General features: G+C 41.0%; 3 protein-coding genes across 3 annotated transcripts; 2 read left to right on the top strand and 1 right to left on the bottom strand.

The window, feature by feature from the left end:
• Positions 1–17,034: 17,034 nt before the first annotated feature.
• LOC128317202 (uncharacterized) lies at positions 17,035–21,424 on the top strand. The gene is made up of 4 exons (XM_053227975.1): positions 17,035–17,077; positions 20,313–20,684; positions 20,938–21,193; positions 21,313–21,424. The coding sequence occupies exons 1-4, from the start codon at positions 17,035–17,037 to the stop codon at positions 21,422–21,424; spliced, it is 783 nt and encodes a 260-aa protein (XP_053083950.1).
• A 14,890-nt stretch (positions 21,425–36,314) lies between these two features.
• On the bottom strand, positions 36,315–40,407 carry LOC128317187 (sialoadhesin-like). The gene is made up of 5 exons (XM_053227824.1): positions 40,365–40,407; positions 37,595–37,960; positions 36,841–37,095; positions 36,616–36,724; positions 36,315–36,468 (listed from the first exon to the last, which is right to left on the bottom strand). The coding sequence occupies exons 1-5, from the start codon at positions 40,405–40,407 to the stop codon at positions 36,315–36,317; spliced, it is 927 nt and encodes a 308-aa protein (XP_053083799.1).
• Positions 40,408–53,550: 13,143 nt separating this feature from the next.
• On the top strand, positions 53,551–57,191 carry LOC117595784 (uncharacterized). The gene is made up of 7 exons (XM_053227823.1): positions 53,551–53,563; positions 53,687–53,941; positions 54,076–54,175; positions 54,391–54,445; positions 55,609–55,712; positions 56,153–56,266; positions 56,757–57,191. Exons 1-7 carry the CDS (start codon positions 53,551–53,553, stop codon positions 56,821–56,823), a joined length of 708 nt encoding a protein of 235 aa, XP_053083798.1. The 3' UTR covers positions 56,824–57,191.
• Positions 57,192–60,948: the final 3,757 nt, after the last annotated feature.

Below are 60,948 nucleotides of genomic sequence, written 5' to 3'. Positions count from 1 at the left end.
TTGCGCCTTTAGTTTCTCCTTTGTTCCTATTGTTGCTAGCTCCTCTGGGTTTCTCTGTTTTGGTTTGCTGTAGGGTGAAAGCTAGGCTTCATATGCCTTAAACCTAGCTCCCCTTCTGATTTCAGTCCTTCTCATGGTACGCTGGTAATGTGCTTGCTCTCTAACCCAGAGTTTGTGATTTTGAATCCGATTCTGGGTGATGTTTAATTTGTGTATTTTAGGAAATTGCTTTTTTTTTTTTCATTTTGTTACTTTTCTCCATAACCAGGATAGTGTGTGTTGGCCTGAGCTAATTTATTTTCTGTTTTGCAGGTTTCTGTTTATCCTCCTTATCTGCTCTGTACTGGGGTTCTATCTCTTGAGTATTAGTGAGCTGCACCTCGGTTTGCCCTGGTGTCCTGTATCCTGAGGCCTGGGTTTGAATCCACTGTATGGTGAATCGCCACATAACTGTTGCTTGATGAACTCAAAAATGGGCAAGTGTACAGACCCACTGCATGTTTAACAGCTCATCAAACACCAAGTCAGACTTTGAGTACGCTGGAGACGACAAATCAAACTGCACTTTGTTAATCCACAATCTACAGTCCAGTGATTCTGGAGAGTACAGATTCAGATTTGTAACTAATGTGATCGATGGCAAATGGACCGGTAAACCTGGAGTGATTCTACAAGTTGCAGGTAAATGCTGTGATTTAAAAATAAAAAGCTAAAATAAAATCATCTTTATGTGCATAATGAACTTTCCATAAGTTTCCACTGCGAAGGAGTGTATTTATTCTACCAGTTATCAAAAATATTTTCAGCTGCTAATAAATTAATGGCAGAATATGATGGGGCATGCTGTTATTGGAAAATAATCAATGACCTGGTGGTGTGATGCAGCCTGACGTAATGTTGATTATTTTCTCATAACAGAACAAGCACATTAATAGAAACCTGTGATTTGCAGCTGTGCTACTGTCAGAGCTGCTGTTATAGAAAATTTATCAACACCTTCTGACCAATCACAATCCAAAATTCAACAGCTCTGTGGTGTAGACATTACATAGAAAACATATATTAATAAAAATGATGGAATCTTTTTCAAGAAATATAATTTTTTTAAAATAACAAAGCACATTATATAAGACTGTGTTGTTGACTCAGACTTTAGGATGCGACTGTAGTATAATTATTAACACCCTCTCAGTCCTGATTCACTGACGTGGAGTCTTTCCTGCTCTCTGAAAAGATTTAAAGGTGTCACTAATCAGGCTCAGTGGAAACGGAAACCTTAAACAAGGAGACTCGTTAAATCTGACATGTGATGTGAACTGCACACACAGTTCCTCACAGTTTGTGTGGTCTAAGAACAACGAGCAGTTAAACACACCAGGACCCGTTCTTGACTTTCCTGCTCTAACCGTGAGGGATTCTGGGAATTATACCTGCACTTGGAAAACCAATGAGACGTCAGGATCTGAAACGATCAGCCTTCAGGTCGAGGGTGGGTCCATCTGCTCACAACATTCCTGAAGTTTAAATATCAGTCTCTAATGATTACTGAAGGAAATAAAGTGACGTGTGTTCAGTTAAATATTCACATGTTAAAATACTGTTGTTTAACAGGTGAAAATCCTGAAAATCCTGATCACTGGCCAATCTGGATCATTGTTGTATTGACAGCCGGACTGATTTTCATCATCGTAGCTATCCCAGCTGTGATTTACAACAGGAGGTAAAAAAGTCTTAAAAACTCAGTCTTTTGGTGAAACAAAAAATGTCTTTATGAAAGCATACAATTTTGACATGTCACAAGCTGTACTGCCAAACTGTTAATTTAGTAGTAAACAGCAGTTAACGTGTAGTTTGTGTCTCAAACAGGTTTTTGTGTGAGCGCAGGAGTGTCCACACTGAGCAGCAGAAGGAAGACGATTCTGATATCTACGCTAATGTCCAGCAGAAGGAGGACGATTCTGATATCTACACTAATGTCCAGCAGAAGGAGGACGATTCTGATATCTATGCCAACGTCTAATAGCAATGAGCTGATCACAGTTTCACACCTCATGCTCAACTTAGTCTTCTTCTTGTGAATTTCCTGTGTGAGATGAAAAAGTTACACACCCCTTACATTTCCTTTGTGTTGCATTTGAGCTTAATTTCATGATAGACAACTTAGCCATTTATTACATTTATTGGAATTTCAGTCATAGAGCAATTTTTGAAGTTGGTTTAGAAACTATTCTTAACTTCTATTTATTTAATACTTTTGCTGTATAATTACAACTGATACACAAATGAAACCTACACAACCTGTAACAGAAACCAACACACACTTGTCTGTATACACGGCATATTTAGTAAATACTTCCAGTCTCTGTGTTAAAGCACATCTTTTACAGTTACTTCCTCTGCAGAATGATGGGGTTTTATTTTTAAGGCCTCAGACTTGTTTCACATTAAACTTCTAGAACAATAAAATTGTGTTTATGTTCTAAAGCATGTGATTTTTTTCTTTTTTGGGAGGATGATGGTTAAAAGACATGAATGAATTCACATCCAGAGTAGCCTGATTAACCAGATGCTTTATTACAACTGCTCAGTAAATGAAGAGAAAATGTACAGAGGTTCAGGATTCCATCATTGGATGGCGATGTTGTTCTTTGCAGCAGACCTCAACACATTCTCTGTATTTGAAGACATGAACATACATCCCCTCTGCTGTTACACTCAAACTTCATACATTTATTTTCTGAAAAATCAAACTAGAGACTTGAGGATCTGGTGTAATGGCGAAAAAAAAAAACCTTTATCTATATTATTCAAAGTAGGCAAATACATTAACATAGCAGTGGGCATGATCATTATCATCACTGTTACTGTTTTGATTATTACAGTAACAAAATCTAAAGATAAATAACAGCTTAAAAATCGGAAGAAATCTAATCTCCTGCAGCATGAACAAAAAACTTCACACAGCATGTATGTTACCTTATACATAAAAAGACAACCCTTTTTTTTGCATTATGCTTAAAATAAGTTTTTGTTAGGGAAAAAATGATAAAGCACTCTGCTCAAATGAGGATGCGAACATTTACATTTACTCATTTGGCAGACACATTTATCCAAAGTGACTTACAGTTGAGCAGAGCAGATGAAGTTTAAAGAACTTGCTCAAGAATCCAACAGTGGCAGCTTGGCAGTGCCAGGATTTTATATATAATATATAATCATATATATATAATTTTCTGATATATAATCAGAAAATTTTGTTTCTAAAGCCGTATTCAGACAGGATTAGTTTTGCGGTTTCAGGCTGTATTCTGCCTTTTGGCCACCTGATGGCGACCCTGAGGACTTTCTATTAGACCTCCAGACTAGATAATGTGTTCATAATGAGTCTTTGCTCAGTCTTTGCCTTGGTTTTGGCCTTGTGTAAGTCTCTGCCCTGCTCTTCTGCTTTTTGTCATGTATGATTACCTTGCTAGTTTTTTTATGGACTGTGACTGATAAAATCCTACCTTGGATCTTTGCCCTGTTTTTTGTATTTTGTTGGAATTTTTGCCCTAGCTTTTGTTTTTTATTTTTGATGTCTTCTGAGTGTTGCATTGTTTGAGTTTTTTGCTTGCCTGGTTTTTTCCCTTTTTTTCCCTTTTGGATTTTTTGCCTTTTGCTACTAGTCACCCTGCTGACATTTCTTGTCTTTTTTTGCTCTTCCCCTATTAAACCATTCAACCTACTCCTATACCGGCCTCTGTTTTTGGGTCCTCTCGTCTATGTTTAGCTCCACCAGTAGAGCATTGGACCTATACCCAGAGATCCTAGGTTCAAATCCTGCTCTGGTCCTGACATAAGTAATGTTGTTGGAGGATGTTTGTAGTGATTCTGAGCAAAATCACATAGGATCAGGGCTCTCTGTATGAATCCCACAGATGGGCGTGTCTTCACGATGTACGCATGGTCGTTGCACTAAAAGTAGCCTACTAAACACACCTTATATATTTAATCCAAACGGATTGCTTTGCCCTTTATTATACAGTAAGTGCTGGTTGTGAGGGGGCGTGGCCACAAGTCGTGCTTGCACATCAGGAGGTCACATGACTATAACATGTATACAGGCTGTACCTGCCACTGCAACTCGCTCCTGGCAGGTCTGCCTCTGAGTGCCATTCGACCTCTGCAACTGATCCACAATGCAGCTGCATGACTGGTTTTCAACCTTCTTAAGTTCTCCCACACCACCCCATTGCTACACTCCCTTCACTGGCTTCCTGTAGCTGCCCACATCAGATTTAAAACACTGACACTTGCCTACAAAGCCAGAAACGGACCAGCACCCACTTACCTCAAAGCACTTATCACACCCCACAATGCACTACACTCTCTCCAGTCCTCTAGCACTGCTCGACTGCTCCCACCATCTCTCAGGGTACAAGGAAGACCTGCATCAACACTCTTCTCTGTCCTGCACCTAGATGGTTTAATGAACTTCCCCTAGATGTCTGAACAGCTGAGTCACTGGCAGTCTTCAAACTGTCAGGTGTCTGTGTGCTTTTCTTACTATATTACCTCCCGAACAGAGCTTCTAGACTGATGGTATTCTTAGTCCATGACCTAGTGAACCAGTATCAGGATGTATTTATTGATAGAGACTTCAAAAGCACTTCTGCACTTGTCTGCCAAATGCCATAAATGTAAATGCACCTGGCTAGTAGTAAGTCAGTAACCGTTTTGGCAGGAGACAATAGAAAAGATGGAACACTTCCTGTCTTTATACTGAAGAAAAAGCACAAAATCTATTTTCACACAGGCTATAATGCAATCTTTATCAACATGTCAATTCAGACAGGATATACAATATATTACCTCTTGTTTATTCTACAGGCTCTTTTTAAAATACAGTGTAACCTTTCCAGACGCGTTCATTTGCATGTATGTAAACAATTTCTGACATGAGGGATTCAGGCGGGACTAAAATCCCAGAGAAATTAAATCCATCTCCACATCTCCACTGTTGTGGTGTTTGGAAGTGTCTGTTAGTCTATGCTAATTAGTTCTCTCAGGTGACTAATCAAGAGTAGTTTCAGTCTTCCTTAAGGTGTGAATTGTGGGCAGGGCCTACTAAGATATATTGAAGGTAGAAACATACTTTGCAACAGTTAGACACACTAAATTTATCAACTTTAATGGTGTATGTTTTGTTTAGTTAAATACTACACATTCCCTCCCAATCTTTATTTTTATTTTCACTAAGCCACAGACATGTGCCTCAAACCAATCTCTGTTGTTGCCTCTCACAGACCCAGAAGCTTTCATGCACAAGCCAGAGGCCGCAATACCAGTAACCTCATCTACCCTCCTCTGTTGTCTCAATCTCAAACAGTGGTGGTTGGTGGGCTCTGGAACTGCCAGTCTGCTGTAAAGAAAGCTGATTTCTTCCCATTACTCTTTTGACTTTTTGGCACTAACTGAGACCTGGATCTCTTCACAGAACTCAGCTACACCAGCTGCACACTCCACGAGAAGCTGGCAGGGGTGGTGGTACAGGTTTGCTGTTGCTGTTGCTTCACACCGCTCTCCCTTTCTCATCTCAACATCTCTTCCTTTGAATTCCATGTAGTTACAGTTACGTCTCCAGTCAACCTTCTCATCGTTGTCATCTACCGACGTCCTGGTCCCCTCGGGGCCTTTCTTGAAGAAATGGACATGCTTCTCAGTCTTTTCTCTACTCACACCCCTCTTACTGTCCTTGGAGACTTCAACCTCCCTGCTGACAAGCTCCAGTCCTCTTGCCTTCTCCCTCTTCTCTGTCCTCCTACACATAAAAGAGGTAACACCCTGGACCTTGTCTTCAGTCGCCCCTTTCCTACTTCAGACATCTACCTCTCCACATCTCTGACCATCTCTTGGTATCCTTCACCATCACCCTCCCTATCCTGCCTAAAACCACCAGCCATCTATATTTCTCTCCCACTCGTAAAAACCTTCACTCTATCTCCCCTTCCTCCTTAGCTTCCTGCACTCTATCATCCCTTCCTGTCCCTGACTCCTTTTCCTCCCTACCATTGGAGCTAGCCACTGACACTTTCCTCTCCTCACTTTCCTCATCAATGGACCTCCTCTGTCCTCTAACCTCTAAACCCAGGAAGATTTCCAGCCCTGCTCCTTGGCTATCGGATGTGCTGCGCAGTAATCGGAGAGAATTAAGAAAAGCAGAGAGGAAGTGGAAGAAATCGCAACTCGACACAGATCTGGTCTCCTATCGTGCTCTCCTGTTCAAATTTTCATCTGAAGTGACTTCTGCTAAGACTGCCTTCTACAAAGAAAAGCTGGAATCCTCTGCACAAGATCCTCGCAAGCTCCACAACATCTTTTCTTCACTGCTCAACCCTCCGGCTCCTCCTGCTCCATCCTCTCTGACTGCTGAAGACTTTGCCACTTTTATGATCAGAAGATTGAAAAAATCTGCCAGACATTTACTTCTACTCCTGCTCCTACACTACACACTGAGGATTCTCCTTCTCTTTCGCTGACACAGTTTTCTAAACTAACAACAGAAGAGATCCTGCAAATCATCTTATCCTGCAATCCTACCACCTGCCCATTGGATCCAATCCCTTCCACAATGCTCCAGACCATCTCTCAAGACCTCCTCCCCTTCATCACCACTATCATCAATGGCTCCATAACATCTGGTCATGTGCCAACTTCATTCAAAAGAGCAAGAGTTATTCCCATCCTGAAGAAAGCCTCTCTAGATCCCTCTGTCATCAGCAACTACCGACCGGTATCACTTCTCTCTTTTCTTTCTAAAACCCTTGAACAGACTGTCTATAATTAGCTGTCTTGCTATCTCTCACAGAATAACCTCCAAGATCCCAATCAGTCTGGCTTCAAACCGGCACACTCCACAGAGACTGCCCTTTTGGCCGTCACTGAGAAGCTACATGCCGCTAGATCAGCCAAACTTCAGTTCTCATCCTCCTTGACCTTTCAGCAGCGTTTGACACGGTGAACCACAAGACTCTCCTATCCACCCTCATGAGCCTAGGAATTCGTGGTACAGCATGGCAATTGTTTGATTCCTACATGGAAGATCGGTCATATCAGGTGACATGGAGGGGATCCACATCTGCTCCTCCGAGACTCTCCACTGGTGTTCTGAGTGCCATTCGTCCTCTGCAACTGATCCAAAATGCAGCTGCACGATTGGTTTTCAACCTTCCTAAATTTTCCCACACCACCCCATTGCTGCGCTCCCTCCACTGGCTTCCTGTAGATGCCCGCATCAGATTTAAAACACTGATGCTTGCCTACAAAGCCAAAAACGGACCAGCACCCACTTATCTCAAAGCACTTATCACACCTCGCTCGGCACCAAGCTCCCTCCGATCCTGTAGCACTGCTCGACTGCTCCCACCATCTCTCAGAGTACAAGGAAGGCCTGCATCGAGACTCTTCTCTGTTCTGGCACCAAGGTGGTGGAATGAACTTCCCCTAGATGTCCGAACAGCTGAGTCACTGGCAGTCTTCAAACGACGTCTAAACCAACTTCACCTCCCTGTGTCGACGCTTAACCGCCCCATTTCTGTCAGAGCTCTCAATGGCCAAACTCTCTCCACTATCACTCACATCACCGCTCCGTTAACCCTCATCACGTCGGGGAATCACTTTGAAGAAATACGCTTCCTAATCGCTGATTCCCCGCTCGCTCCTGTTGTCCTTGGTCACCCCTGGCTCACACTCCATAACCCTCACATTGATTGGCATTCTAATACATTTTTATCGTGGAGCGAACAGTGTCATGCTAATTGTCTTGTGTCTGCCTGTTCATCTGTGTCTAATTCTGTTTTCCAGAAGGAGTTGGTGGACCTGTCTAATGTGCCTAAGGAGTACATGGACCTGAAGGAAGTGTTCAGTAAGTCTCGGGCCGCTTCTCTCCCTCTGCACCGTCCCTATGACTGTGCCATAGAATTATTGCCAGGTAAGTCTCTGCCTAAAGGCAAGCTTTACTCGCTATCTGCCCCAGAGAGGGAGGCCATGGAGAAATATATTTCTGATTCTTTGGCAGCCGGGCTCATCCGTCATTCCTCTTCCCCCGCGGGTGCCGGGTTCTTTTTTGTCGTGAAAAAGGACGGATCTCTGCGGCCGTGTATTGATTACCGTGGACTGAACAGCATCACGGTAAGGAACACTTATCCCTTGCCGCTGATGTCTTCAGCTTTCGAGCGGCTGCAGGGGGCAACTTTTTTCACCAAATTGGACCTGCGCAATGCCTATCATCTGGTTCGCATAAGGAAGGGGGATGAGTGGAAAACCGCCTTTAATACCCCCAGGAGGCATTTTGAATACCTGATTATGCCCTTCGGCCTGTCTAACGCTCCGGCGGTTTTCCAGGCACTCGTGAATGACGTGCTGAGAGACATAGTTGACCAGTTCATGTATGTCTACCTGGATGACATACTGATTTTTTCCTCCTCTCTCCAGGAACATGTTCAGCACGTCAGACGAGTGCTCCTTCGGCTGCTCGAGAATGGGCTTTTTGTCAAGGCGGAGAAATGCGTTTTTCATGCACAGTCAGTCCCGTTTTTGGGATTCATCGTTTCGTCCGAGGGGGTGCGCATGGATCCCGACAAGATCAAGGCTGTGGTGGAGTGGCCGACCCCTGACTCCCGCAAGGCCCTGCAGAGGTTTCTGGGGTTCGCCAATTTTTACCGGCGTTTTATTTGCAACTTCAGCCAACTAGCCGCCCCTCTGACCGCCTTGACCTTCACCAAGACTGCGTTCAGGTGGTCTAGTGCAGCCCACACTGCATTTTCTAACTGGCGTGACGTGGTTCTTTCCCAGCGCTCCTCCGCGGATGGCAAGATGCATCCGTGCGCCTTTTTATCTCATCGTTTGTCCCTCGCTGAACAGAATTATGACATTGGTAATAGAGAGTTGTTGGCGATCAAGTTAGCCTTGGAGGAGTGGCGTCATTGGTTGGAAGGCTCGGGGGTGCCTTTTATCGTCTGGACAGATCATAAGAACCTTGAATACATCAGGTCGGCCAAACGTCTCAACTCCAGGTAGGCTCGGTGGGCTCTTTTTTTTTTGGTCGCTTCGTCTTTTCCATCTCGTACCGTCCGGGCTCTAAAAACATCAAGCCCCACTATCACTTGGGAGATTGAGTCTAAGGTCCGCACGGCCTTACAAGGGGTAACGCTTCAGTCCTTGGTGCCCACCGGGTCGGTTATTTGTGCCGGAGGTTTTAAGGTCTGACATCATCCGCTGGAGCCACTATTCTAAGGTCGCTTGTCATCCGGGGATTAATCGTACTGCCTTTTTGTTCAAACAACGGTTCTGGTGGCCATTGATGGCTCGTGACTCGGGTGACTCGGGATTTTGTTTTGGCCTGTTCGGTCTGTGCTAGTTGTAAGACTTCCAATCGTCCCCCGGAGGGTCTCCTTCAACCACTGTCTGTCCCTTCAAGACCCTGGTCCCACATAGCGCTAGATTTCGTTTCCACCCTACCTCCCTCCATCCCAGGGTAACACGGTGGTTGACAATACCTTTGAGCCCCTGAAAAAGTACTTTGCTGAAAATGGCTTTGCTGTGATTCCTAAATGGTAACTGATGTCATGATTTTAACAGTAACAGCAATTTTAATAATTACCAATGTTGTGTTTCATTTTTTATTAATTATCATGTTATTGACTCAACAGAGCTGAAACTTAATTATTGCTAAATCATCAGAATTCTTTCATCTGATCAAAAATTAAATGTTCTCTAATATTAGATAATCCATTAACTGACCGTACACACTGCAACATCAATCAGCAAAGAGTTAAAACTCTGAACAATAATTCTGTGTAAGAGTGAGATGATGTTTCATACCGGACAGCGTGAGCAGAATTGTAGCCAAGTGCAGCTTCTTCATCTCTTCTTCAGTAAGAACTTCACACACTAAGTGTTGGGTCTATGTATATACACTGATCTCACTGACTTTGTCATGATATGTGAGAACTAAAACCACTTCCTGGATCAAAAGAATGCACCTATTATAGCTACAACGTTAAACACCACACACAGTGCATGGGGCTGCGTAGCTGCAGACTGGTCAGAGTGCCCATGCTGACCCCTGTCCACTGCCGAACGAGTCTGCAATGGGCATGTAAGCATCAGAACTGGACCATGGAGTGAGGGAAGAAGGTGGCCTGGTCTGACGAATCACATTTACTTTTACATCATGTGGACTTGCCAGGTGCATGTGCTTCGCTTACCTGGGGAAGAGATGGCACCAGGATGCACTATGAGAAGAAGGTAAGCCGGTGGAGGCAGTGTGATGTCCTGGGCAATGTTCTGCTGGGAAACCTTGGGTCCTGGCATTCATGTGGATGTTACCTTGGCACGTACCACCTACGTAAACCTTGTTGCAGACCAAGTACACCCCTTGATGGCAACGGTAATCCCTAATTGCAGTGGCCTCATTCAGCAGGATAATGTTGAGTTCAAGGTGTTGACTTGGCCTCCAAATTCCCCAGATCTCAATCCCATCCAGCATCTGTGCTGGACAAACAGGTTCTATCCATGGAGGCCTCACCTCGGAACTTACAGGACTTACAGGACTTGACGGATCTGCTGCTAACGTCTTTGTGCCAGATACCACAGCACACCTTCAGGGGTCTTGTGGAGTCCATGCAACAAGGGATCAGAAAGGATTTGGTGGGATAATATTAGGCAGTGTTCGTTTATATATATATATATATATATATATATATATATATATATATATATATGAGACACACACACACACTGCTTGTGTCAAAAGTTTGAATACACCTGTTTCAAGAATGGTTTTATTCACTTTTTAATATTTTGTACTATTTCAAGGTTAATAATAAAATAGCACATAAATAAAAAAGTTTCGAACAAAATCAAACTATGGTTTTAGTTTTTTAACAGCAGTCCGGAGTCATTTTTTGACAGCAAAAATGTCTCTGAGGCCCTCTAGTGGCTGGCTGCAGTACAATTTTAAACCCTGCCTATTCTCATTAGTGAATGTTAAAGGTGGTGAACTTCCATTTTAAGATCAATCTCCACAAAATATTTTTGGAAATAGTCTTCAGTTGATCTCTCCCCAAGTATTCACCCTTACGAGATGTTTTATAGGAGTTATGTGGTGAGCGTGGTTGAGGAGGTGATTGACAGTTGTGGACATGACAGTTGAGTCATGAGTTGCGTGCACCTTCCAACACACACCTGAAGCTCTGGACAGTTCTATAGCAAAGCCATGTCTTGTTCTGCTGTAAACTGTTCTAACAGACCCTCAGAGGGGAATTCTCTGCAGTTTCTCCAGTATGTTGCTCATTGTGATGCTTAAGCTAGCTCGTTGTAGTGATATTATAACTAGTAACCCAACATGAGCGAATGAAGCGATGGCACAAACCAAGGCAGCTAACACTAGCTACATTTCATAATAATTCACTATTAACTATATGACCTTAGAGAACACTCAGTGCGGTGTGTTAAGGTTAACCAGTCTCTCCTTTTTAAACAAATGCCACAGAAAGAATGAGTGGAGTATATAAAAGCACTTCTCCATTCAGATGGGTAACTCACTGCAGGTGTCAGAGCTAGATGAACATCATGGAGAGCAGCGAATTTTTTCCTCAGAAAAAAGTTGTGTTGAGTGTAAAAGTTGACTGCTGTTTATATTTTCAGTTGGTACATTACATTCACTACTTATACTTTCATTACTTTGATTAAAATGATGGATAACATCAGCTAGCTAGCAAATGGTAGCTTATCTTATGTTGCACTTCAGGTAATATCAGCGTGCATGCTCAGGTACGAGCGTCCATCACTAATATGGGTGGGTCAGAGGTACGAGTGTCCATCACTAATATGCCTAGGTCAGAGGTAAGAGTGTCCATCACTAATATGGGTGTGTCAGAGGCACGAGTGTCCATCACTAATATGGGTGGGCGAGAGGCGGACCCACTGTCCACCTGGCCTTTCTCCATTCAGTCAATATAGAGCTTCTGTAGCTCTTTGGGATTCAGCCACTAGAGGGCAGCATTGACCAATTTATAGTGCTAAATCAATTTCATTTAATTTAATTCTGCAGAAATGTATAGTCTAACCTTACACTGAAAGATTTATACATTTATTTATTAAATGTTCAGACAAGAGAAGCCAGTTCAAATAACAAAACCTTTATTCAAATGAATGCCAAGCCACAGCAGACAAAAAGAAAAGGAGGGAAAATTATTACATTAACTTAAAGATGCAAAGATTCATTAAAGCAGTAAGCGCACATAAACCAGAAGCTCAGTATCAGTAGCACTTGTTTCTAAACCAACCTTACACCACAGCACGGTCGAATTCTGGATTGTGATTGGTCAGAAGGTGTTGATTAATTTTCTATACCAGCAGCTCTGACAGTAGCACAGCTGCATATCACAGGTTTATATTAATGCACTTGTTCTAAAAAAGCTCACTCACAACCCATTCACCGGCTCATTACAGTGGACACGCTGCATAAACTGATAAAAAAAACTTGTATAGTCTTTGATATGGTAAAGTTTTCTTCAAGGAGATGTTTGTGTATTATTTATGGAAGGACTCTCCAGTGTCAGTGCTTTGAAACAGTCAGAGGTAAAGCTGTAATTTTAAGCTTCTTTGTGGTTTCTCAGTAACATGACAAGTATTTTTATCTTATAACCTACAAAATGGAGAAAATATAGATGACAAGAATTATTCTTATTATATTATAGTGTATTATTTTGTTATAGAAAAAAATTGGTTTAAATGTTCTTCTAGACAGGATGTTTACAGGAAATAAACTCAGACTAATACTAATAAGTCTTAAAACGTAATGTGCAGTGGCAGCTGATATTAAATGGGAGGGCTAAAATCTGTTAATAGCAATGGACAATTTAACTAGTGTTGAACAACAACAACAACAACAGTATTAGTAATAATAATAATAATAATAATAATAATAATCCTTATCATCTGCAAGCTCCTCTGGATAAGGGCATTTGTTATACACTCTAAATGTAATTAAATGTAACAAAATGTAACTAAATGTCTAATTATAGTCTTAGCCCTTCATGATATTCTGTGTGTTTCTTATGAGTGCTGGTGGTGCTGTTGCACTCACTTTAAAAAAAAAAATCCAAAATAATCCTCTTTAAAACATTTGTTAACTTCAAATAAGATGATGTGGATGCCAAAAATGAAACCTTAGTCCTGCTAGCCCATTGATACGACCTCTCCTATCCTTTTATTTAATAGATTTGATTTTATTCTCTCTTATCAACCAGGTAGTAAAACTGAGAACCCTGATGCTCTTTCCAGGGAGTTTTACCGTTCTGAGCTAGCCTAGTCCCCAGAGGTGATCATCCGACCACCAAGGATGTTCTGGAGTCAATGCATTCTTCACGGTTTCATCCAGGAGTGTCAAAGACCTCAGACTTCGTCTGTTGATGGTTCTGGTGGCTGAAGATGGTGTAGGACATTAGATCTTTTGTAGCCGTCTGTAGCACCTGTACATGGACCAAGAACACCAGATCTTCCCCACAAGGCCTTTTACATCCTCATCCCACCCCTCTCATCCTTGGTTGCATGTTTCCATGGATTTTGTCACTGTCTTACCATCTTCACATGTTACAAAATACAATTATTCTTGTCATGGTATATAGATTTTCGAAGGCCTGTCACCTCACACCATTGCCCAAAGTTCCCTTTGCTCGAGAGACTGCTAAAAGTATGCTCCAACTGTTTTTTTTTCAGCCTTATGATGGCCTCTTTCACTTGCATTGACACCTCTTTGGACCGCATATTGAGAGTTCCCATGAACAGTTACCAAATGCAAATTCAACACTTGGAATCAACTCCAGACCTTTTATCTCCTTAATTTGTCATGAAATAATGAGGAAACAGGCCATGAAACTGCTTATCAGTCAATTGGCCAATTACTTTTAGCCTGTGAAAATGGAGGGACTCTAGAAAATGGCTGTAATTCCTAAACAATTAATGCAGTATTTCGTTAAACTCCTTGAATTAAAGCTGAAAGTCTCCACTTCAATCACATCTTGATTGCTTCATTTCAAATCTGTTGTGGTGGTGTACAGAGGCAAAAATTATGAAAATTGTGTCTCTGTCCAACTACTTATGGAATTAAACTGACTGTACATTTAGTTTACTATAATAGACAGTATGATGAATAAAATGTGAGAGAAAATTTGGTGTTTGTCGCTCGCAGTTTTAACACATTAAGCCGTGTTAAGCTGTTTCCTTATAAAAGGTTTCTATAGAGCTGAAAATGGTTTTGTGAAAATGATTTTTCAGTTCCTGCTTAGCCCTTTGGGTGGTGGAAGGGATTATGAAAAGGTAAGTGTGTGAGATTTCGTGTCAGTTTGTCATTGTTTTGGTGCATTAAGCCAGTGATTCTGGTTCACCTGATTTGGATCTAGCACTGATTCGTCACACTACTGGAATTACATTTGTACATTTCTTCTTTAATGTGTTTATTTGTTATTAAATGACAACACACACTTTTATAGTTATAAATATAGTTATAAACTTTGATTGTAATGCCTTTAACAATGCTGATGATGTATTAAACAATAAAACTAGACACAAGAACCGAGAAATGCCTGTTGAACACTGACTGACTGATTGTGACCATGTTTTTTTAAAATTTTTAAATAACCCAGTCATCATAAAAATCTACTTACAGTAAAACTAAATAAAATGAGTAATTAAAAGTCATCACTATAACTGTCCTTGTCCTGGAATTTTGTATGTGTTGTAGAGGACTTAAAGATTACAAATGATATGACTGACACTTTATCAGTCTCTTTTGTCTTTAGGTTTGGAATGATTTTTCTACACACTTATTTTGCAGGTGATCTCATGCAGAGATACTGGGGAGTGGAATATCCTGAGCCGGTTTGTGCTGTGAGAGGATTCAGTATCTTCATTCCCTCTAGTTACTATTATCCACAGTCAAATTATCAGGTTGAACAAATGCTTTGGTGAAAGGGGCAGCTGCCATGGCCCCGGACTGCCACCAGAGGGAGACAGAGAGCTGCCTCTCAGTAAATAGTGGTAACCTGCTCCACCTGTGACTGGCCTATTTAAGGGCTACTTACAGGTTGCTCAAATGCTCAGTCTTGAGTTTATCCTGTGAGCGCAAGACTAAGCTAGTATTGTGAAAACTAGAGCTGTACGCTAGTCCTTTCCTCTGCGCTGGGTTGGCCTCACCTTGTCAACCTAGCCACCCTTTCATGTCTTCAGCTTCCTTCTCGTGGGTGGAAAAACCTCTTCTGTTTCCTTGTTAGCTCTCTGTATTGAGCAGTCAGAGGTTTCTCCCCTGATGGTCCTCAGATTGCGCCTTTAGTTTCTCCTTTGTTCCTATTCTTGCTAGCTCATCTGAAATTCTTTGTTTTGGTTTGCTGTAGGGTGAAAGCTAGGCTTCATATGCCTTAAACCTAGCTCCCCTTCTGATTTCAGTCCTTCTCATGGTACACTGGTAATGCGCTTGCTCTCTAACCCAGAGTTTGTGATTTTGAATCTGATTCTGGGTGATGTTTAATTTGTGTAATTTAGGAAATTGTTTTTTTTTTTCTTCCAGTTTGTTACTTTTCTCCGTTACCAGGACAGAGTGTGTTGGTCTGAGCTCATTTATTTTCTATTTTGGAGGTTTCTGTTTATCCTCCTTATCTTCTCTGCACTTGAGTTCTATCTCTTGAGTATTAGTTGTAACTCACTCAGTTTGCCCTGGTGTCCTGTATCCTGAGGCCTGGGTTTGAATCCACTGTATGGTGAATCGCCACATTACTTTGTTGCTTGAACTCAAAAATGGGCAAGTGTACAGACTGACCGCATGTTTAACAGCTCATCAAACACCAAGTCGTACTTGGAGTATGTTGGAGACAAATCACACTGCACTTAATCCACAATGTGCAGTTCAGTTATTCCAGAGAGTACAAATTCAGATTTATAACCAATGTGGACGGTGCCAGATATACAGGTGATCCTGGAGTGACTCTTGATGTTGCAGGTAATTTTTAATAAAGAAAATAAATGTTGATCAGCATAATTTCCTTTCCCAACTTAAAGGAATAAATGCATAGTTCTGCAAAGGAAAGGTTTTCTTCTTGAACCTACAGTTGCCTCAAATCATCTGAGTTTAATTAGTTAAGTCATATCATTAAAGGTGCAGATAGGTTAACAGTTAGGGGGGTTTGACATTTGAATGATTCCCACCCATGTTCATGAAGTTCTGCCCCAGGATCTCCAGTGGCCTAAAGATTAGAGTGTCTACAGGAAGATTTCCAGGCTGGAAATCAGCTTTCCAAACTGGTTTTCTCAGCCCCTTAATGTACTTGTGCTGAGGCCACGGCTTAAACCTTTTATATTTTACCATGTTTTACTTATCTTCCAGGTTATTTGTACAAGTAACAAAAATTGACTGTTACACCTTTTAAATGAAAACTAATACAGGATTCAAAATGCATTATTTAATACTGATAAAAATAAATGAGGAAAAAACAATAGGAAACAAATCTATTTATGTATTCTGTTCTCACACACTGAGCTCTTTTACTATCTCTCACATGATCTTAACTCAGAATGCTCCTCTGTATGTTATGCATCAGCATCTATACTGCCGAGATGGAACAGCTCCATGTAAATGCCCATGCTTTTGGAATGGGATGTCCAACAAGTTCATATGTGATGGTCAAGTGTCCACATACTTTGGCCATACAGTGTATTTCTGAATCAAAATTGTTTTTTTAATAACGTGTGTGTGTGTGTGTGAGAGAGGGGGAGAGAGAGAGAGAGAGAGAGAGAGAGAGAGTGCATGAGGCCTCTGCTCGTCTTCCTGTCTTAATGCTTTGACACTCTTGTGGTGGCTTAGTTTGTAGCTATATTGGGTATATTCTATTATTCCAGGAAGTACTTTTAATTCTCACATTTCATGACCAAGTCAGTGAGCTCAGTGTATATACATAGACCCAACACTGAGTGTGTGAAGTTCTTACTGAAGAAGAGATGAAGATGCTGCACTTGGCTACGATTCTGCTCACGCTGTCCGGTATGAAACATCATCTCACTCTTACACAGAATTATTGTTCAGAGTTTTAACTGTTTACTGAGTGATGGTGCAGTGTGTACGGTCAGTTATTGGATTATACACTTCCACAAACACATTATACTGTCTAATGTCAGTGAATGTTTGATTTCAAGCTCATGAAAGATTTCTGATGGTGGTGATTAAGTAAGTTTCAGTAATAAGAAACAAAACAACATTAGTAATTAACTATCATTAAAATCTCAGTGCACTGCTAAGATCAAGATTCAATTCAATTTTATTTGTATTGTATAGCGCTTTTAACAATGGACGTCACAGAACAGCTGGACAGAAATATATAAATTTGAAATTTATTAGTTTATCCCTAATGAGCAAGCCAGAGGTGACGGTTGCAAGGGTCCTTGAGAGGAACCAGACTCAAAAGGGAACCCATCCTCATCTGGGAGACACTGAATAGTGCGATTATAGATCAAAAACAGATAAGACAAAGAACACAAGAGCACCCACTAGACTCCTGCTGTACATCTAACCTCTGACCTTTAACTAACAGACAGAAAAGACTGAGCCCCAGGTAGCTGTACTACATTTCAGTCAGGTTGCCATGTGCTGATAAAACCATTCATATCGTCATGTAAGGAAAGTTAGTTTTTTCCAGAGGTAATATTAAGATGAAGACATTTCACGAGGAGTCATGTTTGTCATGTTTTCCTTCTTTTGGAAAGTCTTTCTGATGGCAGTAAAATCATGCAGTAAGCTAAAAGAATAAGTTAGAATTGTATGTGCTGAAGGAGCGTTTCAAGAAATAGAAACATTACTGGTTCTGAGATTACCTTTTGAAAGAGTGCAGAGAGACACATGAGACTTTGAAGACAGGATAAATAGTTGGGTGGAACATTTTGAAAAAGTAATAATGGATAAATATGAATGTACCTGTCAGGACTACATTACCCATCAGCCCCATGCACATCATGAGATCATGCACAGCTGAGTCACGTTAAGGTCTAATGAGCTCAAGTATTTCAGTTCTGACACTTGTAACACTCCTTGTCTAGCGTCTGTTGTATTCATTTTGTGTTCCTGTGTGGTTCCATGTTATGCCTAGTTCTTGTTTTTCTAGTCCATGTTCTTAGTGTTTGTTTTTGTGTCGCACCTCATTTTCATTTGTCTGATATACATTATAAATTAGCTCCTTTTAAACAGCTGTTCAGCATTCAGGATTATTTAACAAGATTAGCTAACTACAGGGCTGTGGCCTTAGCAAGAGCTTTATAAATGCATTTTTTTTTCCTCCCCAAGAAGGCTTCCTATTTAATAAAACACTTTACCGTTTCAGGTCTAGTCTACTATCTCTATTAAAATATTCAAAATATATCAAGTTAATGGAGATGAATAAATTTCATTAGAAATCTGGCTGCTATGATTGTTAATATTTATTTCTCAATGATGCATTTATTTAACTATTTTAATTTTGAAATTTCAGTCTATTTCTTATTACTGAACTGTACACAGCAAAGCAGGATATCTGTATATATTCATGCCACATTTATTAAATTTATACCTGTGTGTAAATAAACGAAACAATTGGTTAATTACTTTAACAACATTTTAAAGCTTTTAAAAAAGCCATTGTCGTGTGTGTGTGTGTGTGTGTGCGTCATGGGGAAAAAGGAATTACACCCTCCCTTGATTCTATGTATTTATTTATCAGCGCCTAAATAACGATAAGGCAGTCCTCACCAACTTCTATAAACAAACAAATAGGTGACAACAGCAAAAAAAAAAAAAAAAACCCAAGAGATTTCAATATGTAGTCATTTCTTCCCAAAAAAATAAACCAACATTCAGAAACCAGGCAGGAAAAAATAAGCACATCCTTTCTACTTCCACAATTTTTAAGAGAGTGATTAGCAGCCAGGTGTTACTAATATCAAGAAGTGTGACCGCCTTTTATAAAAGCAGAACTTTTGGCAGTTTGGGGTTCTGGAGCACTCAGGTGTGTGTCAACATCATGCCAAGAAGAAAGGACCATGACCTCAGAGAAGCAATTGTTGCTGAAGGATTGTTTACAAATGGAGAGCCTTCAAGACAGTTGCCAATCTTCCCAGGAGTGGGTGTCCCAGCAAATTCAGTCCAAGACAGATTGTTTACTGCTCAGAGATATAAAGAAAAACCCCAGAGCTATCATGTGACCTACAGGCCTCTGTAAGCACATTAAATGTTCATTACAGCATAATCGGTAAAAGACTTTCATGGAAGGTTTGGTAGGGAAAAAAGAATATGGAGCATGACTTAGGTTTGCAAAATTGCATCTGAACAAACCGCAAAAGTTCTGGAACAATATCCTTTGGACTGATGAGACCAAGTTGGATATCTTTGGTCATCATGCACAGTGCCATGTTTGGTGAAAATGAAACACAGAGCTTATTACCACAAACACCTCATACTAACTGTGAAACATGGTGATGGGGGGGGGGGGGGGATTTGAGCTTGTTTTGTAACCACAGGAGCTGGGAAACTTGCAGTCATTGAGACAGCGATGAACTCCATGTTATACCAGAATATTCTTGAGACAAATGTGAGATCATCTGTCCAGCAGCTTAAGCTGGGCTGAAATTGGGTCATGCAACAGGACAATGATCCCAAACACAGCAGCAACTCAGCATCTGAATGGCTAAAGAAGAGAAAAATGAAGGTGTTGGAATGGCCAAGTCAAAGTCCAGATCTCGACCCCATTGAGATGTCGTGGTGGGATCTTAAGAGAATTGTGCATAAACAAATACCCTCAAACATCAATGAACTGAAGCAACTTTGTAAAGAAGAGTGGGCCAGAATTTCTCCAAAATGAGACATGAGAGACTGAAAAACTCCTAAAGAAAATGTTTTACTTTGTTATTGTTGCTAAACGTGGTTTTACATGCGACATATAGGGTGTACTTATTTTTTCCCACCTGGTTTCTGAATGTTGGTTTAAGTTTTGGGGAAAAATGACTACATACTGTAATCTGTTTTTTTTTGTCACCTGAGGGTATTTGTTTATTGAAGATGGTGAAGACCACACAGTTGTTATTTAGGCCCTGATAATTAAAAACAGAATTGAAGAAGCTGTACTTTCTTTTTCCCATGTATCATGTATATGTATCAGATGAACACACGTGAATACACACAATATACTGTATAAAACAATATATCAGTATAACTTCATCAATCTCCTTTAATCTCCATTTATTTCTCTACACAGGTGTTCTCACTCAGAGCAGTGATTGGGGTGTGAAATATCCTGATAAGCCGATCTATGCTGTGAGAGGATTCAGTGTCTCCATTCCCTGTAGTTATTCTTATCCAACATCAAATCCCAATATTCAGGTGACGCAAAAGCTTTGGTGCTCAATGAACTCAAACAAAGGAAGGTGTTTGGACCCAACGTATGTTTATAACAGCGCATCAAACACCAAGTCAGACTTTGTGTACGTTGGAGACGACAAATCAGACTGCACTTTGTTAATCCACAATCTACAGTTCAGTTATTCTGGAGAGTACAGATTCAGATTTATAACTGATCAGCCTAGTGACAGATACACAGGTGATCCTGGAGTGACTCTACAAGTTGCAGGTAAATTTTAATGATTAAAATAAAAATCCAAATTATTCCTTATCTGTATAGTTTACTCTTCTCACCTATAGGAATAAATTATATAGTTTTGCAAATCTTTCTTGTTGTGAACTTGTTGAATCCATTGCCGAGATCAGCTTTACTTTTATCAAGAAATCTAATTTAGCTGATGTTTATTATTCAATAATACATTTTTAGCTTTGTGAGAAATCCTGATTCACTGATGTGGAGTCTTTCCTGCTCTCTGAAAAAGATTTAAAGGTGTCACTAATCAGGCTCAGTGGAAATGGAACCCTTAAACAAGGAGACTCGTTAAATCTGACGTGTGATGTGAAGTGCACACACAGTTCCTCACAGTTTGTGTGGTCTAAGAACAACGAGCAGTTAAACACATCAGGACCCGTTCTTCACTTTCCTGCTCTAACCGTGAGGGATTCTGGGAGTTACACCTGCACTTGGAAAACCAACGAGACGTCAGGATTTAAAATGATCAGCCTTCAGGTCGAGGGTGGGTCCATCTGCTCACAACATTCCTGAAGTTTAAATATCAGACTGTCTCTAATGATTACTGAAGGAAATAAGGTGACTTGTGTTTAGTTAAATATTCACATGTTAAATACTGTTGTTTTTTAACAGGTGAAAATCCTGATCACTGGCCAATCTGGATCATTGTTGTGTTGACAGCCGGACTGATTTTCATCATCGTAGCTATCCCAGCTGTGATTTACAACAGGAGGTAAAATGGTCTTAAAAACTCACAATCTTTTGGTGAAACAAAAAATGTCTTTATGAAAGCATACAATTTTGACATGTCACAAGCTGTACTGCCAAACTGTTAATTTAGTAGTTAACAGCAGTTAACGTGTAGTTTGTGCCTCAAACAGGTTTCTGTGTGAGCGCAGGAGTGTCCACACTGAGCAGCAGAAGGAGGACGATTCCGATATCTACGCTAATGCCCAGCAGAAGGAGGACGATTCTGATATCTACGCTAATGTGTAATAGCAATGAGCTGACCACAGTTTCATACTTGATGCTCAATTTAGTCTTCTTCTTGTGAATTTCCTGCGTGAGATGAAAAAGTTACACATCACTTACATTTCCTTTGTGTTGCATTTGAGCTTAATTTCATGATAGACAACTTAGCCATTTATTACATTTATTGGAATTTCAGTCATGGAGCAATTTTTGAAGTTGGTTTAGAAACAATTCTTAATTTCTATTTATTTATTACTTTTGCTGTATAATTACAACTGATACACAAATGAAACCTACACAACCTGTAACAGAAACGAACACATGCTTGTCTGTATACACGGCATATTTAGTAAATACTTCCAGTCTCTCTGTGTTAAACCACATCTTTTACAGTTACTTCCTCTGCAGAATGATGGGGTTTTATTTTTAAGGCCTCAGACTTGTTTCACATTAAACTTCTAGAACAATAAAATTGTGTTTGTTCTAAAGCGTGTGATTTTTTTTTTTTCTTTTTTGGGAGGATGATGGTTAAAAGACGTGAATGATTTCACATCCAGAGTAGCCTGATTAACCAGATGCTTTATTACAACTGCTCAGTAATTGAAGAGAAAATGTACAGAGGTTCAGGTTTCCATCACTGGATGGCGATGTTGTTCTTTGCAGCAGACCTCAACACATTTTCTGTATTTGAAGACATGAACATACATCCCCTCTGCTGTTACGCTCAAACTTCATACATTAATTTTCTGAAAAATCAAACTAGAGACTTGAGGATCTGGTGTAATAGCGAAAAAAAAAAACTTTATCTATATTATTCAAAGTAGGCAAATACATTAACATAGCAGTGGGCATGATCATTATCATCACTGTTACTGTGTTAATTATTACAGTAACAAAATCTAAAGATAAATAACAGCTTAAAAATAGGAAGAAATCTAATCTCCTACAGCATGAGCAAAAAACTTCACACTGCATGTATGTTACCTTATACATAAAAAGACAACCCCTTTTTTTGCATTATGCTTAAAATAAGTTTTTGTTAGGGAAAAAATGATAAAGCACTCTGCTAAAATGAGGATGCGAACAATCATTTACATTTACTCATTTGGCAGACACATTTATCCAAAGTGACTTACAGTTGAGCAGAGCAGATGAAGCTTAAAGAATCCAACAGTGGCAGCTTGGCAGTGCCGGGATTTTATATAATTAAAAATTCCCTGCATTAAATGGTAATGATCAACATCAGAATCAGAAAATTTTGTTTCTAAAGCCGTATTCAGACAGGATTAGTTTTGCGGACTTGTCAGGTTTCAGACTGTATTCTGCCTTTTGGCCACCTGATGGCGACCCTGAGGACTTTCTATTAGAGCTCCAGACTAGTTAATGTGTTTCAGTTGCCCTGTTTGCTCGAGTCTTTGCTCAGTCTTTGCCTTGGTTTTGGCCATGTGTAAGTCTCTGCCCTGCTCTTCTGCTTTTTGTCATGTATGACTACCTTGCTAGTTTTTTTATGGACTGTGACTGCTAAAATCCTGCCTTGGATCTTTGCCCTGTTTTTTGTATTTTGTTGGAATTTTTGCCCTAGCTTTTGTGTTTTATTTTTGATGTCTTCTGAGCGTTGCATTGTTTGAGTTTTTTGCTTGCCTGTTTTTTTCCCTTTTGGATTTTTTGCCTTTTGCTACTCGTCACCCTGCTGACATTCCTTGTCATTTTTTGCTCTTCCCCTATTAAACCATTCAACCTACTCCTATACCAGCCTCTGCTTTTGGGTCCTCTCATCTATGTTTAGCTCCACCAGTAGAGCATTACACCTATACCCAGAGATCCTGGGTTCAAATCCTCCTCTCCCAGCCCCTCAGCAATACGATGGGAATTCTAGTGATTGTTGAGGATTTTTGACAAAGTGTTCACTTACCTTCGAGCTTCAGCCCTCCTCCTTCCCCACTGATCACTCCCGTAGAGCTTACATTATCACTCTTCTCACTGGCAAAGCACGGGCCTGGGCCACTGCTGTATGGTCAGAGCAGCCCCCATTCTGCTGTAGTTACAAGGCTTTTGAAGAGGAGTTTCAGAGAGATTTTGACCACCCCTCCAGCGGCCGTGAAGCTGCTAAACAATTACTGAGCATCCGCCAGGGGACTGGAAGTGTGGCGGACTATGCGGTTCAATTCAGGACCCTGGCTGCTGAGAGCAAGTTGAACCAGGAGGCGCTGATTGTGGCATTTCAACACGGTCTTTCAGATCGCATTCAAGATGAGCTTGCAACTAGAGAAGGGGCCAAGGATCTGGAGGATCTCATTGGGATGTCCCTTCGCCTGGACAACCGACTGCGGGAAAGGGCTCTTGCCCGCACCCTCCCACGCACCTCTGTAACTGATTTTCGATCCCCTCTCCACTTCAACCCACAAGGGGACTCTCACCTACTCCGAGAAACACCCGAACCTATGCAATTGGGGAGCACCTGCCTTTCTCCCGCAGAGCGTGAACATCGTATGAGGGAAAGATGTTGCTTGTACTGTGGAAAGCAAGACCATTTTCATGATAGCTGTCCAGAGCTGTCGGGAAAAGCCCGACCCCGTCCAGCACAGGGAGGGCTGTTAACGGGAACTACCTCCCCTCCCACTTGCTCCAGTCCAGGCTTTCTTTTGCCTATCACTATCTCCTGGGGTAAAGCTAAAGTACACTATCTTAAGGCTCTCATGGATTCCGGAGCTGCTGGCAACTTTATGGACATTTCATTAGCCCACTCACTTCAAGTTCCTTGTTCTCCTCTGCCTTCTCCCTTGTCTGTTACTGCCCTCGATGGTCACCCCCTGGGTAAAGGCAGCGTCTGCCAGAGCACGACTCCGCTGCTTATGTCTGCTCAGCAACATCAGGAGAAGATTCAATTCTACCTCATCTACTGCCCTGAGTTTCCAGTAGTCCTTGGTTACCCCTGGCTTACTTATCATAATCCTCACATTAACTGGTCTACCTGTACTTTTCTTCAGTGGGGTTCCACATGTTCTCTTACCTGCCACTTTCCTAGCATCTCACCAGCTCCCAAACCTCCCGAGTCCCTAGATTTATCTCAAGTCCCTTCCATGTACATGGACCTTAAGGAGGTTTTTAGTAAAGGAAAAGCCACCTCCCTACCACCTCATCTCCCTTATGACTGTTGTATTGACCTGCTCCCAGGCACATGCCCCCCCAGGGAGCGTATTCTTTCTCTGTCTGCACCCGAGCGTGTTGCCATGGATGAATATATCAGAGACGCACTGGCCTCAGGACTCATTCGCCCCTCAACATCTCCTGCTGGGGCTGGTTTCTTTTTTGTGTGCAAGAAGGATGGGGGTCTTCGCCCCTGTATTGATTATCGGGGGCTGAATAAAATCACGGTGAGAAACCGATACCCTCTTCCTCTTATGACTAGTGCCGTTGATCATTTACAGGGAGGCACCATCTTCACTAAACTGGACCTTCGCAATGCCTACCACCTAGTCCGCATCAGGGAGGGTGATGAGTGGAAGACTGCTTTTAACACTCCCACTGCCCATTATGAGTAGCTAGTTATGCCATTTGGTCTCACTAATGCCCCAGCAGTCTTCCAGGCCCTTATTAACAATGTTCTCCGGGATTTTTTAAACAAATTTGTTTTTGTATACTTGGATGACATTCTAATCTTCTCTCAATCTCTTCATGAGCATGTGTCCCATGTCTGCCAGATTCTCGAACGGCTCTTAAGCAATCACCTTTATGTTAAACCAGAAAAATGCCACTTTCACTCCTCTGTAGTTTATTTCCTGGGTTTTGTCATTAAACAGGGGAGTATCCAGATGGACCTGAAGAAGACCACAGCAGTTCAGGATTGGCCACAACCCAGGTCCATCAAAGAGGTAGAGCATTTCTTGGGTTTTGCTAATTTTTATAGGAAGTTCATTCGCAGCTTCAACTCTGTGGCCGCCACTCTCTCTGCACTCACCAAGGGAAAAGTAATCAATTTGTCTGGACCAGAGAAGCCGATGATGCTTTTCAAGAGCTCAAGCACAGATTCACCTCTGCTCCTGTCCTGTCTCATCCTAACCGGGCCTTCATTGTGGAGGTTGACGCCTCAGATCTAAGGGTAGGGGCGGTGCTGTCACAGAGAGGGGCTGATAATAGGATTCACCCTTGTGCCTTTTTTTCTCACAGATTGTCACCTTCTGAAAGGAACTATGATGTGAGAGACAGGGAGCTGCTCGCAGTGAAACTGGCTCTGGAGGAATGGAGGCACTGGCTGGAGAGAGCCCAAAATCCTTTCGTGGTATGGACTGATCATAAAAACCTCCAATATCTCCAGCAGGCCAAACGACTCAACCCACGTCAAGCCAGTTGGGCCCTGTTCTTTAACAGATTCCAGTTTACCCTCTCTTACCGCCCAGGCTCTAAGAACCAGAAACCAGATGCTCTGTCTCGGGTTTTCCTCCAAGAAGACCCTCGATCCTATGAAAGTCCCATACTACCCAGCACTAAGATTGTGGCGCCGGTTTGGTGAGAAATAGAAACTGTAGTTAAACAGGCCCTGCGAGGTGAGTCCAGTCCTGTCGGGGTTCCTGCTGGTTGTCTCTTTGTTCCCAATTCTGTCCATTCTCAGGTCCTACAGTGGGGTCATTCCTCCCATCTCACCTGCCGTGCGGGAGTGAAGCGGACCCTGGAATTCCTGCAGAGACACTTCTGGTGGCCCACCATCAGGGAGGATGTCAGGGCATTTGTCTCTGCTTGCCAGACCCGTTCCCAAAGCAAGGATTCACACCTCCGTCCTCAAGGGTTGCTTCATCCTCTGCCCATTCCCCAATGGCCTTGGTCCCACATTTCCCTTGACTTCATTACCGGACTGCCTTCGTCCCAAGGTAATACAGTTATCCTCATTATTGTTGATGGGTTCTCTAAGGCCTGTCACTTTCTGCCATTGACCAAACTCCCCACTGCTAGAGAAACTGCTGAACTAATATGCACGCGTGTTTTTCGAGTCTGTGGTCTACCACAGGAAATTGTTTCAGACCGGGGGCCTCAGTTCACATCACGCTTCTGGCAAGCATTCTGCAAGTTGATTGGGGCCACTGCCAGCCTGTCCTCTGGGTTCCATCCTCAATCTAATGGTCAGACAGAACGGATCAACCAGGTCCTGGAGACGATGCTGCAGTGTTTGTTGGCATCCAATCCCACCTCCTGGTCTTCTCATCTGCCCTGGGCGGAGTATGCCCAAAACACTCTGCGCTCTGCATCCACAAGCCTGTCCCCTTTTGAGTGCCAGTTTGGTTACCAACCACTGCTGTTCCCTGAACAAGAAACCAACGTAGGGGTTCCATCTGCCAAGCAGTTCATCCAGCGGGTTCGTCGGATTTGGAAAAGAGCTCAGTACAACCTTCAACAGGCATCTCGGCAGCAGCAAACTCAGGCTAACCGTAGGCACAGACTGGCACCTACCCTTCGTCCAGGACAGAGAGTGTGGCTTTCTGTCAGGTTTCAGACTGTATTCTGCCTTTTGGCCACCTGATGGTGACCCTGAGGACTTTCTATTAGAGCTCCAGACTAGTTAATGTGTTTCAGCTGTGTCTCATTTTCCTGTGTAATTAAATTGCCCTGTTTGCTAGAGTCTTTGCTCAGTCTTTGCCTTGGTTTTGGCCTTGTGTAAGTCTCTGCCCTGCTCTTCTGCTTTTTGTCATGTATGACTACCTTGCTAGTTTTTTTTATGGACTGTGACTGATAAAATCCTGTCTTTGCCCTGTTTTTTTGTATTTTGTTGGAATTTTAGCCCTAGCTTTTGTGTGTGTTTTTTTTTTTTGATGTCTTCTGAGCATTGCATTGTTTGAGTTTTTTGCTTGCCTGTTTTTTTTTTCCCTTTTTTTCCCTTTTGGATTTTTTGCCTTTTGCTACTAGTCACCCTGCTGACATTCCTTGTCTTTTTTTGCTCTTCCCCTATTAAACCATTCAGCCTATTCCTATACTGGCCTCTGCTTTTGGGTCCTCTCATCTATGTTTAGCTCCACCAATAGAGCATTAGACCTATATGCAGAGATCGTGGGTTCAAATCCTACTCTAGTCCTGACATAAGTAATGTTGTTGGAGGATGTTTGCAGTGATTCTGAGCAAAATCACATAGGATCAGTGCTCTCTGTATGAATCCCACAGATGGGTGTGTCTTCACGATGTATACATGGTTGTTGCACTAAAAGTAGCCTACTACACACACCTTATATATTTAATGCAAACGGATTGCTTTGCCCTTTATTATACAGTAAGTGCTGGTTGTGAGGGGGCGTGGCCACAAGTCGTGCTTGCACATCAGGAGGTCACATGACTATAACATGTATACAGGCTGTACCTGCCACTGCAACTCGCTCCTGGCAGGTCTGCCTCTGAGTGCCATTCGACCTCTGCAACTGATCCAGAATGCAGCTGCACGACTGGTTTTCAACCTTCCTAAGTTCTCCCACACCACCCCATTGCTACACTCCCTTCACTGGCTTCCTGTAGCTGCCCACATAAGATTTAAAACACTGACACTTGCCTACAAAGCCAGAAACGGACCAGCACCCACTTACCTCAAAGCACTTATCACACCCCACAATGCACTACACTCTCTCCAGTCCTCTAGCACTGCTCGACTGCTCCCACCATCTCTCAGGGTACAAGGAAGACCTGCATCAACACTCTTCTCTGTTCTGCACCTAGATGGTTTAATGAACTTGCCCTAGATGTCTGAACAGCTGAGTCACTGGCAGTCTTCAAACTGCCAGGTGTCTGTGTGCTTTTCTTACTATATTACCTCCCGAACAGAGCTTCTAGACTGATGGTATTCTTAGTCCATGACCTAGTGTACCAGTATCAGGATGTATTTATTGATAGAGACTTCAAAAGCACTTCTGCACTTGTCTGCCAAATGCCATAAATGTAAATGCACCTGGCTAGTAGTAAGTCAGTAACTGTTTTGGCAGGAGACAATAGAAAAGATGGAACACTTCCTGTCTTTATACTGAAGAAAAAGCACAAAATCTATTTTCACACAGGCTATAATGCAATCTTTATCAACATGTCAATTCAGACAGGATATACAATATATTACCTCTTGTTTATTCTACAGGCTCTTTTTAAAATACAGTGTAACCTTTCCAGACGCGTTCATTTGCATGTATGTAAACAATTTCTGACATGACGGATTCAGGCGGGACTAAAATCCCAGAGAAATTAAATCCATCTCCACATGTAAAACTAAACCTGTCTGAATAGGGCTTAAAGCACCCTAAGAAGTAAAAGAAGCCTGTTTACTCAAAAAGAACATGAATTACAATTAAAAAATCACAAGAATGTGTTAAACAAATTCATTTTAAATCTCCTTCCAAACAAGATGTTTACAGCAAATAAACTGACACTTCCTATGATATTAGAAAGTGTTAAATCCTACAGAGGTGAAGACCCACAAACAAGCAGCAACTCAAGGTGGTTGCAGTGAAGGCCTGGCAAAGCATCTCCAGGGAGGAAACTCAGAATTTGAGTTTTGAGAACACTGGCTCCAGACTTCAGGCAGTCATTGACTGCAAAGGATTTTCATCCAAGTATTAAAATTATGGTTATATTTACAATTATGCCACTTTGTCCAAATACCTGTCACGGTTCATGGGTTCACCGGCCTCTTCTGGCCGTGTTGTGCACTACCGTTGATTAGTTCATTAGTTTCAGCTGGGAAGTGGTAGCTCAGTGGTTAAGATGTTGGACTCCTGATCGGAAGGATGAGAGTTCAAATCCCAGTACCACCAGGCTGCCACTGCTGGGCCCTTGAGCAAGGCCCTTAACCCTCAACTGCTCAGTTGTATAAATGAGATAATTGTAAGTCGCTCTGGATAAGGGCGTCTGCCAAATGCCGTAAATGTAAGCTGCCGCTCATTTACTGCTCTATTTAAGCCTCAGTGTTTGTCCTGTCTTTGTCAGTTCGTTGTTTTCGTGTCTGTGTTCTGTGTAGCTTCCATGATTGCTCTATTCCTGATTCCCTGCACCCCGGTGGATTATTGTCTGCTAGCCTGGATCATAGGACTGTTTGTTTCTACTTTGCAGCTGAGGGCTGCTAAGGAAACCTGCCACCACCGCACCCACGTTCGTCCACCCAGAGAACTCTGTCTGTACTCTCTCTCCGGCTCTTTAATAATAAATATTTAGGATTCAGCGAGTGCCTCAGATGTCAGCGACTTCCTGTCGAACATGGTCGCGCGTCTTGAAAGACGAGAGGAGCAGATGGTCGCTACGTGTCGTGCAGTGCAAGCCTTGGTAGCGCAGGTGTCTGAGCTCACTGCCCAGGTTCAACTCCTGAGAACCGAGCCGGCAACATCACCCGCTGCGTCAGCTCCCCAGCGCTTACCCCCCATTTCGCCGCTCACAACTCAACCCGAGCCACGCCTACCCCCTCCCGCGTCATACTCTGGTGAGCTGCGTCTCTGCCGAGCCGCGTCTCTGCCGAGCCTTTCTCACCAGGTGCTCATTGTTTTTCTCGCTCTAAACCCAGACTTTTTCTACCGAGCGGTCTAAGGTTGCTCTGGTGTTGTCTCTGCTGTCTGGGAAGGCGGCTTTGTGGGGGACAGCGGTGCGGGAGAACCAACATCAATGCTGTTCCTCATTCCAAGTGCTAGCCGAGGAGATGAAGAGAGTATTTGATCGTGCTGTGACGGGACGTGAAGCGGCTCGGAGGCTGGCCGATTTACATCAAGGCGAGCTCTCTGTCTCAGATTACTCCATCGAATTCCGCACCCTGGCGGCCGAGTGCAACTGGAACGAGGAGGCGCAGTGGGATATGTTCCTGCATGGCCTGGCAGACCGCATCCAGAAGGAGATCTTCATGCTGGAGCTTCCAACGACCCTGGATGAGCTTATCGCTCTCGCCATTCGGGTGGACGCGCGTCTGCAGCAGCAGGAACAATGGGGGCTACGACGCGCAGTTCCGCCAGCCACAGATCTCCTTGCCCCTTTTCCCACTGATGCAGCCAGTCCAGCGCACTATCCGGAGCCAATGCAGGTGGGTACAGCTCGGCTATCCCGGGAGGAGAATGGTCGCCGTCGGACGAGAGGTTTGTGTCTCTACTGCGGAGGGGCGGAACATATTGCCTCAGTCTGCCCGTTAAAAGCCAATGCCCGGCAGTAGGTCGGAGGTTACTGTCGGGTGGGATTTCTGCAGGTAAAACCTCTTCCACCACTCTTCTCCCAGTTCGGCTGCAATGGGGAGGCACCCTTCATCCCGGTCATGCCCTCTTGGACTCTGGAGCTGAAGGTAACTTCATGGACTATCGGTTTGCTCACCAACTTCACCTCCCTGTGTCGACGCTTAACCGCCCCATTTCTGTCAGAGCTCTCAATGGCCAAACTCTCTCCACTATCACTCACACCACCGCTCCGTTAACCCTCATCACGTCGGGGAATCACTTTGAAGAAATACGCTTCCTACTCGCTGATTCCCCGCTCGCTCCTGTTGTCCTTGGTCACCCCTGGCTCACACTCCATAACCCTCACATTGATTGGCATTCTAATACATTTTTATCGTGGAGCGAACAGTGTCATGCTAATTGTCTTGTGTCTGCCTGTTCGTCTGTGTCTAGTTCTGTTTTCCAGAAGGAGTTGGTGGACCTGTCTAATGTGCCTAAGGAGTACATGGACCTGAAGGAAGTGTTCAGTAAGTCTCGGGCCGCTTCTCTCCCTCCGCACCGTCCCTATGACTGTGCCATAGAATTATTGCCAGGTAAGTCTCCGCCTAAAGGCAAGCTTTACTCGCTATCTGCCCCAGAGAGGGAGACCATGGAGAAATATATTTCTGATTCTTTGGCAGCTGGGCTCATCCGTCATTCCTCTTCCCCCGCGGGTGCCGGGTTCTTTTTTGTCATGAAAAAGGACGGATCTCTGCGGCCGTGTATTGATTACCGGGGACTGAAGAGCATCACGGTAAGGAACACTTATCCCTTGCCGCTGATGTCTTCATCTTTCGAGCGGCTGCAGGGGGCATCTTTTTTCACCAAATTGGACCTGCGCAATGCCTATCATCTGGTTCACATAAGGAAGGGGGATGAGTGGAAAACCGCCTTTAATACCCCCAGGAGGCATTTTGAATACCTGGTTATGCCCTTCGGCCTGTCTAACGCTCCGGCGGTTTTCCAGGCACTCGTGAATGACGTGCTGAGAGACATGGTTGACCAGTTCATATATGTCTACCTGGATGACATACTGATTTTTTCCTCCTCTCTCCAGGAACATGTTCAGCACTTCAGACGAGTGCTCCTTCGGCTGCTCGAGAATGGGCTTTTTGTCAAGGTGGAGAAATGCGTTTTTCATGCACAGTCAGTCTCGTTTTTGGGGTTCATAGTTTCGTCCGAGGGGGTGCGCATGGATCCCGACAAGATCAAGGCTGTGGTGGAGTGGCCGACCCCTGACTCCCGCAAGGCCCTGCAGAGGTTTCTGGGGTTCGCCAATTTTTACCGGCGTTTTATTTGCAACTTCAGCCAACTAGCCGCCCCTCTGACCGCCTTGACCTCCACCAAGACTGCGTTCAGGTGGTCTAGTGCAGCCCACACTGCATTTTCTAACTGGCGTGACGTGGTTCTTTCCCAGCGCTCCTCCGCGGATGGCAAGATGCATCCGTGCGCCTTTTTTTCTCATCGTTTGTCCCTCGCCGAACAGAATTATGACATTGGTAATAGAGAGTTGTTGGCGATCAAGTTAGCCGTGGAGGAGTGGCGTCATTGGTTGGAAGGCTCGGGGGTGCCTTTTATCGTCTGGACAGATCATAAGAACCTTGAATACATCAGGTCGGCCAAACGTCTCAACTCCAGGCAGGCTCGGTGGGCTCTTTTTTTTTGGTCGCTTCGTCTTTTCCATCTCGTACCGCCCAGGCTCTAAAAAACATCAAGCCCGATGCTTTGTCCCACGTTTTTGATCGTTTCGATCGACAGACGAGCTTATTTTACCTGAGAGACTTGTGGTCTCCACTATCACTTGGGAGATTTAGTCTAAGGTCCGCACGGCCTTACAAGGGGTAACGCCTCAGTCCTTGGTGCCCACCGGGTCGGTTATTTGAGCCGGAGGTTTTAAGGTCTGACATCATCCGCTGGAGCCACTGTTCTAAGGTCGCTTGTCATCCGGGGATTAATCGTACTGCCTTTTTGGTCAAACAATGGTTGGCCATTGATGGCTCGTGACGTTCGTGATTTTGTTTTGGCCTGTTCGGTCTGTGCTAGTTGTAAGACTTCCAATCGTCCCCCGGAGGGTCTCCTTCAACCACTGTCTGTCCCTTCGAGACCCTGGTCCCACATAGCGCTAGATTTCGTTTCCGCCCTACCTCCGTCCCAGGATAACATGGTGGTTTTGACCGTGGTGGACCGGTTCTCGAAGGCGGCCCATTTTATTCCCCTGCCCAAATTACCTCCTGCCAGGGAGACGGCGGTTGCTGTCATTGACCGCGTCTTTTGCATTTATGGCCTCCCGACGGATGTGGTTTCTGACAGGGGTCCCCAGTTTGTTTCCAAATTTTGGAGAGAATTTGGTCGGCTACTGGGGGCGAGTGTTAGCCTTTCTTCTGGTTTCCGTCCTCAGAGCAACGGGCAGGCCGAGCGAGCCAACCAGGATCTTTAGCGGGTGTTACAATGTTTGGTTTCTCAGAACCCATCCTCTTGGAGCCAACAGCTCTCTTGGGTGGAGCACGCACACAATTCGTTGCCAGTGTCATCCACGGGCCTCTCTCCGTTTGAGTGTAGCTTAGGGTACCAGCCACCTATTTTTCCAAGTCTGGAATCCGAAGTCGTGGTCCCCTCTGCCCACGCTTTCGTTCAGAAGTGCCGCCGCACCTGGAGAACTGCTCGTCAGACGCTTCTCCGGGTGGGTGCGTGCACTAAGGCTCAGGCTGATCGCCACCGGTCGAAGCCTCCCATCTATGCTGTCGGTCAAAAAGTGTGGCTTTCTAGTAAAGATATTCCGTTTCGCTCCGTATCTAGTAAGTTGGCTCCTAAATTCATTGGCCCATTCGTTGTCACTAAAGTTCTTAGCCCAGTGACGGTCTGCCTCAAACTTCCTCCAGCGTACAGGAGAATCCATCCCGTCTTTCACGTATCTAAATTGAAAGTTTTATCACTCTCCTATTAATCCACCTGCCACCACCGCACCCACGTTTGTCCACCCAGAGAACTCTGTCTGTACTCTCTCTCCAACTCTTTAATAATAAATATTTAACTCGCACTTGAATACGCCTTGTATTTTCTGACAATACCTTTGAGCCCCTGAAAAAGTACTTTGCTGAAAATGGCTTTGCTGTGATTCCTAAATGGTAACTGATGTCATGATTTTAACAGTAACAGCAATTTTAATAATTACCAATGTTGTGTTTCATTTTTTATTAATTATCATGTTATTGACTCAACAGAGCTGAAACTTAATTATTGCTAAATCATCAGAATTCTTTCATCTGATCAAAAATTAAATGTTCTCTAATATTAGATAATCCATTAACTGACCATACACACTGCAACATCAATCAGCAAAGAGTTAAAACTCTGAACAATAATTCTGTGTAAGAGTGAGATGATGTTTCATACCGGACAGCGTGAGCAGAATTGTAGCCAAGTGCAGCTTCTTCATCTCTTCTTCAGTAAGAACTTCACACACTAAGTGTTGGGTCTATGTATATACACTGATCTCGCTGACTTTGTCATGATATGTGAGAACTAAAACCACTTCCTGGATCAAAAGAATGCACCTATTATAGCACCACACACAGTGCATGGCAGCTTGCTGTATATGGGGCTGCGTAGCTGCAGACTGGTCAGAGTGCCCATGCTGTTAGGTCAGATGAGGATGGGTTCCCTTTTGAGTCTGGTTCCTCTCAAGGTTTTTTCCTCATATCATCTAAGGGAGTTTTTCCTGGTCTCAGTCACCTCAGGCTTGCTCACTAGGGATAATTCTGTCTAACATCTAGGACCGTTTGCATGTTTTTGTTTCTGTTTGCATGTTTTTTGTTTATGTTCTGTAAAGCTGCTTTGAGACAATGTTCATTGTTAATGTAACGAGGAGTCAACAGAGTGAGGATCCATTAGCAGCGTTTAATAAAAGACACAGTCGTACAGGCATGGTCGAGCAACAGCAAACAGGGTAATCAGAGGCGAGACAAAGGCAGAGTAATCAGACAGGCAGATGATCAGGGCAGGCAGCAAATAATCCAGAAACAAGAGAGAACAGTCCAAGGTCAAACACGGTAATCCAACAACGCGGGTAGAAACGCTCAGAAATGTCAGCCGGGGAAAAACAAGACTTCGCAAAGAGTGAGCGTGAGGCAGAGGTTTAAGTAGTCCCGGTAATAAGCTGCAGGTGAGCTCGTAATCAGTGCTGGGTGCGGGGTGATGGGAAATGTAGTTTAGAGAGGAAAGTCAATACGGCTTTAGAAACAAGATTTTCTGATTCTGATGTTGATCATTACCATTAAATACAGGGAATTTTTAATTATATAAAATCCCGGCACTGCCAAGCTGCCACTGTTGGATTCTTGAGCAAGTTCTTTAAACTTCATCTGCTCTGCTCAACTGTAAGTCACTTTGGATAAATGTCTCTGCCAAATGAGTAAATGTAAACGATTGTTCGCATCCTCATTTGAGCAGAGTGCTTTATCATTTTTTCCCCAACAAAAACTTATTTTAAGAATAATGCAAAAAAAGAAAGTTTTGCCTTCTTATGTATAAGGTAACATACATGCTGTGTGAAGTTTTTTGCTCATGCTGCAGGAGATTAGATTTCTTCCTATTTATAAGCTGTTATTTATCTTTAGATTTAACACAGTAACAGTGATGATAATGATCATGCCCACTGCTATGTTAATGTATTTGCCTACTTTGAATAATATAGATAAAGGGTGTTTTTTTTTTTCGCTATTACACCAGATCCTCAAGTCTCTAGTTTGATTTTTCAGAAAATAAATGTATGAAGTTTGAGTGTAACAGCAGAGGGGATGTATGTTCATGTCTTCAAATACCGAGAATGTGTTGAGGTCTGCTGCAAAGAACAACATCGCCATCCAGTGATGGAAACTTGAACCTCTGTACATTTTCTCTTCATTTACTGAGCAGTTGTAATAAAGCATCTGGTTAATCAGGCTACTCTGGATGTGAATTCATTCACGTCTTTTAACCATCATCCTCCCAAAAAAATCATACGCTTTAGAACATAAACACAATTTCATTGTTCTAGAAGTTTAATGTGAAACAAGTCTGAGGCCTTAAAAATAAAACCCCATCATTCTGCAGAGGAAGTAACTGTAAAAGATGTGCTTTAACACAAAGAGACTGGAAGTATTTACTAAATATGCCATGTATACAGACAAGTATGTGTTGGTTTCTGTTACAGGTTGTGTAGGTTTCATTTGTGTATCAGTTGTATTAAATTATACAGCAAAAGTAATAAATAAATAGAAATTAAGAATCGTTTCTAAATCAACTTCAAAAATTGCTCTATGACTGAAATTCCAATAAATGTAATAAATAGCTAAGTTGTCTATCATGAAATTGAGCTCAAATGCAACACAAAGGAAATGTAAGTGGTGTGTAACTTTTTCATCTCACACAGGAAATTCACAAGAAGAAGACTAAGTTGAGCATGAGGTGTGAAACTGTGGTCAGCTCATTGCTATTACACATTAGCATAGATATCAGAATTGTCCTCCTTCTGCTGGACATTAGTGTAGATATCAGAATCGTCCTCCTTCTGCTGGACATTAGCATAGATATCAGAATCGTCCTCCTTCTGCTGCTCAGTGTGGACACTCCTGCGCTCACACAGAAACCTGTTTGAGGCACAAACTACACGTTAACTGCTGTTTACTACTAAATTAACAGTTTGGCAGTACAGCTTGTGACATGTCAAAATTGTATGCTTTTATAGAGACATTTTTTGTTTCACCAAAAGATTGTGAGTTTTTAGACTGTTTTACCTCCTGTTGTAAATCACAGCTGGGATAGCTACGATGATGAAAATCAGTCCAGCTGTCAACACAACAATGATCCAGATTGGCCAATGATCAGGATTTTCAGGATTTTCACCTGTTAAAAAACAATGTGAATATTTAACTAAACACAAGTCACATTATTTCCTTCAGTAATCACTAGAGACAGTGTGATATTTAAACTTCAGGAATGTTGTGAGCAGATGGACCCACCCTCGACCTGAAGGCTGATCGTTTCAGATCCTGACGCCTCATTGGTTTCCCAAGTGCAGGTGTAATTCCCAGAATCCCTCACGGTTAGAGCAGGAAAGTGAAGAACAGGTCCTGATGTGTTTAACTGCTCGTTGTTCTTAGACCACACAAACTGTGAGGAACTGTGTGTGCACTTCACATCACACGTCAGATTTAACGAGTCTCCTTGTTTAAGGGTTCCGTTTCCACTGAGCCTGATTAGTGACACCTTTAAATCTTTTTCAGTGAGCAGGAAAGACTCCACGTCAGTGAATCAGGACTGAGAGGGGGTTAATAATTATACTACAGTCGCATCCTAAATTATATTTCTTCATAAAAGATTCCATCATTTTTATTAATATATGTTTTCTATGTAATGTCTACACCACAGAGCTGTTGAATTTTGGATTGTGATTGGTCAGCAGTTGTTGATTAATTTTCTATAACAGCAGCTCTGACAGTAGCACAGCTGCAAATCACAGGTTTCTATTAATGTGCTTGTTCTGTTATGAGAAAATAATCAACATCACGTCAGGCTGCATCACACCACCAGGTCATTGATTATTTTCCAATAACAGCATGCCCCATCACATTCTGTCATTAATTTATTAGCAGCTGAAAATATTTTTGATATCTGGTAGAATAAAAACACTCCTTCGCAGTCGAATCTCATGGAAAGTTCATTATGCACATAAAGAATATTTTATTTTAGCTTTTTTCAAACCATAGCATTTACCTGCAACTTGTAGAATCACTCCAGGTAAACCGGTCCATTTGCCTTCGGTCACATTAGTTATAAATCTGAATCTGTACGTTCCAGAATTGTTAAACTGTAGATTGTGGATTAACAAAGTGCAGTTTGATTTGTCGTCTCCAGCGTACTCAAAGTCTGAGTTGGTGTTTGATGAGCTGTTATAAACATACGGTGGGCCATAACACTGATCTTTGTTTGAGTTCATTGAGCACCAAAGCTTTTCTATCACCTGATAATTTTGCTGTGGATAATAATAACTACAGGGAATGGAGACACTGAATCCTCTCACAGCACAGATCGGCTTATCAGGATATTTCACGCCCCAATCTGTGCTCTGAGTGAGAACACCTGTGTAGAGAAATAAATGGAGATTAAAAGTAATTCTGATATTTTGTTTATTTGTTGTGTGTTTTTTCAAGTTCATGGGAGCTCATCTTTTATTTCATATTACTGCATGGTACAGAATATATCTTTATATCTGTTTAGCTATATGTATTCACACCTTTATTCATTTATATTTGTAAGTAAATAAATAAATCAGAAATTATTTTTAATTCACATCTTATATTGCATTCATACAAATTATTTTAAAAATCATCCACACCAATATACAATCTTTTACAATCAGACTGTGGTGCATTTGCCTGTGAGTTATAATTTAAAGCAGGCAGGAAGAATAAAACTGTAAAAGTCTTAAACAACTTAGAAAATGGCACCTTTTGTTTGAAATATTAAAAAGTGAATAAAACCATTCTTGAAACAGGTGTATTCAAACTTTGGAAACAAGCAGTGTGTGTGTGAGTGTGTGTGTGTATATATATATATATATATATATATATATACTCACTCTTATTTTTATATATACATATATATATATATATATATATATATATATATATATATATATATATATATATATATATATAAATAAATGTACACTGCCTAATGTCGTCCCACCAAAACCTTTCTGATCCATTGTGGCATGGACTCCACAAGACCTCTGAAGGTGTGCTGTGGTATCTGTGTTAGCAGCAGATCCTCTAAGTCCTGTACGTTGCGAGGTGGGGTCCCCATGGAGAGAACTTGTTTGTCCGGCACAGTTGCTGGATGGGATTGAATGAATGGGATTGAGCATTTTTCAAGTGATCAAAAATATTGGAACATGTGACTGACAGGTGTTTCTTGTTGCCCAGGTGTGCCCTGATAGACTGACTGTTTACACAATTAATAGCTCTGAACATCTACTCTTGGTGTGAGCCCTGGGTTTCACCTGTGAAGACTGCATTTGTTGTTGTAAAGGATAAATCAACATGAAGACCAGAGAGCTGTCTTTGGGAGAAAAGCAAGCCATTTTGAAGCTGAGAATAGAGGGAAATTCGATCAGAGCCATTGCACAAGCATTGGGCATAGCCAATACAACAATTTGGAATGTCCTACAAAAGAAAGAAACCACTGGTGTACTAAGAACCAGACATCCAACAGGTTGGCCAAGGAAAACAACAGCAGTTGATGACAGAAACATTGTGAGAGCTGTGAAGAAAACCCCCAAAACAACAGTCAGTGACATCAGCAACTACCTCCACAGGGCAGGATGAAGGTATCACAATTCACCATTCAGAGAAGACTTTGAGAGCAGAAATATAGAGGCCATACCACAAGATGCAAACCACTCATCAGCAGTAAGAATCGGAAGGCCAGATTGGAATTCACAAAGAAATACAGAGTGATGGAAAGGCCAAAATCTGGAGAAAGAAAGGATGTGCTCATCATTCAAACATACATGCTCATGGGTCAAGCATGGTGGAGGTAGTGTCATGGCTTGGGCTTGCATGGAACAAGCTCACTAATCTTTATTGATGATGGAACTCATGATGGTAGCAGCAGAATGAATTCAGAAGTCATTCTGTCTGCCAATTTACACAGAAATGCATCCAATCTATTTGGGAGGAACTTCATCATGTAGCAAGACAACGACCCAAAACACACTGCCAACACAACAAAGGACTTCATCAGGGGAAAAAGTGGAAGGTTTTAGACTGGCCAAGTCAATCACCAGACCTTAACCCAGCTGAGCAGCATTTCACCTCCTGAAGAGGAGACTGAAGGGTGAAACACCCCAAAACAAACAACAACTGAAATAAGCCACGCTAAAAGCCTGGAAAAGCAACACAAAAGAATGCAACAGGTTGGTGATGTCAGTGGGTTGCTGGCTTGATGCAGTTATTGCAAGTAAAGGATATGCAACACTTGGGTTGTCTGCAACTAAAGGTGCCATGTTCGAAGTTGTTTAACGTGTCTAGATGTAAATATCAGGAAATGAAAGCTGAAATTCTGATCTAATGTGTCATATTCATCTTTTGATCTGAAAGCCAAATGTCTTCAGCAAAAACAAAAGGATTGGCCTTGTGTTGCAATATTATCTATATGCTGATCTTAACAGTGCACTGAGAATTTTAATAATGACAGTTACAATTACTAATTGTAATTACAATTACAATTGTAATACTAATTGTAAAATGCTTTTTTTCTTATTAACCATCATGTTATTGACTCAGCAAAACTGAAACTTACTTAAATCATCATTAGGACTGTTTTCTCAGACAGTAATTAATGGTTCCCTAACATTAGACGGTATAATGTGTTTGTGCAAGTGTATAATCCAATAACTGACTGTACACACTGCAACATCAATCAGCAAAGAGTTAAAACTCTGAACAATAATTCTGTGTAAGAGTGAGATGATGTTTCATACCAGACAGTGTGAGCAGAATCGTAGCCAAGTGCAGCATCTTCATCTCTTCTTCAGTAAGAACTTCACACACTCAGTGTTGAGTCTGTATGTATACTGAGCTCACTGACTTTGTCATGATATGTGAGAACTAAAACCACTTCCTGGATCACAAGAATGCACCTATTATAGCTACAACCTCAAACACCACACACAGTGCATGGCAGCTTGCTGCATACGGGGCTGCGTAGCTGCAGACTGGTCAGAGTGCCCATGCTGACCCCATCCACCGCCAAACGAGTCTGCAATGGGCATGTAAGCATCAGAACTGGACCATGGAGGGACAGAAGAAGGTGGCCTGGTCTGACGAATTACATTTACTTTTACATCATGTGGACTTGGCGGGTGCATGTGCATCGCTTACCTGGGAAAAGATGGCACCAGGATGCACTATTGGAAGAAGGTAAGCCGGTGGAGGCACTGTGATGTTCTGGGCAATGTTCTGCTGGGAAACCTTGGGTCCTGGCATTTATGTGGCTGTTACCTTGACACGTACCACCTACCTAAACCTTTTTGCAGACCAAGTACACCCCTTCATGGCAACGGTAATCCCTAATGTCAGTGGCCTCATTCAGTAGGATAATGCACCCTGCCACACTTCGAAAATTGTTCAGGGATGGTTTGAGGAACATGACAAAGAGTTCAAGGTGTTGACTTGGCCTCCAAATTCCCCAGATCTCAATCCCATCCAGCATCTGTGCTGGACAAACAGGTTCTATCCATGGAGTCCCCACCTCGCAACTTACAAGACTTACAGGACTTGAAGGATCTGCTGCTAACGTATTTGTGCCAGATACCACAGCACACCTTCAGGGGTCTTGTGGTGTCCATGCAACAAGGGATCAGAAAGGATTTGGTGGGACAACATTAGGCAGTGTACGTTTATATACATATATATGTATACATATATATGTATATATATATATATATATATATATATATATATATATATATATATATATATATATATATGACACACACACACACACACACACACACACTGCTTGTGTCCAAAGTTTGAATACACCTGTTTCAAGAATGGTTTTATTCACTTTTTAATATTTTGTACTATTTCAAGGTTAACAATAAAATAAAAATAATAAAATAGCACATAAATAAAAAAGTTTCGAACAAAATCAAACTATGGTTTTAGTTTTTTAACAGCAGTCCGGAGTCATTTTTTGACAGCAAAAATGCCACTGAGGCCCTCTAGTGGCTGGCTGCAGTACAATTTTAAACCCTGCCTATTCTCATTAGTGAATGTTAAAGGTGGTGAACTTCCATTTTAAGATCAATCTCCACAAAATATTTTTGGAAATAGTCTTCAGTTGACCCTGATCTCTCCCCAAGTATTCGCCCTTACGAGATGTTTTATAGGAGTTATTTGGTGATGAATAAAAGGGCATGGTTGAGGAGGTGATTGACAGTTGTGGACATGACAGTCGAGTCATGAGTTGCATGCACCTTCCAACACACACCTGAAGCTCTGGACAGTTCTATAGCAAAGCCATGTCTTGTTCTGCTGTAAACTGTTCTTACCCTCAGCGGGCAATTCTCTGCAGTTTCTCCAGTATGTTGCTCATTGTGATGCTTAAGCTAGCTTGTTGTAGTGATATTATAACTAGTAAACCAACATGAGCGAATGAAGTGATGGCACAAACCAAGGCCTCTAACACTAGCTACATTTCATAATAATTCACTATTGACTATATGACCTTAGAGAACACTCAGTGTGGTGTGTTAAGGTTAACCAGTCTCTCCTTTTTAAACAAATGCCACAGAAAGAATGAGTGGAGTATATAAAAGCACTTCTCCATTCAGATGGGTAACTCACTGCAGGTGTCAGAGCTAGATGAACATCATTGAGAGCAGTGAATTTTTCCTCAGAAAAAAGCTGTGTTGAGTATAAATGTTGACTGCTGTTTATATTTTCAGTTGGTATGTTACATTCACTACTTATACTTTCATTACTTTGATTAAAATGATTGATAACATCAGCTAGCTAGCAAATGGTAGCTTATCTTAAGCTGCACTTCAGGTAATATTAACGTGCATGCTCAGGTACGAGCGTCCATCACTAATATGGGTGGGTCAGAGGTACGAGCGTCCATCACTAATATGGGTGTGTCAGAGGTACAAGCGTCCATCACTAATATGGGTGGGTCAGAGGTACGAGCGTCCATCACTAATACGGGTGTGTCAGAGGTACGAGCGTCCATCACTAATATGGGTGGATTAGAGGCGGACCCACTGTCCACCTGGCCTTTCTCCATTTATTCAATATAGAACTTCTGTAGCTCTTTGGGATTCAGCCACTAGAGAGCAGCATTGATCAATTTATAGCGCTAAATCAATTTCATTTAATTTAATTCTGCAGAAATGTATAGTCTAACCTTACACTGAAAGATTTATACATTTATTTATTAAATGTTCAGACAAGAGAAGCCAGTTCAATTAAGAAAACCTTTATTCAAATGAATGCCAAGCCACAGCAGACAAAAAGAAAAGGAGGGAAAATTATTACATTAACTTAAAGATACAAAGATTCATTAAAGCAGTAAGCGCACATAAACCAGAAGCTCAGTATCAGTAGCACTTGTTTCTAAGCCAACCTTACACCACAGCACGGTCGAGTTCTGGATTGTGATTGGTCAGAAGGTGTTGATTAAATTTCTATAACAGCCGCTCTGACAGTAGCACAGCTGCATATCACAGGTTTATAATAATGCACTTGTTCTAAAACGTTATTGGTTCTGTAGAAAAAGCTCACTCACAACTCATTCACCGGCTCATTACAGTGGACACGCCGCATAAACTGATTTAAAAAAATGTGTATAGTCTTTGATATGGTAAAGTTTTCTTCAAGGAGCTGTTTGTGTATTATTTATGGAAGGAGTCTCCAGTGTCAGTGCTTTGAAACAGTCAGAGGTAAAGCTGTAATTTTAAGCTTCTTTGTGGTTTCTCAGTAACATGACAAGTGTTTTTATCTTATAAACTACAAAATGGAGGAAATATAGATAACAAGAATTATTATATTATAGTGTATTATATTGTTTTAGAAAAAAATTGGTTTAAATGATCTTCTAGACAGGATGTTTACAGGAAATAAACTGACACTTATAATACTAATAAGTCTTAAAACATAATGTACAGTGGCAGCTGATATTAAATGGGAGGGCTAAAATCTATCAATAGCAATGGACAATTTAACTAGGGTTGAACAACAACAACAGTATTAGTAATAATAATAATAATAATAATAATAATAATAATAATAATAATAATCATATCATCTGCAAGCAAAGGGCATTTGTTATACACTCTAAATGTAATTAAATGTAACAAAATGTAACTAAATGTCTAATTATAGTCTTAGCCCTTCATGATATTCTGTGTGTTTCTTATGAGTGCTGGTGGTGCTGCTGCACTCAGTTTAAAAAAAAAAAATCCAAAATAATCCTCTTTAAAACATTTGTTAACTTCAAATAAGATGATGTGGATGCCAAAAATGAAACCTTAGTCCTAACCTTTTATTTAATAGATTTGATTTTATTCTCTTATCAACCAGGTAGTAAAACTGAGGAACCTGATGCTCTTTCAAGGGAATTTAACCCTTCTGAGCTAGCCTAGTCCCCAGAGGTGATTATCCGACCATCAACCATTGTTTTGGAGTGGAGGCATTCTTCACGGTTTCATCCAGGAGTGTCAAAGACCTCAGACTTCGTCTGTTGATGGCTCTGGTGGCTGAAGATGGTGTAGGACATTACATCTTTTGTAGCCATCTGTAGCACCTGTACATGGACCAAGAACACCAGATCTTCCCCACAAGGCCTGTTACATCCTCATCCCACCCCTCTCATCCTTGGTTGCATGTTTCCATGGATTTTGTCACTGTCTTCCATCTTCACATGGTAATACAGTTATTCTTGTCATGGTATATAGGATTTTCGAAGGCCTGTCACCTCACACCATTGCCCAAAGTTCCCTTTGCTGGAGAGACTGCTAAAATTATGCTCCAACATGTCATCAGGTTGCATACTAACACTGAGGCCCTTAAATTGTTTCTTGATTCTGGAATGCTGACAGCTTAATGGTGCCTCAGCCAGTCTGTCTTCTGAGTTCCTTCACCAATCCAATGGTCAATCAGAGAGAACAAACCAGGAGATAGAAACAACCATGAGAAGCCTGGTTTCCTGCAATCCATCAAAAAAAAAACCCACAATATTTTAAAATAAACATTACTGATGCATATTTATTAACTACAGAGTGTCCCAAAAGTCTCCATACACTGGGGACTATGTTTGCCAGCACCACGTTGATTGTGCCTTTGTTGTCTTCTGTGGTCTTCCAGGCCTTTCGGTGCTGCTGAGCTCGGAAGTTGGCTACTCCTAAGGTTTCTGCTATCTCTTTGATAGGTCTGTTTTTTTTTCAGCCTAGTGATGGCCTCTTTCACTTGCATCGACACCTCTTTGGACCACATATTGAGAGTTCCCATGAACAGTTCCCAAATGCAAATTCAACACTTGGAATCAACTCCAGACCTTTTATCTCCTTAATTTGTCATGAAATAATGAGGAAACAGGCCACACCTGGCCATGAAACTGCTTATCAGTTAATTGTCCAATTACTTTTAGCCTGTGAAAATGGAGGGACTCTGTAGAAAATGGCTGTAATTCCTAAACAATTAATGCAGTATTTCGTTAAACCCCTTGAATTAAAGCTGAAAGACTTCACTTCAATCACATCTTGATTGCTTCATTTCAAATCTGTTGTGGTGGTGTACAGAGGCAAAAATTATGAAAATTGTGTCCCTGTACAACTACTTATGGACCTGACTGTACATTTAGGTTACTATAACAGACAGTATGATGAATAAAATGTGAGAGAAAATTTGGTGTTTCTCACTCACAGTTTTAACCCATTAAGCCATGGTAAGCTGTTTCCTTATAAAAGGTTTCTATAGAGCCGGAAACGGTTTTGTGAAAATGATTTTTCAGTTCCTGCTTAGCCCTTTGGGTGGTGGAGAGGGATTATGAAAAGGTAAGTGTGTGAGATTTGGTGTCAGTTTGTCGTTATTATGGTGCATTAAGCCAGTGGTTCTGGTTCATCGGAGTTGGATTTAGCACTGATTTCTCACACTACTGGAATTGCATTTGTACATTTCTTCTTTAACGTGGTTATTTATTATTAAATGACAATGCACACTTTTATAGTTATAAATATAGTTATAAACTTTGATTGTAATGCCTTTAACAATGCTGATGATGTATTAAACAATAAAACTAGACACAAGCAGCAATCTGTGGGGTCCAAGAACTGAGAAATGCCTGGTGAACACTGATTGACCGATGGTGACCATGTTTTTTTTTTTTTTTTTTTTTAAATAACCCAGTCATCATAAAAATCTACTTACAGAAAAACTAAGTAAAATGAATAATTAAAAGTCATCACTATAACTGTCCTTGTCCTGGAATTTTGTATGTGTTGTAGGAGCACTTAAGATTACAAATGATATGACAAATTAAGCCATCTCTGACCATCTCTTGGTATCCTTCACCATGACCCTCCCTATCCTGCCTAAAACCACCAACCATCTATACTTCTCTCCCACTCGTAAAAACCTCCACTCTATGTCCCCTTCCTCCTTAGCTCCCTGCACCCTGTCATCCCTCCTTAGCTTCCTGCACCCTATCATCCCTTCCTGTCCCTGACTCCTTTTCCTCCCTACCATTGGAGCTAGCCACTGACACTTTCCTCTCCTCACTTTCCTCATCCATGGACCTCCTCTGTCCTCTATCCTCTAAACCCAGGAAGATTTCCTGCCCTGCTCCTTGGCTATCAGATGTGTTACGCAGTAATCAGAGAGAATTAAGAACAGCAGAGAAAAAGTGGAAGAAATCGCAACTCGACACAGATCTTGTCTCTTACCGTGCTCTCCTGTCCAAATTTTCATCTGAAGTGACTTCTGCTAAGACTGCCTTCTACAAAGAAAAGCTGGAATCCTCTGCACAAGATCCTCACAAGCTTCACAACATTTTTTCTTCACTACTCAACCCACCGGCTCCTCCTGCTCCATCCTCCCTGACTGCTGAAGACTTTGCCACTTTTTATGATGAGGAGATTGGAAAAATCTGCCAGACATTCACTTCTACTCCTACTCCTACACTACACACTGAGGATTCTCCTTCTCATTCGCTAACACAGTTTTCTAAACTAACAACAGAAGAGATCCTGCAATCCTACCACCTGCCCATTGGATCCAATTGGATCCATGCCCTTTTGGACATCACTGAGAAGCTACATGCTGCTAGATCAGTCAAACTGTCTTCAGTCCTCATCCTCCTTGACCTTTCAGCAGCGTTTGACACAGTGAACCACAAGACTCTCTTGTCCACCCTCATGAGCCTAGGAATTCATGGTGCAGCATGGCAATGGTTTGCTTCCTACCTGGAAGGTCGGTCATATCAGGTGACATGGAGGGGATCCACATCTGCTCCCCGCAGACTCTCCACTGGTGTCCCACAAGGCTCAGTACTTGGTCCTCTCCTGTTCTCCCTCTATACTCGATCTCTTGGTGCGGTCATATCCTCACATGGGTTTTCATACCACTGCTATGCAGATGACACTAAACTCATCCTCTCTTTCCCTCCCTCAGACACTCATGTTTCCGCTCAGATATCAGCATGCCTGGCAGACATCTCATCATGGATGACAGCTCATCAGCTGAAACTTAATCCCACCAAAACTGAACTGCTGTTCATCCCAGGTGATTCATCCCCATCTCAGGATCTTGCAATCTCCCTAGACAATTCTCTGATCTCGCCTTCGGTTACTGCACGCAACCTTGGGGTAACCATGGACAATCAACTGTCCTTCTCCTCTCACATTGCTAATCTCACACGCTCATGTCGATTTCTCCTTTATAACATCAGAAGAATTAGTCCATTTCTTTTCACACAGGCCACACAGGTGCTTGTTCAGTCCCTTGTCATTTCAAGACTGGACTACTGCAACTCACTCCTGGCAGGTCTGCCTCTGAGTGCCATTCGTCCTCTGCAACTGATCCAAAATGCAGCTGCACGATTGGTTTTCAACCTTCCTAAATTTTCCCACACCACCCCATTGCTGCGCTCCCTCCACTGGCTTCCTGTAGATGCCCCCATCAGATTTAAAACACTGATGCTTGCCTACAAAGCCAAAAACGGACCAGCACCCACTTATCTCAAAGCACTTATCACACCTCGCACGGCACCATGCTCCCTTTGATCCTCTAGCACTGCTCGACTGCTCCCACCATCTCTCAAGGTACAAGGAAGGCATGCATCGAGACTCTTCTCTGTTCTGGCACCAAGGTGGTGGAATGAACTTCCCCTAGATGTCCGAACAGCTGAGTCACTGGCAGTCTTCAAATGACATCTAAAGACTTACCTCTTCATAAAGTACTTAAGTTAGCACTTACAAAAAAAAAAGTATTGTCTGAGCAACAAAAAAGTACTATCTGAGCACTTGTCTATTACCTCCCCAACAGAGTTTTGGACTGATGGTATTCCTAGTTTGTGACCTAGTGAGCCAATATCAGAATGTATTTTTGATAGACTTCAAAGCACTATTGTAAGTCGCTCTGGATAAGGGCTTCTGCCAAATGCCATAAATGTAAATATAAATATGACTGACACTTTATCAGTCTCTTTTTTCTTTAGGTTTGGAATGATTTTTCTACACACTTATTTTGCAGGTGATCTCATGCAGAGATACTGGGGTGTGGAATATCCTGAGCCGGTTTGTGCTGTGAGAGGATTCAGTATCTTCATTCCCTCTAGTTACTATTATCCACAGTCAAATTATCAGGTTCAACAAATGCTTTGGTGAAAGGGGCAGCTGCCGTGGCCCCGGACTGCCACCAGAGGGAGACAGAGAGCTGCCTCTCAGTAATTAGTGGTAACCTGTGCCATCTGTGACTGGCCTATTTAAGGGCTACTTACAGGTTGCTCAAATGCTCAGTCTTGAGTTTATCCTGTGAGTGCAAGACTAAGCTGGTATTTTTTATTTTGAAAACTAGAGCTGTTCTCTGGTCCTTTCCTCTGCGCTGGGTTGGCCTCACCTTGTCAACCTAGCCACCCTTTCAAGTCTTCAGGTTCCTTCTCTTGGGGGAAAAAAACCTCTTTTGTTTCCTTGTTAGCTCTCTGTAGTGAGCAGTCGGTGGTTTCTCCCCTGATGGTCCTAAGTTTGTGCCTTTAGTTTCTCCTTTGTTCCTATTCTTGCTAGCTCATCTGGGTTTCTTTGTTTTGATTTGCTGTAGGGTGAAAGTGAGTGAGCGAAGTGACTTGTGGCCAAGTATGGTGGCCCATACTCGGAATTTGCGCTCTGCATTTAACCCATCCAAGTGCACACACACCGTGAACACACACCCGGAGCAGTGGGCAGCCTTTTTTTGGGATTTCGGTGCCTTGCTCAAGGGTCTCACCTCAGTCGTGGTATTGAGGGTGGGAGAGATTCACTGCACCCACCTCAAAAATGGGCAAGTGTACAGACCCACCGCATGTTTAACAGCTCATCAAACACCAAGTCGTACTTGGAGTATGTTGGAGACAAATCACACTGCACTTAATCTCCAATGTGCAGTACAGTTATTCCAGAGAGTACAAATTCAGATTTATAAACAATGTGGACGGTGCCAGATATACAGGTGATCCTGGAGTGACTCTTAATGTTGCAGGTAATTTTTAATAAAGAAAATAAATGTCAATCAGCCTAATTTCCTTTCCCAACTTAAAGGAATAAATACATAGTTCTGCAAAGGCAAGATTCTCTTCTTGAACCTACAGTTGCCTGAAAACGTCTGAGTTTAATTAGTTAAGTCATATCATTAAAGGTGCAGTTAGGTCAACATTAGGGGAGTTTTGGATAGTAGTGGCCTAAAGATGAGAGTGTCTACAGGAAGATTTCCAGGCTGGAAATCAGCTTTCCAAACTGGTTTTCTCAGCCACTTAATGTACTTGTGTTGAGGCCATGGCTTAAACCTTTTATATTTTACCATGTTTTACTTATCTTCCAGGTTATTTGTGCAAGTAACAAAAATTGACTGTTGCACCTTTAATCGAAAACTAATACAGGATTCAAAATGGATTATTTAAAACTGATTAAAAAAATAAATACAGCTGTTTGAGGAATAAACAGTAGGAAACAAATCTATTTATGTATTCTGTTCACACATACTGAGCTCTTTCCTGACTATCACGTGATCTTAACTCAGAATGCTCCTCTGTTATGCATCAGCATCTATACTGCAGAGATGGAACAGCTCCACGTAAATGCCCATGCTTTTGGAATGGGATGTCCAACAAGATCATATGTGATGGTCAAGTGTCCACATATTTTGGCCATACAGTGTATTTCTGAATCATAATTGTTTTTTTTAATAACGTGTGTGTGTGTGAGAGAGAGAGAGAGAGAGAGAGAGAGAGAAAGACAATGCATGAGGCCTCTGCTCGTCTTCCTGTCTTAATGCTTTGACACTCTTGTGGTGGCTTAGTTTGTAGCTATATTGGGTATATTCTTTTATTCCAGGAAGTACTTTTAATTCTCACATTTCATGACCAAGTCAGTGAGCTCAGTGTATATACATAGACCCAACACTGAGTGTGTGAAGTTCTTACTGAAGAAGAGATGAAGATGCTGCACTTGGCTACGATTCTGCTCACGCTGTCCGGTATGAAACATCATCTCACTCTTACACACAATTATTGTTCAGAGTTTTAAGTGTTTGCTGATTGATGTTGCAGTGTGTATGGTCAGTTATTGGATTATACACTTCCACAAACACATTACACCGTCTAATGTTAGTGAATGTTTGATTTCAAGCTGATGAAAGATTTCTGATGGTGGTGATTAAGTAAGTTTCAGTAATAAGAAACAAAACAACATTAGTAATTAACTATCATTAAAATCTCAGTGCACTGCTAAGATCAAGATTCAATTCAATTTTATTTGTATTGTATATCGCTTTTAACAATGGACGTTGTCACAAAACAGTGGAACAGAAATATATAAATTTGAAATTTATTAGTTTATCCCTAATGAGCAAGCCAGAGGTGATGGTTGCAAGGGTCCTTGAGAGGAACCAGACTCAAAAGGGAACCCATCCTTATCTGGGCGACACTGAATACTGCGATTATAGATAAAAAACAGATAAGACAAAGAACACAAGAGCACCCACTAGACTCCTGCTGTACATCTAACCTCTGACCTTTAACTAACAGACAGAAAAGACCGAGCCCCAGGTAGCTGTACTACATTTCAGACAGGTTGCCATGTGCTGATAAAACCATTCATATCGTCATGTAAGGAAAGTCAGTTTTTTCCAGAGGTAATATTAAGATGAAGACATTTTATGAGGAGTCATGTTTTCCTTCTTTTGGAAAGTCTTTCTGATGGCAGTAAAATCATGCAGTAAGCTAAAAGAATAAGTTAGAATTGTGTGTGCTGAAGGAGCTTTTGAAGAAATAGAAACATTACTGGTTCTGAGGTTACCTTTTGAAAGAGTGCAGAGAGACACATGAGACTTTGAAGACAGGATAAATAGTTGGGTGGAACATTTTGAAAAAGTAATAATGGATAAATATGAATCTACCTGTCAGGACTACATTACCCATCAGCCCCATGCACATCATGAGATCATGCACAGCTGAATCACGTTAAGGTCTAATGAGCTCAAGTATTTCAGTTCTGACACTTGTAACACTCCTTGTCTAGCGTCTGTTGTATTCATTTTGTGTTCCTTTGTGGTTCCATGTTAAGCCTAGTTCTTGTTTTTCTAGTCCATGTTCTTAGTGTTTGTTTTTGTGTCGCACCTCATTTTCATTTATCTGATATACATTATAAATTAGCTCCTTTAAACAGCTGTTCAGCATTCAGGATTATTTAACAAGATTAGCTAACTACAGGGCTGTGGCCTTAGCAAGAGCTTTATACATGCGTTTTTTTTTCCTCCCCAAGAAGGCTTCCTAATGAATAAAACACTTTACTGATTCAGGTCTAGTCTACTGTCTCTATTAAAATATTCAGAATATATCAATTTAATGGAGATGAATAAATTTAATTTGAAATCTGGCTGCTATGATTGTTAATATTTATTTCTCAATGATGCGTTTATGTAACTATTTTAATTTTGAAATTTCAGTCTATTTCTTATTACTGAATTGTACACAATAAAGCGGGATATCTGTATATATTCATGCCACATTTATTAAATTTATACATGTGTATAAATAAACAAAACATTAGGTTAATTACTTTAAAAACATTTTAAATTTTTAAATAAGCCATTGTCCTGTGTGTGTGTGTGTGTGTGTGTGTGTGTCATGGGGGAAAAAGGAATTACACCCTCCCTTGATTCTATGGTTTTATTTATCAGCGCCTAAATAACGATAGGGTGGTCCTCACCAACTTCTGTAAACAAACAAGTAGGTGACAAAAAAACACAAGAGATTTCAATATGTAGTCATTTTTTCCCCAAAAAATAAACCAACATTCAGAAACCAGGCAGGAAAAAATAAACACATCTCTCCTACTTCCACAATTATTAAGAGGGTGAATAGCAGCCAGGTGTTACTAAAAAAAAATAGCACAAGATTAGTAGATTAGTTAATCATCAAGAAGTGTGACTACCTTTTATAAAAGCAGAACTTTTTGCAGTTTGGAGTGTGTCAACATCATGCCAAGAAGAAAGGACCATGACCTCAGAGAAGCAATTGTTGCTGCTTCTCAATCTGAGAAGGGTTATAAGGCCATCTCCAAATAATTTGAAATTTGTCATTCTACAGTGTGAAGGATTGTTTTCAAATGAGATCCTTCAAGACAGTTGCCAATCTTCCCAGGAGAGGGTGTCCCAGTAAATTCAGTCCCAGAACAGATCGTTTAATGCTCAGTGAGATAAAGAAAAACCCTAGAGCTATCATGTGACATACAGGCCTCTGTAAGCACATTAAATGATCATTACAGCATAATTGGATAAAGACTTTCATGGAAGGGTTGGTAGGAAAAAAAGAATATGGAGAATGACTTGGGTTTGCAAAATTGCATCTGAACAAACCACAAAAGTTCTGGAACAATTTCCTTTGGACTGATGAGACCAAGGAGGAGATCTTTGGTCATCATGCACAGTGCCATGTTTGGTGAAAATGAAACACAGCATATTACCACAAACACCTCATACTAACTGTGAAACATGGTGAAGGAGGGGTGATGATTTGGGCTTGTTTTGCAACCAAAGGAGCTGGGAAACTTGCAGTCATTGAGACAATGATGAACTCCATGTTATAGAGACTGAAAAACTCCTAAAGAAAACGTTTTACTTTGGTATTGTTGCTAAATATGGTTTTACATTTGACATGTAGGGTGTACTTATTTTTTCCCACCTGGTTTCTGAATGTTGGTGTAAGTTTTGGGGAAAAAATGACTAAATATTGAAATCTGTTTTTTTTTTTTTTTTTTTTTTTTTTTTTTTTTGTCACCTGAGGTTATTTGTAGAATCTGTAGAAGCTGTACTTTCTTATTCCCATGACTGTATATATGTATCAGATGAACATACGTGAAAACACACAACGTATAAAACAATATATCAGTATAACTTCATTGATCTTCTTTAATCTCCATTTATTTCTCTACACAGGTGTTCTCACTCAGAGCAGTGATTGGGGTGTGAAATATCCCGATAAGCCGATCTGTGCTGTGAGAGGATTCAGTGTCTCCATTCCCTGTAGTTATTCTTATCCAACATCAAATCCCAATATTCAGGTGACACAAATGCTTTGGTGCTCAATGAACTCAAACAGAGAGAAGTGTACAGATCCACCATATATTTATAACAGCTCATCAAACACCAAGTCAGACTATGAGTACACTGGAGACGACAAATCAAACTGCACTTTGTTAATCCACAATCTACAGTTCAGTTATTCTGGAGAGTACAAATTCAGATTTATAACTGTTCAGCCTAGTGACAGATACACAGGTGATCCTGGAGTGACTCTACAAGTTGCAGGTAAATTTTAATGATTAAAATAAAAATCCAAATAATTCCTTATCTGTATAATTTACTTTCCTCACCTATAGGAATAAATGAAATAATTTTGTTGACATCTTTCTCTTCATGAACCGTGAAAGTAGACTTGAGTCCAGCTTTAATTTTTTCATTCAGCTGATGTTTATTATTCAATAACGAGATCTTTTGCTGTGTGAGAAATCCTGATTCACTGACGTGGAGTCTTTCCTGCTCTCTGAAAAAGATTTAAAGGTGTCACTAATCAGGCTGAGTGGAAACGGAATCCTTAAACAAGGAGACTCGTTAAATCTGACGTGTGATGTGAACTGCACACACAGTTCCTCACAGTTTGTGTGGTCTAAGAACAACGAGCAGTTAAACACATCAGGACCCGTTCTTCACTTTCCTGCTCTAACCGTGAGGGATTCTGGGAATTACACCTGCACTTGGAAAACCAATGAGGCGTCAGGATCTGAAACGATCAGCCTTCAGGTCGAGGGTGGGTCCATCTGCTCACAACATTCCTGAAGTTTAAATATCACACTGTCTCTAATGATTGCTGAAAGAAATAAAGTGACATATTCAGATAAATATTCACATGTTAATTCAATATTGTTGTTTTCTTTTCAACAGGTGAAAATCCTGGTCATTGGTCAATCTGGATCATTGTTTTAGTGACAGCTGGAGTGATTTTCATCGTCTTAGCTGTCCCAGCTGTGATTTACAACAGGAGGTAAAACTCTACATATTTCCATACAATACAATCTACACAGTGTTAAAAAAAATCACATCCTGTGTTGGACTTTAATCGAGTCTCAGGATTTAGTTTCAGTTGTAGATTTTTAGCTCTACTTGATTGTTCCTTACTCTTTTTTAATGAGATGTGTGAGATCAGTGTGTGTTCTAGGCCATGTCCATGTGCACTGTGTGTTTTCCTGCTTCTGTTAGGAGGAAATTTAAAGCTCCAGAAAAAAACGGGAGGGAAAGTGGAGAGAAAACACAGGTATGACCTTTTCAAAGAAATATGTGTTTAATTGCACTTTTAAAAAGTATAGGATTTAAATAGAATTTTAAATAGAACTTTATATGTACTCTTTAATACATACAAAATGTGGTATTTTGACAACACTGAGAACACAAGTGTATTTAAATTGTAATTAAATTATGTTTAAATATACCTTAAATGCATTTAGTCGTGCCTTGAGCACTTTTTTCTAACAATTTAATTGTACACAATTTGATGCAAGAATATAATTTGTAGACACAGTTGTTATTACACTTGAAGTACATTGTAAATACACTACTAAAACATAATTTACTTTTTTTTATTATTGTTTTAAATAATACACTTTAATTTGATAAGAGTTAAATATACTTTTAGTTCATGTAGACCTCAGTATGTTAAGAAACATGTTTATTTAAGTGAACTTCCTTACAGCATGCTGAAGAATTATTTACAGGGTTATTTTAATAAAATACACTTTAATAAAATACAGCAAAGTATAGTTCATGAAAAATGTAGTTTTAATACTATTTACCTGAAGAACACTATTTATGCACTTAAGTAGGAATCGTTTTCACAAGGGATGGTCTTAAGAAATGATGAACACAGCACAGTTTAGGGTTCCCCGTGTTCTAGCACACGCAGTGGATTTATTGTGACTTTTTTATGGCGTTATGTTTCTTCAGGGTTTTCAGGTCTGCTGTATTACAAGACTCTTTTTCATGTTGATCTCTTTTATTTTATTGTATTTTATTTCATTAGCAGGTTAATAATAGACAATTCAAGCCCTGTTTTTTTATACGTATACTCTGCAGTTGTTTAAGTCTTGAGTTTGGTTTTGTTGGGTGTCGAGGAGCAAGTTCTCCAAAAACTGCAAAGTGGGCCTCATGGGGAAAAAGCGTCTGATGTAGACTGTCCTAAAGCAGCGTATCAACTGATTCTCAACATGATTTTCAGATGATCTTTATCTTACTTTTAACACCACGTCTAAAAGGTTATCAGCTGATGTTACACGAACTGGAGCTGAAATTCTGACAGAACTGGGGACGAGCTGATCATCTACTAAACATCAACAGACTTAAACTGGACAAATAATGTGTTACTGATTATTTCCCACACTGCTGCACAGTAGAACTGGTGATGCTTGCATTATGTTTCTACAGACAAAGCCACAGTTAAACCAAGTTTCTCAAGTTCCTGATGAAGAAATGATGAACAAGGAGGAAGTGACTTACTCGTCTGTCCAAAACAAAGCAACAACAAAAGGGTAAAAAAACAATAATGCAATATACAGTGGAACTTGCTTTTAAAATACAGTTTAATAAGTTGTGGAAATTATGTTGTTGATGATATAAAACCGATATCATGATAAATTATGTCACAGTATGCTTCTCTGAAATCTAATGGATATCTTCTTTAATAAATTAATTAAATAGCTGAAAGCAGATGATTTGATGGTAAAATTTTGTACAATAACTTTACAAATGTCTTTTCAGTTTTATAAATCAGTTGTTTTAAAATGAAACACTACTGTACTGCTGGCAGTTTGTGTGCAAACCTGCAATATCATGATACATATCGTGTATCATAGAATGTCTTTGAGAATTGTGATATGATATTTTTGTCATATCACCCAGCTCTAATTGAGAGGAATATAGAATTGTAAAAACATGCACTGTGTTAGCTCTGTTTTTCTCTCTCACCAAGTTCACAGGTCACAGTGCAGCTAAATCAAGTTCCTGAGCCTGATGAAGAAGTGTTAGATAAAGGAGGAGTGATTTATGCATCCGTGTGCATCAAACCCAACAAACCAACCGAACGGTAAGAAAGAAAAACATAAAAATATCCACAGATTAATTGCTTCAAAAGTACGATGTGATTTAAGCTGTTATGGAAAACAGAGGCAGATTAAGACTAAAGGAGAATTGTAAAAGCAGTGTGTATTATCTTATCTTATAATTATCTTATCTTGTAAATAAGGAATAAAACACTCTGTGGTGAGCTGTTATGGCAATTTTATCAACAATAGCATCTTACACTACTGCAATGTCCCAGTGATTACAATTTTTCTTTATTAAAGAACATGTTGTACTTTATATGAGTTTATAATTACTTTAATGCTCTTGAGCATCTGTGAAACAAGTAAGTTCCTGTTCTCACTCGCGTTATCGCAGCTATAAACAGTCTTTTCCTCACCAGCCTCTCATATCTTTAAATGTAAGTGTGTTAGTGAGAAACCACAAAGTGTAGAGTAAAAGCAGTCTAACGTGCATAATTTGTGGCTGATAAACAGGGTTGTGTGCAATTTCAGGCGAGTCCACACTGAGCAGCAGGAGCAGGACGATTCTGTAATCTACAGCGCTGTGAAAAAGGCCTGATGACGCTTTCACACCTCATTCACCCACAGTGCAGATGAGTTTTATTTAGTAATCATCATAATGCCTGTGGTTTCTCCATGCATGTAACTCTGTAGGATTTAAGACTTGCTAATGTCATAGGAAGTGTCAGTTTATTTGCTGTAAACATCTTGTTTGGAAGGAGATTTAAAATGAATTTGTTTAACACATTCTTGTGATTTCTTTATTGTAATTCATGTTGTTTTTGAGTAAACAGCTTCTTTTACTTCTTAGGGTGCTTTAAGCCCTATTCAGACAGGTTTAGTTTTACATGTGGAGATGGATTTAATTTCTCAGGGATTTTAGTTCCACCTGAATCCGTCACGTCAGAAATTGTTTACATACATGCAAATGAACGTGTCTGGAAAGGTTACGCTGTATTTTAAAAAGAACCTGTAGAATAAACAAGAGATAATATATTGTATATCCTGTGTGAATTGACATGTTGATAAAGAGCTTTTAAGTTACTGACTTACTACTAGCCAGGTGCATTTACATTTATGGCATTTGGCAGACGCCCTTATCCAGAGCGACTTACAGAAGTGCTTTGAAGTCTCTATCAATAAATACATCCTGATACTGGTTCACTAGGTCATGGACTAAGAATACCATCAGTCTAGAAGCTCTGTTCGGGAGGTAATATAGTAAGAAAAGCACACAGACACCTGGCAGTTTGAAGACTGCCAGTGACTCAGCTGTTCAGACATCTAGGGGAAGTTCATTAAACCATCTAGGTGCAGGACAGAGAAGAGTGTTGATGCAGGTCTTCCTTGTACCCTGAGAGATGGTGGGAGCAGTCGAGCAGTGCTAGAGGACCGGAGGGAGTGTGGTGCATTGTGGGGTGTGATAAGAGCTTTGAGGTAAGTAGGTGCTGGTCCGTTTCTGGCTTTGTAGGCAAGTGTCAGTGTTTTAAATCTGATGTGGGCAGCTACAGGAAGCCAGTGGAGGGAGCGTAGCAATGGGGTGGTGTGGGAGAACTTAGGAAGGTTGAAAACCAGTCGTGCAGCTGCATTGTGGATCAGTTGCAGAGGTCGAATGGCGCTCAGAGGCAGACCTGCCAGGAGCGAGTTGCAGTGGCAGGTACAGCCTGTATACATGTTATAGTCACGTGACCTCCTGATGCGCAAGCACGACTTGTGGCCACGCCCCCTTACAACCAGCACTTACTGTATAATAAAGGACAAAGCAATCCATTTGCATTAAATGTATAAGGTGTGTGTAGTAGGCTACTTTTAGTGCAACAACCATGCGTACATCATGAAGACACGCCCATCTGTGGGATTCATACAGAGAGCCCTGATCCTGTGTGATTTTGCTCAGAATCCTACAAACATCCTCCAACAACATTACTTAAGTCCGCAAAACTAATCCCGTCTGAATACGGCTTTAGAAACAAGATTTTCTGATTCTGATGTTGATCATTACCATTTAATGCAGGGAGTTTTTAATTATATAAAATCCCGGCACTGCCAAGCTGCCTCTGTTGGATTCTTGAGCAAGTTCTTTAAGCTTCATCTGCTCTGCTCAACTGTAAGTCACTTTGGATAAATGTGTCTGCCAAATGAGTAAATGTAAATGATTGTTCGCATCCTCATTTTAGCAGAGTGCTTTATCATTTTTTCCCTAACAAAAACTTATTTTAAGCATAATGCACCAAAAAAAAAAAAAAAAAAGGTATTCATTTTTATGTATAAGGTAACATACATGCTGTGTGAAGTTTTTTGCTCATGATGCAGGAGATTAGATTTCTTCCTATTGATAAGCTGTTATGTATCTTTAGATTTTCTGACTTTATTAATTAACACAGTAACAGTGATGATAATGATCATGCCCACTGCTATGTTAATGTATTTGTCTACTTCGAATAATATAGATAAAGGGTTTTTTTCGCTATTACACCAGATCAGAGGGGATGTATGTTCATGTCTTCAAATACATAGAATGTGTTGAGGTCTGCTGCAAAGAACAACATCGCCATCCAGTGATGGAAACCTGAACCTCTGTACATTTTCTCTTGATTTACTGAGCAGTTGTAATACAGCATCTGGTTAATCAGCCTACTCTGGATGTGAATTCATTCACGTCTTTTAACCATCATCCTCCCAAAAAAAGAAAAAAATCACATGCTTTAGAACATAAACACAATTTTATTGTTCTAGAAGTTTAATGTGAAACAAGTCTGAGGCCTTAAAAATAAAACCCCATCATTCTGCAGAGGAAGTAACTGTAAAAGATGTGCTTTAACACAAAGAGACTGGAAGTATTTACTAGATATGCCGCGTATACAGACAAGTGTGTGTTGGTTTCTGTTACAGGTTGTGTAGGTTTCATTTGTGTATCACTTGTATTAAATTATACAGCAAAAGTAATAAATAAATAGAAATTAAGAAGTTTGTTTCTAAACCAACTTCAAAAATTGCTCCATGACTGAAATTCCAATAAATGTAATAAATAGCTAAGTTGTCTATCATGAAATTGAGCTCAAATGCAACACAAAGGAAATGTAAGGGGTGTGTAACTTTTTCATCTCACACAGGAAATTCACAAGAAGAAGACTAAGTTGAGCATGAGGTGTGAAACTGTGGTCAGCTCATTGCTATTAGACGTTGGCATAGATATCAGAATCGTCCTCCTTCTGCTGGACATTAGCATAGATATCAGAATTGTCCTCCTTCTGCTGCTCAGTGTCGACACTCCTGCGCTCACACAGAAACCTGTTTGAGGCACAAACTACATGATAACTGCTGTTAAATACTAAAATAACAGTTTGGCAGTACAGCTTGTGACATGTCAAAATTGTATGTTTTTATAAAGACACTTTTTGTTTCACCAAAAGATTGTGAGTTTTTTTTTAGACTGTTTCACCTCCTGTTGTAAATCACAGCTAGGATAGCTACGATGATGAAAATCAGTTCGGCTGTCAACACAACAATGATCCAGATTGGCCAGTGATCAGGATTTTCAGAGTTGTCACCTGTTAAAAAACAACAGTATTTAACATGTGAATATTTAAATAAACACAAGACACATTATTTCCTTCAGTAATCATTCGAGACATTCAGGAATGTTGTGAGCAGATGGACCCACCCTCGACCTGAAGGCTGATCGTTTCATTGGTTTTCCATGTGTAGGTTAGAGCAGGAAAGTGAAGAACGGGTCCTGATGCAGGTAAGCGCTCGTTCTTCTTAGACCACACAAACTGTGAGGAACTGTGTGTGAATCAGGATTTCTCACAAAGCTAAAAATGTTTTATTGAATAATAAACATCAGCTAAATGAGATTTTTGAAAAAATTAAAGCTGATCTCGGCAATAGATTCCACAAGTTCACAAAAAGAAAGATTTGCAAAACTATAATTCATTCCTATAGGTGAGGAGAGTAAACTATACAGAGAAGGAATAATTTGGATTTTTATATTAACTCATTAAAATTTACCTGTAACTTGTAGAATCACTCCAGGATCACCTGTGTATCTGTCACTCGGCTGATCAGTTATAAATCTGAATTTGTACTCTCCAGAATACCTGAACAGCACATTGTGGATTAACAAAGTGCAGTTTGATTTGTTGTCTCCAACGTACTCAAAGTCTGACTTGGTGTTTGATGAGCTGCTATAAACATGCGGTGGATTCTTACACTTATCTCTGTTTGTGTTCATTGAGCACCAAAGCTTTTGCGTCACCTGAATATTGGGATTTGATGTTGGATAAGAATAACTACAGGGAATGGAGACACTGAATCCTCTCACAGCACAGATCGGCTTATCGGGATATTTCACACCCCAATCACTGCTCTGAGTGAGAACACCTGTGTAGAGAAATAAATGGAGATTAAAGGAGATCGATGAAGTTATACTGATATATTGTTTTATACGTCGTGTGTTTTCATGTGTGTTCATCTGTTACATATATGCAGTCATGCAAATAAGAAAGTACAGCTTCTTCAATTCTGTTTTTATTTATCCGGGCCTAAATAACAACTGTGTGGTCTTCACCAACTTCAATAATTTAAGTTTTTCCCCAAAACTTAAACTAACATTCAGAAAACAGGTGGGGAAAATAAGTACACCCTACATGTCACATGTAAAACCACATTTAGCAACAATAAC

The sequence above is a fragment of the Pangasianodon hypophthalmus genome, chromosome 22 (assembly GCF_027358585.1).
Source record: "Pangasianodon hypophthalmus isolate fPanHyp1 chromosome 22, fPanHyp1.pri, whole genome shotgun sequence".
Classification (NCBI taxonomy): Eukaryota; Metazoa; Chordata; class Actinopteri; order Siluriformes; family Pangasiidae; genus Pangasianodon; species Pangasianodon hypophthalmus.
This window is presented reverse-complemented; position numbering and strand designations above follow the sequence as displayed.

What these genes read in the sequence shown, in the direction of transcription:
- LOC128317202 (XM_053227975.1), top strand. Translation starts at nt 17,035, where the DNA reads ATGAAGATGCTGCACTTGGCTACGATTCTGCTCACGCTGTCCG. An exon ending in GATTCTGCTCACGCTGTCCG is followed by an intron (nt 17,078 to 20,312) that starts GTATGAAACATC and finishes TTCTCTACACAG; the next exon opens with GTGTTCTCACTCAGAGCAGT. An exon ending in AGTGACTCTACAAGTTGCAG is followed by an intron (nt 20,685 to 20,937) that starts GTAAATTTTAAT and finishes TCTCTGAAAAAG; the next exon opens with ATTTAAAGGTGTCACTAATC.
- LOC128317187 (XM_053227824.1), bottom strand. Translation starts at nt 40,407, where the DNA reads ATGAAGATGCTGCACTTGGCTACGATTCTGCTCACACTGTCTG. An exon ending in AGTGATTCTACAAGTTGCAG is followed by an intron (nt 37,096 to 37,594) that starts GTAAATGCTATG and finishes TCACTGAAAAAG; the next exon opens with ATTTAAAGGTGTCACTAATC. An exon ending in GCTGTGATTTACAACAGGAG is followed by an intron (nt 36,469 to 36,615) that starts GTAAAACAGTCT and finishes TGCCTCAAACAG; the next exon opens with GTTTCTGTGTGAGCGCAGGA.
- LOC117595784 (XM_053227823.1), top strand. An exon ending in GATCAGCCTTCAGGTCGAGG is followed by an intron (nt 53,942 to 54,075) that starts GTGGGTCCATCT and finishes TCTTTTCAACAG; the next exon opens with GTGAAAATCCTGGTCATTGG. An exon ending in AACAAAGCAACAACAAAAGG is followed by an intron (nt 55,713 to 56,152) that starts GTAAAAAAACAA and finishes TCTCTCACCAAG; the next exon opens with TTCACAGGTCACAGTGCAGC.